This window comes from Brachyhypopomus gauderio, chromosome 6 (assembly GCF_052324685.1).
Source record: "Brachyhypopomus gauderio isolate BG-103 chromosome 6, BGAUD_0.2, whole genome shotgun sequence".
Lineage (NCBI taxonomy): Eukaryota > Metazoa > Chordata > Actinopteri > Gymnotiformes > Hypopomidae > Brachyhypopomus > Brachyhypopomus gauderio.
In genome coordinates, this window is record NC_135216.1 from 10161992 (window position 1) to 10222939 (window position 60948).

The 60948-nt window shown below is 45.7% G+C and overlaps 1 protein-coding gene and 1 long non-coding RNA gene across 4 annotated transcripts; one reads left to right on the forward strand and one right to left on the reverse strand.

Annotated features, from left to right (window-relative positions):
- Positions 1 to 33417: 33417 nt before the first annotated feature.
- triqk (triple QxxK/R motif containing) lies at positions 33418 to 46688 on the reverse strand. Of its 3 annotated transcripts, none has more exons than XM_077008563.1 (4): positions 46575 to 46688; positions 43403 to 43469; positions 39125 to 39210; positions 33418 to 34336 (listed from the first exon to the last, which is right to left on the reverse strand). In XM_077008563.1, the coding sequence occupies exons 2-4, from the start codon at positions 43461 to 43463 to the stop codon at positions 34229 to 34231; spliced, it is 255 nt and encodes an 84-aa protein (XP_076864678.1). In that variant the 5' UTR covers positions 43464 to 43469; positions 46575 to 46688; the 3' UTR covers positions 33418 to 34228. The 3 variants fall into 3 exon arrangements, with proteins under 3 accessions (XP_076864678.1, XP_076864679.1, XP_076864680.1); XM_077008564.1 differs by lacking the exon at positions 46575 to 46688 and adding an exon at positions 46297 to 46380; XM_077008565.1 differs by lacking the exon at positions 46575 to 46688 and adding an exon at positions 45666 to 45733.
- A 3555-nt stretch (positions 46689 to 50243) lies between these two features.
- Positions 50244 to 52990, forward strand: LOC143516753 (uncharacterized). The gene is made up of 3 exons (XR_013131780.1): positions 50244 to 50544; positions 51108 to 51230; positions 52299 to 52990. It is a non-coding gene; the product is annotated as an uncharacterized LOC143516753 (long non-coding RNA).
- The last annotated feature ends 7958 nt before the right edge of the window (positions 52991 to 60948 follow it).

A 60948-nucleotide genomic window follows, 5' to 3' on the forward strand; every position in this document is an offset into this window, starting at 1 on the left:
AGCTCCACAGCGCTTTGGACTCGCCGCTCGAGTCCGATGGAGCTGTCAGAGCTGCACGGGCCATTTCACGGGCCACTCCGATCGCACCATTACGATTATTGAGCACGTTAGACCAACCAGGCTTACGCTGTAACACTGACCACAGGAGTGGCAGGATCAATAAACCCCATGTGGCAATGGTTGAATGACTGGACTAGGACTAAAAGAAAAGACTTAACATGATTACAGAAGCAGCGGGGTGTGGTGTGGCAGGCAGCTAATTGATTTTATCGATCAGAGGGTTTTCACAGGGCAAGGAATCGCCATGGGTCACAGAGAACATACAATGGTATAAAATATGCATCACACCAGTGAAAAGGGTCTGTTGAGCTGTGAAACATCACGTTCATCCAGCATTAACTTCTGAATCATAAAGAAGATGTTTTAAATGGTAACCCAGGAAACAGGAACAAGGAGACAGAATCAGAAAAGCTTTGTCTCAAGGTAAATGCTTCCCAGGGCATAGCATTCTGAAACAATTTTTTCTTACTCATCATCAATTCATGTTGATGTCCTTGTGAGTGTAGATGGTAATAGCCTTTAATACCATAATGCATACCACTTACTGTAAGTGGAATGGGTTATATGTAGTTGGGCCATTCTGAAAGACACTTTATTTGAGATATGTTCTTTTCCTTTCAGTTGTGAAACAGAATAATTCAACAGCTCTTACATGAATACTGCATAATTGACAAGTGCCAGCGCCTAAAAAGAGAGCTATGTGTTAAACATTTGCATGAGTATTACATAGTAGGCAGAGCTTACAGGTCAAACTGAATAGCATATTTGATTATGCATTAAATTATTAAACGCATTAACATAAAAAAAAAAGGCCTTTGCCTCTCACCTTTCAATCGGGTCAGCTTTTCACTTTGTGGGAGGTAAAGGTCAAAGGTTGCGCGCCGAGCCAAAAGCAAAAGAAGAAGAGATGCGGGAGGAGGGCACCGGAGGAGGAAGTGAACGTCTGTTCGTGATTATGGTGCGAATGCAAACGTGCTGGTGAGCGGGAGGCGCGGAGCTCGGCTCCTGGAGATATCCCAGATGGCCCGCGCCCGCCCTTCCCAATCTCCGGCCCGTTGGCAGCGCCAGCTCACAGGGCACAGACTGCAGCCTTGGCATGCCACCGACGCGCGGGACAAAGGAGAAACTTTCTAGAGGTCACATCAATGTGCCTGGGTTAGAGCCACTTTTCCACCCTCCCGGGGCGAGCGGCCTCGCCCGCCTCTAACAGGACGCCTTTGGAACACAAATAGCCTGCGATAACAAATATACAGCCTGCCAAAACGCACTTGGTCAAATTCATCTTTTGACCACAGTGTCCGTTCTTCCAAGAATATGGACTTTCCAGTCAGTTCGAGTCAAGTTGATAGGGTTTTTATTTCTGTATGTGAGCTACTTCGATTCAGAATAGTTCATATATAAAGTGGCATATCATTTCAGAACATCAATTCGTTATGTAGAAACAGGGGAGACCCTAAAGCAAGTTGACGTCCCACGTTTCTCTGTGTTTCCTCTCTCTGTCACCTCCGGATTCCATATTTAACCCTACGACCCTTAGCTTCTTCTGCCAAGAGATCTCACTCTGAGACCTGGACTTCTCTAGGAGAGACTTCTCAAAGACTCATTGTATAAAAGTCAACAAATTATTTGAGAATAAAGGTGAAAATGTTAGACACATCCAAAATTAAGAATTTCAATGAAGAGTTCAGTAGGTGAAGGACATAGTAAATTGGATGGAGCTGACTTCTCCTACCGTAGTGGAGGAGAAGGAGAGGAGAGTTTCAGCCTTTCTATCTGCACGCATGTGTTTACTGCTGCACGCTGGCCCTGTGTCAACCTTCAAGCCTGCGCTGTAGTTTGTTCTGTCATTTAGCCAGAGGTGAAGAGGACGTGACGGAGGGTGGACGGCGGTCACCGACGATCAAAGCGTTCCACGCAGCGGCTGGACTCGACACGCTCTCGCCTGTTTCCAGGCGACTGGTTGTCCTCGCCGTAGCGAGGGACGCTCTCGAGTTCTCTCGCGTGCTCTCTGCTCTGCTGCCTCCCTGCAGGGGCTCCATCTGGACCCAGAGAGTGGAGGACGAGGACATGAGGGGAGGAGAGAAGGGGGACACTTCTTCGTCTAAGCTTCCTCGTCTGGCTTGGCTCTCCGGCCTGCGTGCACCTGTTGGACTGGCACCATCTGCTCACCAAAGTGCATGAAAAGTCCCTGACTGGGCACTCTCTCCTATTAAGGGAAGACTTCTGAATTTATCCTCCGGCCACTACACACAGCCCAAGAGAGGGAGAGAGAGAGAGAGAGAGAGAGAGAGAGAGAGAGAGAGAGAGACTCCTGACATGATAGTGAATCTAGAGGTGGTCTACACAGGCAGTGTAGTGTTTAACTATCTAATCAAGGACGTTCTTCTTCTATAACTGGAATGCGTCAGAGCTTCATAGGTTACAATTTTTATACATTTTTGATGGACCAACCGTCATCATCAGCCTTTAGAACATATACCTCAACTCCTGTCAGTCAGAGGTTTATGAAAAAAATAGAGCAAAAATGTTTCCCCTTATAGGTCTAAAAATACACCCATCTCAACGTATGGTGTAAATGATGCATAAGCTACACGTTACAACAAACAAAGGCTGAAATCAAAGACGCATCTGAGTACTTAGAGTAAAATAATACTGTGCTGCCACCTAAGGTATCCAAACCCCACTGAGTGGAATGCAGCACAGTCTTTGGGGGGCATCTTTAATTACATCTCCTCTCCTTTTAATGCTTTTATTTCATTACACTGATGTAATTTATATGCAGAGCTCTGACATAATCCAGATCTAAAACTTTCTTATCAGGGAGTCCCGCCGCATGACTGCATCCAAAATCAATTATCTCCCATCTTCCCCTGCTGAGAAACCTAGCACTGTCTGTTCATAATATCAAACTTTAACCTTAAACTGTCTTTTTGAAGGTCAATTTCATCCACCAATGTTGAATTTTGTGGGGAGCATTTCAAATGAATATGAATGAGGTAAATATCAAGTTTACTTGGTTACTCTCAATGCAGTGTAGCTTTATTATAGACACTGGCGCGGTGATTACTGCGCAGTCTATGAAGTCATGTGGTAGTCAATATAAGAAAATTCTCAGCATGTCACCAGCAGCAGTGGAGTGTTTTAAAGTCCTACATATACCATCCTTTTGTTCCCGCATAATGACTCCATTATGGATTGACTACGGCGCACGCTGGGGCAGAATCTGTAATCCAGCGGCATATGGCCGGACTACACTACATTACCCACACTGGAGTGCATGCCTCCCCTGTGCCTTAATGGCAGAGCGCCTCAGTAAATAAACCATTACGCATCAGGAATGACTTATTGACTCACACACTGCCGATCATGTTACGTCTGCCCTGCCAGTGAAGCAAGCGCAACCCCCGTGCTGTGTTATTAACAGGGAACAGAAACATATGTACACACCAAAACACAGCCGAACACACAGGGCAAGCTCAGAGCCCTCGTACACTATGCCCATTTGACTCACACGGGCGCGCGAACACACACACACACAGACAATAGACCATAGAAATATACAACCCCCCCCCCCCCCAAACACACAGGTACACACAAACTCAGAATACACACATGCTCATGTAAACACCTTAACTTGCACATTGCACACTCAACTGGAAATACTATCCACGTGTTGTATAAATATAAATATTGCATCAAACTGTCGTGTGCACGTTTTCTTGCTGTTGTCCTCTCACTCACGTCCTGATTTATGGGAGTCGTTTGCAGAGAAACTGCTGGTTGTGCTGTGTGGAAAGGCCAAGGAACCCAACCTGTTCCTCCCGCATCTTCCTCCTCCTCATCTTCATCATTTCTCCTCATCCTCCCTCCCACCTGGAGCTGTGGGCCCCTCTCCACACTCCAGTACCTAATTATATCCAAGACTTGTAAATGTATTCATATTCATGGAGGCACAGATGCTAAATTAACTGTGGCAGGGATACATCTCACTGTGCCGACTTTGCAATCTGCTTCCTCTAGTTACATTCGGGGTAGGGGGTGGGGGGGGGGGGGGATCTTAGGAAATGGGGCAGGAGGGGAAGAGGACGACCAAGGGGGGTAAACAAAGGGAGAAAGAGAGGAAGGGGTGGGGAGGGGGACAGGGGCTTAGACGGCAGCAGCAGGACCAGTGGCAGCAGCCGTGGAGCTTACTGAACCTGAGTAGCACCTTGTGCCACAGGGGAGAGCCGTGTTGCTGGGGGGGGGGGGGGGGGGGGGCACTGCGGAGTCGCTGATGAATGACAAATCAAAAAGTCACAGTGAAACTTCCTCATGCTTTCTGAGCCCACGGCACCAGTCTCTCTCTCTCTCTCCCTCTCTCTCTCTCTCTCTCTCTCTCTAAAGCCAGGCAGATGGAGGGAGGTGCAGTGGCGCGGAGCGAACAGATGGCCGCTCCAAACTTGATATATGAAATTAATAACGTTTCTCAAATAGAATTCAGAAACAGGAATACATTACCTGAATTTTAATAACTGATTATTTTTTCCCTCCTTTGCATTTGCAAGTCAATGAGAGACACTGAGAAACAAATATGCAATATATCAAATTTCGAGGACATTTTTATTCAAGTGTAAAATACACAGTATAGTCCACCTTAGATCAGCAGTGAAAATTCTAAAATATTTTGCTGCTTCTTCATAAATGACATAAAACCAAGATATATTTACCATAAATGCTTTAACCTAATCAACAATACATGTGAATATTCTATGTACACTGTGCATTTAAATATTCTTACTGTCCTACTGGCATGCTTCACAGAGGTGTATTGATCTTCATCCAATGTGACCGTGATGGAAGAAAAAAAAAATCAAATTTTCAAAGGGCATGAGCAACAAAAAAAAGAGCATTGTAGTGATTATCAGCTGATGAACAGAGCAGTGCTCAGAGCTCGGCACCAAATGTTTACTCCACACATTCGTACCAGTGTATGTTGCTAAGCCTTCTTGATATTCATCCAAGAATCCAGGGACGGTCTCAGTTACACAAAGTAACGGTCTCGCACGGTCTCGCCTCAGGCGTCCCGCTCCTCCTACGTCTCCCACCGCTGTGGAGCCGCGGTGAGGCGGAGACACGACCAGGCTGCCCTGTGCTGTCGGTGATGGGAAGCAGGACTGCTGGGGCCCCACAGCTGAGGGACGGAAGCCCAAGGACTGGCACGTCTGCTCGGCTACGTGCGTGGCTGTGGGCGGCAGGCCAGGACAAGGCAGGGGCCATGGGCAGGAAACATGCCACGCAGAAACATTTCTTTTGGAGGAATATTCAGAGTTTCAAAGTAACAGCAATCTGGACTTGTTTGCTGCCATTGTTGTCATATGGAGGTTTGGGAGAAATATCCAGCCTGCAGACATGTGAGGTTCCTGTGCTCAGAGCCCATGAACAGAAGTGGTGTCTAGCGCCTACGTGCTGAGAATCAACAACCAAACAGACCCACTGTCTGGTGTAAATCATTCAACAGAAAAAGCAGCTAAATCTAAAACTTCAGCAACGACCCGAAAACATAAGTAACAAACCCAAATGACCACAGGCCTTTCTGGGTGAAAATAAAGAATAAAGTCATTCAGAAGGTTCTAGCATGACAAGGCTGGCGTAGTCAAAGTGCATATTTCCCTCAGAGAAGAGAATATCTATTGACGGCCATTGTTCCAAACTGCAGGTGATCCACAACGCTCTGCTCCCCCCATCCTCCAAAACTCTGCCATCTAAGTGGCGGTATCAGTCACAGGCAATGCGGCAGCACCAAGGTATGTCTCAATCCACAGGGTATAGGTTCTCCCAAAAACAGAAGGGAGATTTGGCTCCGCGCTCCACACACAGAGAGTGTTACTTACTGGTTATTGTGGTGGTCATACTGTGTCCCGTATGGCAGTGTATTAACGAACAGCATGCAAACACCTTCTGTTGAAACATCTGCGACAGGCACATTTTTAGGCTGCCTTCCAAAAACTGAAAAAAAGAAAAAAGAATGTTCTCTCTGTGGCTCGGCGTCCATGTGTGCCAGCACCCGCTTCGCCCGCTCACAGACACACACGCATAGACACTTCGCCCGCTCACAGACACACACGCATAGACGCTTCGCCCGCTCACAGACACACGCATAGATGCTTCGCCCGCTCACAGACACACACGCACAGACGCTTCGCCCGCTCACAGACACACACACATAGACGCTTCGCCCGCTCACAGACACACACGCATAGACGCTTCGCCCGCTCACAGACACACACGCACAGACGCTTCGCCCGCTCACAGACACGCACGCATAGACGCTTCGCCCGCTCACAGACACACACGCACAGACGCTTCGCCCGCTCACAGACACACACGCATAGACGCTTCGCCCGCTCACAGACACACACGCATAGACGCTTCGCCCACTCACAGACACACGCATAGACGCTTCGCCCGCTCACAGACACACACGCATAGACGCTTCGCCCGCTCACAGACACACGCATAGACGCTTCGCCCGCTCACAGACACACACGCATAGACGCTTCGCCCGCTCACAGACACACACGCATAGACGCTTCGCCCGCTCACAGACACACACACAGACACTTCGCCCACTCACAGACACACACGCATAGACGCTTTGCCCGCTCACAGACACACACATGGACGCTTCACCCGCTCACAGACACACATGCATAGACGCTTTGCCCGCTCACAGACACACACGCATAGACGCTTTGCCCGCTCATAGACACACAAGCTTAGACGCTTCGTCCACTCACAGACACACACGCTTAGATGCTTCGCCCGCTCACAGACACACACGCATAGACGCTTCGCCCGCTCACAGACACACGCTTAGACGCTTCGCCTGCTCACAGACACACGCATAGACGCTTCGCCCGCTCACAGACACACACGCATAGACGCTTCGCCCGCTCACAGACACACGCATAGACGCTTCACCCGCTCACAGACACACACGCATAGACGCTTTGCCCGCTCACAGACACACACGCATAGACGCTTCACCCGCTCACAGACACACGCATAGACGCTTCGCCCGCTCACAGACACACACGCATAGACGCTTCGCCCGCTCACAGACACACACACAGACACTTCGCCCACTCACAGACACACACGCATAGACGCTTCGCCCGCTCACAGACACACACACAGACACTTCGCCCACTCACAGACACACACGCATAGACGCTTTGCCCGCTCACAGACACACGCATAGACGCTTCACCCGCTCACACACACATGCATAGACGCTTTGCCCGCTCACAGACACACACGCATAGACGCTTTGCCCGCTCACAGACACACAAGCTTAGACGCTTCGTCCACTCACAGACACACACGCTTAGATGCTTCGCCCGCTCACATACACACACGCATAGACGCTTCGCCCGCTCACAGACACACGCATAGACGCTTCGCCCGCTCACAGACACACACGCATAGACGCTTCGCCCGCTCACAGACACACGCTTAGACGCTTCGCCTGCTCACAGACACACGCATAGACGCTTCGCCCGCTCACAGACACACGCATAGACGCTTCGCCCGCTCACAGACACACACGCATAGACGCTTCGCCCGCTCACAGACACACGCATAGACGCTTCACCCGCTCACAGACACACACGCATAGACGCTTTGCCCGCTCACAGACACACACGCATAGACGCTTCGCCCGCTCACAGACACACGCATAGACGCTTCACTCGCTCACAGACACACACGCATAGACGCTTTGCCCGCTCACAGACACACACGCATAGACGCTTCGCCCGCTCACAGACACACGCTTAGACGCTTCGCCTGCTCACAGACACACGCATAGACGCTTCGCCCGCTCACAGACACACGCATAGACGCTTCGCCCGCTCACAGACACACACGCATAGACGCTTCGCCCGCTCACAGACACACGCATAGACGCTTCACCCGCTCACAGACACACACGCATAGACGCTTTGCCCGCTCACAGACACACACGCATAGACGCTTCGCCCGCTCACAGACACACGCATAGACGCTTCACTCGCTCACAGACACACACGCATAGACGCTTTGCCCGCTCACAGACACACACGCTTAGACGCTTTGCCCGCTCACAGACACACACACATAGACAATTCGTCTGCTCACAGACACACACACATAGACACTTCGCCCGCTCACAGACACGCACGCACAGACGCTTCGCCCACTCACAGACACACACGCAGAGACGCTTCGCCCGCTCACAGACACATGCATAGATGCTTTGCCCGCTCACAGACACACACGCATAGACGCTTCGCCCGCTCACAGACACACACGCATTGACGCTTTGCCCGCTCACAGACACACACGCATAGAAGCTTCTCCCACTAACAGACACACACGCATTGATGCCTCACCCGCTGACACACAAATAGATGCTTTGCCCAATCACAAACACACTTACATGAATAGATGCTTCTTCTGCTCACAGACACAGACACACATATGCTTCACCCACTCACAAACACACATGCACACACTCTTCACCCGCTCAGACACCCTTCACTCACTAACAGACACACACACACACACACACACACACACACACACACACACACACACACACACACCTCGCTCAATCACACCATGCATCCTTCCTGTCTTCTTTTACTTTAACCTTTGTTTCTTTTTGTGCATAACTTTTGTGCACAATACAGCTCTTTACACAAGGCATTCAAGGACAAACCATTAAGAGAGATGTTGCTAGATTCTCTGGAAGTCTATTTACATAGGAACAGTTGTAAATACTGTATATTTAGACTTCAAATGGAACTTATTCATTAATACATCAGAGTATACTAACAATCCTTTAAACAAAAACACAAAGCCAAGTGTCAGAGAGGCCCTCATTCAGGTTTCTGAACTTTAGACTGGCCTTAGCTTTAGTTTTAGACTCACAAGAAAAATAAATTAGTTTGGTTCTATGTGAACTGGAAACCTTCATATTCCATGTGTCACTGTGCTGGATCTTTGTGGGCTTTCAGAAGATACATCCGACATTGTTGAGTGTCCTGCTTGCAAACACTGCAAAGCATTTTTGTAAACTAGCAGGGGTTTGTGCGAGATCACACCAACAGCACCACGGAGAAGCACATGATTGCCTTTTAGCCCACAGAGGTTCCTTGCAAGCCCACAGTGGACATCCAGATCATATACAGTAGAGGTTGCTTGAGCTCACTAGACCAGAGGCAAACAAACAAAGAGGAAATTAGGTTGAGAGCAAAATGAATGTGAGTGGCATTGAAGCAAGACGCGTGGCCCCCATAGCAGAGCTGCCTGTTGACTCGGGCATCACCAGCTCTGAGTGTGTTTACTACCACTCTCCAGTGCCCCCGGGTCCTCAGAAACACACACACACACACACACACACACACACACACACGCAGAGAAAGTGGTGATGTGGATAAAAGCTTTTTACTATCATATTATTGCAGAGAAAACTCTCTTGAATTTAAATGTAAATCTAAATTTAGTCTTACATAGGCAGCTGCATGTTCTTCTGGTTAATCAATTCACCTTTCAAATGGTAAGGGCTCTAGAGTCATAATATAGAATTATAAATGAATAAAAAATTACAGAGAAACTTGAGAAGGAGCAACGAAGTGCTACACAATGTCCGTTCTTCTATACGCAGAAGTCATTTTAATGTAGTGATGATTCTGTCATACTGTGCCATAACCCAGAACCCAGAACCAGGCCTATGAACCATTGCATCTTCCAGAACCCCTAGATTTTGTCATCACCCACCGCCAAGTATACCGATTGTTTTATAGCTAAGTGTTTGCTCTAGTCACTGACCTATCACATGAAGACGTTTTTCCTCCAAAAGTCACATGGCCTGTTCACATGACCTGCTATGTATACAACTACTTGGCACCGTGGAGCAGGGCTGGCCAAGGCGGCGCCTGTTATAAAAATACACAGCAAAGCTCGACTGGAGCCCTGCTCCTTCTCAAACCATAACGTCATGCATTCCTTCTGTTTTGACTCATTTTTCCAGCTTTTTGCGTTTGCCCCCGAACAAGTCTTATAAAAGACATCCAGTGTCGGCCAATTATTTTTTACTTTGAAGGTCATAAATCAAAGCTGACTAATAAAACGAAGACAGCCAAGTATAATTTCATGTGTGACTCCAACTGGATTAAAATGAAACCAGATGGGCTGGGATATGGCCGCTGAACATATCTGCACAGTAAATGTCTGTGTTTTCCTTTTTGCACAAATTACTGCAGTGCTTCATTGCATACCCTAAATCATAGGACAAGCCGGAGTGACGAGTGGCTCTCTCCCTCTGTACACAAGGGCTCTGGCAAATCTCTGGACAGCTCTATGACTGATTCCCTAGTGTTTTGCATTTATGCAATTATGAGTTTTATTTAAAACCCATGCAGACTTTTGTATCTCTTTCTTTTTTCTTACAGACAGACTAAAGTGGCCATATGGAAGAGGACGTGAATGAGTTAGTTAGTTTCCACAGGCACAAGCACAACACATTCACTGGACGTTAAAGCTGAATGAGGAGGTAATACGTTGAAGGTAATACGTTCCTCGGAGCACAGAGCATATCGGCTGCTAGCTTTGCATACCTAACTAGCTTTTCCGTCACCGTTCGCTCTTATCGGACACGTTGTCTGTGAAGCTCAATGTGAGTGAAACACAGCGAGTGATGGCAAGAGATGGCGAGAAAGAATAAAGAAGGAGGAGAGAAAGAAGAGCACGCCGGTGTTTAGTGTCTGGCTCCATCTCTTTTCCACCGTCATCTACATCCAGGGCTGCCAGGAGTCGGATGCTCCCCAAAACCTGATTTTCTCATTGCAGCGTAAGATGGCCTCTCACTGAAACAAAGACAGGGGGCTTGTGGCTTTCCAGAGCCAGGAGAATTTATGGCGGATGACCATAATATTTTCGTTCCCCACTACCCCAATCCACAGCCTCAAGAAAAAGGCTAAAATAACAGTGCGATCTGGATTTATTAAAAACCAGGAAAGACATGGTTCTTTTGCACATGGCAGTCTGTGAACGCAAGAGAGAGAGAGAGAGAGTGAGAGAGAGAGTTACGGGAGACTTTGCCAAGCCAAACACAAATTCTCCATCTCACAGACTTGGACTTCATCAGCTGATGATTTTGAAAAAATAGCAGTGGTGAAAGACTCTGCTCCCTGCAAGAAATAATCTGGTAAAAAGGAGAGACGTCCGACCTCTCAGACTGCATATTCTCTTCAAGCAAATATAGACATTTAAGCATTTGTAACAGGGCAGTTCTCCACGACTTATGAAAGAAACTAAATCAGATGTAATCAAGGATTCATCTTACAGATGGAAAATACATTTTTTTGCAACATCATAGTCAAATCATCACACTTCCCAACTATAATTCTGTATACACTTACCGTTACGCTGCAACAAACATAATTTAGATGCCCTCACATATTGCCCGATCTACTGCCTTCACCGACTGTGAGTCATCTGGGGAAAAAAAAGAAAAAACACCTTCCTGTCATTTTAGTGTTTCAGTATCTGAGAAGTCAAGACAGCTAAACATTCAACTTTGCCCTAAGCATCCCCAGACCAGAGAGAGCCTTGCGCAGCTGTCCAGAAGAAGGCAGTAGGTGATGTGATCCAGGGCCAGAGAGCCTGCAACCATGGTCAGAGTTGGACCATGCCGTGCCTCTCGTAAAGTGTGGGTGCGATCTAATGCGTAGCACAGAAATATCTACTGCTGTGTGTGGAACAGTAAGCTCTGGGCTGCTTTCACAACATCTCCGTCTATGTTGATTTAAATAAGTTTGCTACTTAAAGAAACTGATTGTTGAGTTTCTTTCATTGGTTGAAGCAATGGTTGGTCCCTTAGGGAACAGCATAGCTGAATCACCATTCAGCGTAGGCTCTTATATCACAGGCGGTTCTTTAGTCAGTGTTTCAAATTATTATCACTCTCCCACACAGCTCTGTGATCTGCTGCTGCTGCCTGCTCAGTCCAGAAGCCCAGCTAAGAAGATCAGGAAGTCTGCGTTGACCAGGACACCAGGACAGTCACATGACTGCATCTCTGGGGCTCTCGCTCCTCTCAGGATGCAGCAGGATCCGAGGGCTTTGTAACGGTGACCCCACGCAAGCCCAAAGCCTGTAGATGGAATGCTCACCCACACAAAGCACGTCACATGTTATTTGGGTTAAAATCGCCAAAGAACAGCAGGCATCACATTGCAGACAAGTCATTTATCTTCAGCGTTTTCGTGCACGGAGGTTGTGGAAGGAGACCAGGGGGAGGACAGACACAAAGAGTCTGTTGGGCTGGGAAAAAAAAAAAAAAAAACGAAGACGGGGTAGGTGAACCTGCATCTTATCACAGAGCCTGCTTAACAGAAAACAGATCACCGAGCAGTGGGAAATTGGGATGGGGAGCTCCAGACTCCCTGTCACAGAGCCGTGACACAGTCCAGTCCAGAGCAGGCGCTGGAACTGTGTCCACTGATAGGGCAGGAATGCCGGTTGGGGCGGTGCACCAACATGAAGAGGCAGTGGAGAGCTGAGGGCTATCTCACACGCAGGCCCTTTGCCCTCACACACACACACTCGTAAAACCGTGCGGAGCAGTGTGATCTCATAGTACATTTGTGTTATCATTATCAACAGGAGAAGTTTCAAACATATATGTCATTCTAAACGTCAAGCGACAACAATATGCAGAATGTGTCTCACATCACCGTAGGTTTTCACGAGCGTCCGCACGTCCGTCACCACCATCTTCCCCCGTGTGACTGTCAGACTGACCTTTGGTCTGCTTGGACATGCAAAGATAGCTCACGTCGGATTGGCCCCCAGACCTACCTGTGTTATCCAGATCTCTTTGGGCTATGAGAAGACGAACTTAGTATAGATCTGACAGTCAGATGACAGTGAGCCTGCAGGCCTTGCTGTCCAGACCAAGTCCCACACCCGTTGACCCACCCCCTCCTCACAGCCAGGGCTCTGCTCCGAGCTTCGAAGGATTTAATTTGCACTTTGCCCAGGGCAAGTGCCCAGAGACAGCTCTATGAGTCACAGTGTTACTGTTGGAAGTGCCGCCATCCTGTTCTGTGTGCTGTGCACTTGTAAGCACCTCCTGGCTCTGGGCTTCTGCCCCAGAACTCTGTGGTACCTCACGACTGTCAAGGGTTAGTTCATTACTAGAGCTGTGTTCATGGATCTGGAATGTTATTTCACAGAGCCCTGTATTTAAGACTAAATATCAAAGTACACTGGACAAGAATTTTTTCTTGAATGTATTTTCCTCTGATGTATACTTGAGAAAATATCAAAATATGGAATCACCAAAAAAGCGATACCCTTTATTACAGGGTATGAATAACATAAATAATGAGACGCTAACATAAGTAATGAGATCTTCCTGAAAACAGTGTTTTTATGGTTCCTCTTTTAGGAAAAAAAAAGTCCTGTTGATATTTATTTTTTGGTTGTAAGCTCCCCATCCACAGATTTAATCCGCTCCGTAAACATGGTCTCGGTGGATGTTTGGCAGATGCTCCAGTGTGTCCTGAATGGTTTTTGATGAGAGTAAGACGGAAGTACCTGGTTCAACTCTCCTACGGTGGAAAGATTAAGAAAGTGGATGTGTCTGTGGTGGTCCCACTCGAGAAATAGCTTCATGTTGTAATTTCTCAGACGGTAGGGATTCTTGGTTGCAGTATTTTATTATATTGTCATGTAAGGGCAGGTTATTTATAAGTAATATTGGCTGTAAAAACTCTACTTTACTTATAGGTGTATTGGCATGAGGATGAATGTGAAGGCTAATGTCTGGGAGAAGTTACACAATGTGCTTCATCATGATGTATCTTATGTTAAAACTAAAGGAATCCTGACATATGTTCAGTGTTCAGTATTTTTATTTTTATTTTGCAAACCCATTAGTGCCAACCCACATGTTAAACCAGACACATGAGACAAAGAATGCAAAAAGCAACAGTGTGTAAATAATGTGCTTGATGAAAGAGAAGCTCATGTATGCTGTCTGTGTGAACATGTGGGGGGGGGGGGGGGGGGGGGGGTGTGAGGGTGTCCAAGCAGTTTCTGACACCCCTCCCAATCAGCTAATCGCCAACAGCTAAAAAAGGTCATGAGACCCCCATGACACAGTCTAGCCCTAGTCATGACATTGCCTGCCTTTTCTCTCTCTCCTCTTCACCCACTCCACAGCTGTGTGGAAACAGTTGTACGCCAATGGTACCCAGCTCCAGGCTTGGAGATCCCTAGTCTGCTGGGCTTAAATCCAACCCTACCCTAATGCAACCCAGAACGGTGAAGGTAATCTCAACGAGAGGTATGCATCGTAACGCTGCAGACTGTAAATGTATCAGGGTAGTTCGGTATGTGTTAAGCCCTTGTTTGCATGAACATTTTGAACAGCCACAAGTCTTCTACCAGGACGGATCGACTGCTCCTGCTCTTCGTCATCTACATACTGACCCCAGGGTGAACTCCACCCACTCACTCACACACCCACAATTCAAGGAATTTAGTGAGACACCACCACTGAGACACTGAGCCAGGAGACACTGATTCTTGGGTGGCCAGTGCCCTCTCCCCACTCCAGTGACTGCCGGGCTCGGGCCCGTGCTAAGTCACTCCTGGACACATGGCATTTCAAACCTGCCAATGGCACGTCACCTACACGCACCACAGGTTGCTAACAGTCCCTGTGTGCCATCATCATCTTCCTCCTCCTCATCCCTACCACCATAAACACCAACGGCTGTGTAGATGAAGCCCTGACACATGAAAGGGTGAAAAAAAGGCCAGGAAAATCCAAATGATTTTTTTGGCAATTAAAGTGTCAAGCAAATCAACCTTCAAATAGCTGGCGGGTGCTTAGTGGAGCTGTATAAACAGAGAAAATGAGAATGAAAAACAATTAACCGTGGGTGCATTTGGCTAGAATACTCCAAAACAAAGAGCACTTCGCCCCCCTGACTAGTGAGTTCACTCTCACCCCCCACCCCCTGTGCACACATGCAGACACACACACACACACACACACACACACACACACACACACACACACACACACACACACACACACACACACACACACAAGCGCAGACATACATGCTCCTTCTCTTCCTCTTTCTCTCTCCGTTTTAGGCTCAGACGCTGGTATTTCGCACTGGTTGCTGATGGATTCCTTCACTGTCTGTCAGGTGCTCAGGGCCTGCTGTGCAGGACCGCTGATATGCAGGGGGCACTTTTGAAAGGCTGGGAGGCTGCCCTATGGCTAACCCACGGGCCCTCTCACTCCCACTCGGGCTGGGCGAACCCACGGCTGAGCCCTGGCCCACCGCATCGAGTTCACTTCACTTCCAATTACAGCCACATTCAATCAACCTGCCACACAGAGACAGAGCAGCACAAGATAACGGTGAGTGAGAACGCTCGGCCGCACGCAACCCCACACTCTCCCAGCCGTGCACAGCCTCGACTGGCGAACGCCGAACACACAAGGGTTGTGTCGCAAACGTTGGTTTGCTTAAATCTAATAGAAGGTGGCAGTGGGAGATGTAGCTTTGTTTAGACTACATATTACTTTGGCAAAAAACAAAAAAAACAAAAATGAAATTCCATTAAATGTTTTAGGTTTTGGGTGTTTGTGTGTGAGACAGAAATCTTGCATTCCTCAGCATTCCTCAGCATCGGGATCTGTGAGACGAGACTGAGCAGCAGGGAAGAGCAGCGGGACTCGGGTCGTCCCCGCAGAGAGCACACGCAGCCCGCAGAGAGCACTCGCCCCGGTGTACCACCCACCCGGCCCGCTTCAGCCTGGACTCAGAGATCCCGCCCTGCGCTTCGCAGCTTAGCCAATCACAGAGCCCCCCTTTACCCATTCTCATCTCCAGTCAAAGACCCATTGTCCAATACAAGAGATTAATTCTTCATTAAGAGTATGAGGTTCGGAAAAAGGGGGGAAAATATTTCACCACATGTTTGAATTGAAGAACACATTAATGGAAATTATTGAAAAGTATAGAATGGAGACTGATTGACTTTCTGTCCTAGTGATGGAGTGAGAGTATGTGCGTTACCACACATATGGCTGGATCCAAAGTTCTTATTGAATACATTTTAAAAGTTTGGCAATATTTTTTTTTAATATGCAGCGCTGACTGACTGATTTGTTCACCCCTGAAGATCCTTCTGGGGCTCTCCAAGGCCCAGGGGCTTCCAGAGGGCACAGAACTGCATTCAGTCTTCCTGTTGCATTTAATTTAATTAAACCTGGACTGCTTTCCAATTTTCCTATACTCAAAACGATAGCATTGTGAATCTTATCATTTTATTATAGTCTCTAAAAAGACAAGAACAAAGCCTAACAGAGTTTGTTCCCTGGAAGTTGTACTGAGAAATTAGGAGCTCTGCAGATTACCGTTACCTCTAACTGAGACGTTTTTTCCCAGTGCAGTAACAACACCCATCTCTGTTAATATAAAGGCCTCAACACCCTTTTTCCTGCGCCCGATAAGAAGAGCTGTGATTGGTGAACTGCCCAGAACTGCGCTGAGGGAAGACTGCCCACGTCCAGAGAGCTACACTCATATACGTCATGCACTTCCAGGAAGAATAATCATTACACATAACATCCAAACCAGGACAGAGCAGGCCCAGGCAGGCTGTAAGATTACACGCATGTCTGTGTTTATCAGATGCTTCCGGAAGATTGAAGTAATAGCACGAGGATGTTGATGTGTTGTCTTTCATTATAACTCATGGAAGCGTGAAGCACACATTAACAAAACACGATGTTACAACTCTGAAAAATGTTGGAAATCATTTTGGAGATGTATAAAAATTAAGTGTTTACATTTTGACTGCAACGCCACAACTGTTTGAAAGGATAAAGTTGGACACCCATTACAGACCTTCATTTAAAGAGTCGGACTTCGTTCAGGTAGAAAAAAAAATCCATCAAATCCCTTTAAATCCCTCAAATGTTGAACTGTTTCTTTAGTGCTGGATATATTTTAATTGTTACACACGGGGCAGTTAAGCTATATAGAGCATGAATATAGACCATCTGGAAACTTACTTTGAGTCAAAGTATTCTGTCCTCTGACATACAGCAAAGCTTGAGAGCATATTGGAAAACAATTATGGACAGAAGTCAGACGGCCATGCTGGTAAGCCTTCACCAGGACCTGTCTGCTCCTGCAGTCTCCGCAGCCTGTCAGGGGACCCAGACTCCCTGACTCAAAAAAAAACCCCACGAAACCTGCGAACCGCTGGGCCTTGTACACAAAAACCGTCTGCAGCCGTTTGAGGACACTGCGCTGGGCAGCACGACGGATTCTACAACAGTATTTAAGAGCTAATGAGATCTTTTAAGAGCAGTGAAAGTATCGCTCATAAGGCCGGGGAGAAGCTCGCAGAGGGCTCGCGAGCAGGCTGAACAGATGACAGTTATTCCTCCTAGCAATCGTGCTCATTCCACAAAATCGAGCCAGATGTCTCCGGGCTGATAAGCAGGTGGGCGCGTGCTGCTGTGCCACCCCGCACTGGCCCTGCTTCAAACCTGCTGGGTATAACCTTTAATTTGCATGCTTTTTCCTGGCACGCGGGCAAGGGGTGCCATCTGCCTGGGCTGCAAGAGGAGCCCGCCGCATGTGACTGTGTGTGTGTGTGGAACGCAGCGTCTGTGTGTGTGTGTGTGTGTGTGTGTGTGTGTGTGTGGAACACAGCGTGTGTGTGTGTGTGTGCGGAACACAGGGGGTGGCAGGAGGAGCACTGGAGAGGCCCAGACCGCAGCCCAGACTGCACCGGTGGCCCATCAGCTCAGCCCACCCCCCACCACCCGGGCCCATATGGCTCTCCACACAGATAAACTCATGCTCGCTTACACACACACACACACACACACACACACACACACACACACACACACACACACACACACACACACACACACACACACAGAGTTCCATCCCTCTCCATCTCTTACTCTCTGTCTCAATGTCAGTCTGTCTTTCTTAGACTCACAGGAACAAGCACATTGATACTTTCATCATCATTGTCAGACACAAATAAGAAATATATACATACTATGAGTTCTCAAATATTTTCACTAATGTCCTAAAAGATAAACAATGCAGAAGATTTCAGTTAAATGCACAGTTAAAGATTTTTCAGAATAATAGAATAAAACAGGAAAAACAGAAGTGACATTACCTCACATTATTCTATATTTTTCTTGTAAAATCAGTTAAAGAAAGTGACTCATGGGACAAACACTGGAAGGGCCTAATCTAACATTACTGTTGGCATGGTCCAATATTAAAAGAAAGCTGTACTGTTTTTGTGTGCTAGCGTGTGCTAGCGTGTGCTAGCGTTCCAGCGCCATCACAAGCCGGTCAAGGCAACCTGTTAGCACGCCACACATCTCCAGACAGGAGGCTATTCTGCTGGAATCACTCTGCAACGTCATTCCCAGCCAAAGCCGTTCCGCCCTCGCTATGGCTCGCAGCCTGTCCATCGCTCTCAGCAGCAGCAGGGGTCCTACACCATTTGTTTAGGCCAGACAGTATTAATCAAGCCCATAACAAACCACAGCTGATGACTGATACCTCATAACCATAACAAGGACTTCCATGTTTACTGTAGGGGAAATAACCAAAAAGAATAATGGTGAAATGTGCTGAACAGCTGATAACATCTCCAGGGCTGCACAACGTATTGAAAAGATGCGATCGGCACACCAGTTCAAAAAAACTGGAAGAATTGTGGGTTCTCGCTTCGTGAACTTGTGATTTGAGTGAGAGATCCTCCCCCCCTCCCCCCGTGCCCTCTGCCGAGTGGACCGTGGGCAGGGCTCATCTCCAGGGAGGGGCGCTGGGACGAGGCGTGTGTTGAAATGCAGATTTAATGATGGTACACGGCTGTCTGCGGGCTGAGTTTGCACGCAGCCAAACGGACCTCCCAGCCGCGGTCGGGCAGCGTGCCACTTCTCCAGGTGGGGAGGCAGCAAAACACCGAGGTGCTTCCATAACAAACCCTCCCTGATTCCTGCCTCCGAATCCGCATCTCGCTGCTTCAGAACCAATTATTTTCCACAAGCCATCAAATTCATGTAAACAAGGTAAATACAGATCATAATTCTGTGTTCAGGGGCTATAAATAGGCAGAAGGATGAGGAGTTTGCAGGTCTCTCTGACCTCTGCATATCTAGGTGCTTTAAAACCTTACATTTAATGGAAAAAAATAATCTAAAGACAGTGGTTTCTAAAGACAACGATGTAAAGTCAAAATCTTTCCTCCACCTTCCATTTTTCTCCTTAGTAAGAGAGAAATGAGAGAGAAAGAGAGAGAGAATGGAAAGGGAAGGAGGAAAAGAGGGAAGAAGGGAAGGGGAGAGAGAGCAGACAGGAACCTGCTGTGTGCCGCATTACAGGGCCTCATCATCGGGCTAATTATGATGAGTATTCTCCCTGCAGGCGCGTGGCTGTGGAAATGTTTGGGCTTTGTTCTCCCAGGTCCTGATGGAGCTGATGGGGCATGGGGCGATGCAGATGAGCAGCCCTCCAAATGTGTGCCACCACCAGGAGACACACACACACACACACACACACACACACACACACACACATACACACACACACCCTGAGATAGACGGCGCATTGGGCATGCACACCCGCATTCAAACACAAACATCTGAACGCTTGCAATCAGCCAGGCACACGCACACACACACACAATAAACTGAACACAGATATGAACATAAACATGCAAATTAATATTGAACAAATACTCAGACAGACAAAAACATATGACTCAATTCAGCCGACACAGAATATGAGCACATTCTGTAAATCGCCTCCAGTGTAAATCTGCGTTCAGCGTCTCTTGGGCTCCCTGTAGTAATACACTGCCAAAGCTGCTTATGCCGTGAAGGAAGCGGAGGGTCCACAACTGTCTCACCGGTCCACTGTGTGGGCTCTACCGTAGTCACGGGCCTTTCTTATATGTTTTATATTGCAGAAGTTGCTAACAAATTCAATAATATGGCATTAGGCATCCACTTTTGCAAATGCACAGGACAATCGCGCGGCACTGACGTCACCCTAATAATTGGGCCCAGTGATTATTCTTCGTCACCTGCGGTGCAGAACTGCCCTTTGTCCCCGATCTCAGTCTTTGTTTCCAAGGCTCAGGTTTTCAATTGAGAATCACCTCTGAGACTGTAATTCAGCCATAGACATGGCATCATGCAGTCCAATGAATTTCTAATGGTAGGGTGCTATGACCATACAACAGGTAGGTTTTTTTCTTTTCCAAAGGGAAAGTAACTAGGTAACCAAGCTCAGTTCTAACGCTCTCAGGAAGGATGTGGGTGCAAATTGGTCGACCTGCCATGGAAGTTGTTAAGCTTCACTAACCATAAAGAGACAAGCAGTGTCTAGCCAAGCTTCTGTGAAAGGATAAATAAGCTACAATGCCATACATCACAATCCCCCCCCCCCCCCCCCCCCCCACTCGAAAAAAATTATAAGTAGATTGCTGAGAGCATTTTCTCTATTTGAGTGAGAGGTCTGAGAGGTATTGTTCTGAAAAAGAACCAGAATGCACTCTGATCTCATGGTGCATCCACACACACACACACACACACACACACACACACACGCACACGCACACACAAGCACACACACCTGCATGTTCCTTCCACTTCAGAATTAGAACCTCCCGAAGAACTCTATGAAGAATAGACTAATCATCCTTTCCCTTTCTCAGTTAACAACCTGAGTGAATTCTAGGACAAATATCAAGTGATATCAATGACCAATTGTGAGCCTATCAAAGGCCCATATGCCTCCAATCAACTGCAGGTGTTAAAGAGGCCTGGGTTTAAGAGCTTAGTTACTTGGCCAAACGCTGACAATACAGTGCCACGCAAGCTTTGTCCTCAGGCCATATTGAGTCTGAGTCAACGGTTCTCCCATAATGGCAAAACCAAAAGCACATTGAAGTGCAACACCATGAAGTTAAGTGTCTTTTTCAGACTCAAAGGGAGCAGAGCCCTGGCTGGCTCGTGATGGACTGGGATCGCCATTCAGCCAGACTGGCTCCAGTTTGCTCATGGTGGGAGAGAGGCTGGGGGGGGCTGAGAGAGGATTAGGCTGTTCTTGAATGGGACAGGCGGCTCTTTAAGGGGGCTTATGACACTGTGTGTGTGTATGTGTGTGTGTGTGTGTGTGGGGGGGAGGCGTGGAGGGCCCTCGTCCACTCTCCGTCTCCCTGTGGCAGCTGCTCGGGTGCTGGGGTCAGGACGGGGAGTGTGTGGGCCCTGCCCCTCCCAGCAGCCTGGATCTCTTCGCCAGTTCCCAGCACTCTGCCGACCCCATTGGAGTGATTGTTTACAGGTCTTTTCATAGCCCAGTGAATAAGTGTCCGGTTTCTCCCCGTGTCCCCCCCCCCCCCCCCCCCCCCTCCTCCTGCTCCTCAGGACCAGCCGTGCGTAGGCAAGTGGCCCTGTGAAGCCACAATTACATTTGGCAAAGTGTGCATGCGATCAGCCCTTCCCACAAAACACAAGCATAAACACGGCAGCCTCAGTGTCCAACTTCTCGCAATTTCCCCCATCTTCCTGCAGACATATGTTCATGCAGGGCTCAGACTTGCTTGGCATTACAACACTCAGGGATGGTGCGTGACCAGTAGCAGTGCACTAACTGTAAACTGTGCCATACACAACTTCTATACCATATTCAGCAACACTGGGGACTTAGGCAGTGACAAGGAAGTCAACGAGGCATTAGAACACTCAGAGAGTACTGAAAAAAAAATGCTTGAAAGCATCTATTGGACTGAAGAAATGGATTGAAACTGAAGATGAGGAGTGTTATTGTTCTCTGCAAGAGAGAAGAACAGAATCTTACTTGCACGAATGTGAAATTGACCCAAAAAAATGTGTCCAGTTAAATAAATCATTAATCCTTTTTTTCAAATCTATAACATAATTGTGGAGTAAAATTTCGTACAAGAAAAATAGACACTTTGACATGTCAAAAAGGACACTATGCTACGTTCATATGAAGAGCAGTACTCGACAGAGCGATTTATTCCATTTGTTCAGCAAGATTCAACTGATTTGTCAACTGTGATCCTTCGGAGGAAGTCTTGGATGCAGTGTGGGGGCTTTGCACCCCCCCCCCCCCCCCACACACTGTCTAAGGCTTCTAACTGTCTTTGTGTCTGCAAACCTCTTACAAATGCCTATAATCCAGTTGCTCTGAGATGCAATTTGGCCTTTCACAGTAACAACATTAACAGAGATGAATAGGACATCAATGGCGCACTCAAATTTGTGCCGCTCGTTCAATCAAAATTGCTTTGCAGCTTCAATTGGGTAAACATGGATTTCATTTCCGTCCTCCTCTCTCTCCCGTTCATCTCTGTTTTAACAAAGGAGCCTGGAGACTGGTAAGCGGAAATAGATGCAACATGACAGAAACAAATCCCGCAAACGTTTCATACGAAGCCGAACGCGTTTGTGGGGGAAATTGCAGCAGTAGGAGCTCAATGAGGTTGGAGGCTGGTTCAGTGGGGCATTCATCGTCACTACAGGAGATCCGTCACACGAAGCTGTGATGATGAGACCACAGCGTTTGTCTCTCGGCGACAGGCAGATATATTTAACGGCACGCGAGCAAATACTCGTACGCAAAAATCAACACTTCGCTATTTGTGTTTCAAGAGAGGATCCGTGTCTGGAGTTGGAGCAATAAGTCAAAAAGAGTGTAATAACTGGAGGAAATGTCCCAGTAACACTGGAAATGACAATTTGTTGCTCAGAAAGGTATAAATGGAGTGGATATGTGTTCCTACTCCAGGAAACAACTGGCGTGGTGACTGTATTATCCGTGAACTAGATCGTTGCAGTCAAAGGCACATTTCAAGCTCTGTGCATCTTGGATCCCAAATTAACAAAGGTTTTTTCTGTGGAAGACCACAACAGAATTAGCCGTTTAAAGGAGACTAGTAAGTGATAAAAAAAAAGCCATGAACTCTCAAATTATCAATGCATAGTAATCAGGGCACGTCACCATATGTCTGAGGTTTTTGGGAGGGCAGAGTGTTCAACTGAGCCACGCTGAGACACACACTCGTTCTGGCAAGTCGACCTCGTCTGCCGAAACGCAGGAGCAGACAAGATCCGCATGTCGCATTCCAGAGCGCAGGAGCAGAGAGGGGAGTGCAGGCAGAACTCAGCCTGCTCCCACCCACACCCCACCAAACCATTCACATGGAGGACTGTTACAGCAACGGAGCTCGGGTTTCCGGACTCACGTAGTGCACTTTATGATACAAGCACATGTCAAGCACATTGAGAGTGAAAGTGTTATGGCACTAATAATAAATAACACTAGTTTGCATCCATAAATCTGGCATGACAGGTGCATTCAATTATAAACAACAGACAAACAAGCAGATGAAGAATAATAGTTGAACAGTCCCTGGCATCGCTTTGAGGACTGAAAGCACTGTGTGACAATATGTGACTAAGAAGTCACGAGCAGTAATCTAACAAACTGTTCTCGTGGTGGTGTTGAGATGATTGGCAGGGTGGGAGGGGGGGGGGGGGGGGGGGCTGGACCTCGGAGCCCCGCTGAGGGTGAGTCCTGGGGCAGGAATGCAGAGGATGCTCCAGTACCAGTGTGCGACGAGGCCTGAGGTCTGTCTCCCACACATGCAGCCTGTCTCGGGAGGGGTGTGGGGGGGCAGTCCACTCCCAGGAGGCAAGAAGAGGCAACTTTTTTTTTTTTTGCCCTCTGTGGTCTAACCACAGCCTTCTGTCCTTGTGGAGTGCAGGTGAGGCGGGGGGGGAGGTATAGCACTCTCACGCCTCTCACACGTCCACAGAGACTGAGCAGACAAGCACTCCCACTGCACAGATCAGCTCCCGCTCGAGTGATTTCAATGGCCATAATTCATTTCGCTCAAACAGACAGAGAAAAGCAGGGAATAGAAATTCTGAAATTATGAAATAAAACCATCTTTTGAAAGATTTCTGTAGGCTAACGTGTTCATGTTTTGCTATGTTAGTATTCTGCAATTCGATTGTCAAATTCTTTAAGGATTTATGCTGCACCAAACATGTCCTTGTTGAGATACAAACATGTAATCGCAGCCCAGCACATGATCAATGTAGATAGCAGCAGCACATGATGAATTATGTGTAGCTGGAGACCATGAGCACGCAGAGAGGCTGATGACAATGGCTCTAATGGCACAGCCATTATAGGTGCTCATTTAATGTAATAATAATACGTTTCATTTGTATAGTCCCTTTCTCATCCTCAAGGTCGCGCTCCACAAAGTGTACGGACCCAAAACTCAGACGAGAGCAATGCAGACATAAGACAAGACAAAACACACAAAGACAAATCGACAGACAAAAGCCAGGCAACAATACTGCACGTTATTGCATCAAGGAGTGGAAATGCTGAGAGAAAGAATACAGCTTAAGTGCTGACCTAAAGCAGGGAGTGAGGAACAAAGACAGATTGTAGTACGGTATTCCATAATTTGGGGACCAACATGCCCCCTACAGAGACCAATTTAGACATCAGTATGGACAGAAGGCCAACATTACAAGACCTAAGTGAGGAGAATATGGGTGTAGGAGTTCAGGTAAGCACGGGGATGCGAGAATATGCGGAGATTTGAGAGTGATGTGGGCACATCTTATAACATGACATGACAGAATTATGGGAGCGGTGTTTTGAACGTGGATGTTTTTATTGGGAATGCCTATAAGGAGAGAGTTACAGTCATCAAGCCAGAAGGAATCAAATGCATCTTGAGTTCTGCATATTGATTATGTATGGCCTTGAAGCATAGACCATATTCGAACAATGCTAGAGGTGGAAAAAAGACTTTTTGATCTGATTTAAGTCTCGATACAAGTGGCTGAATGAACCAATAAGTGGTAGCTTGAGCCAGCACTTGACCAATGCAGTGTTGGGCCAGCATTGGGCAATCGTTGGTGCAGTGTTGGGTCAGTGTTGGGACAAGCATTGAGTCAGGGTTGGTCCAGTTTTGAGTCTGCTTTGGTTCAGTGTTGGTGCAGTGTTGGGTTAGTGTTGGGCCAGAATTGGGCCACTGTTGGTGCATTTATCTTGTGTTGGGTCAACATTAGAGCAGTCTTGCATCAGTGTTTAGTCAGTACTGGACCAATGTGGGACCCATCATTGTGCCAGCACTGGATCCGCATTAGGTTGTGTTGGATCAGTCCTGGGTCAGCGTTGGGCCAGTATAGGACCAGTACTGAGTCAACACTGACCAGCATTGAGCCAGTTATTGGATCAGTGTTGAGTCAGCATTGGATAAGTGTTGGGTCAGCGTTGGGCCAGCAGCAGGTTAGCACCAGGCGAGCGGCCCAGGCAGCCGGTGAGCTCATGAGCGGAGGCCACAGGTGTGCTGTTCACATTCCCATCATTAAGCAGGAGCTGGGCACTGATGGCTACTCGCCTTAGCCTCTCTGAGCTCACCGCAGCTGTCAAAATACATTACGGGTGCGAGTCCCCCACCCCACCCCAGCCTGCACCATAAAGCATGGAGTAATTACTCAGCTGGACAATGAGCACTGGTGCAGTCTGGAGCAGTGGGTAGAGATCCACATGCTACCTGTTCACCCATGAGATACGTCAAAGGCAGAAAGAGAGAGGGGGGATGTGTCTCTGCTGAGGTAAACTACTACAGTTGGTAATTTTCTCAAGGTCTGTGTCCATCAGTGAAATGAATTAATTATTGTGTGTGTGTGTGTGTGAGTGTGTGTGTGTGTGAGAGAGAGAGAGAGAGAGAGAGAGAGAGAGACTCAAAGCTAAATTAACGAATAAAGAATTAATGTGTTGTGTGTTAAGCACAATATAAAACAAAGGTTTGAAACAGGCAAAATGGCTTCAGCTGAAGTGGTTTAATAATAAAGCACTGTGTGCGTGCATGTGTGTGCACTTTGCTGTGTGCATTGTAAACGCTTGTTTAGAAGCCAAATGCAAATACAAGTGGCTGTGGGATGAGACACCTGTGCAAACTGCCATGTCACCAATGCAGAACATGTTGATTAGAGCTAAATGTACACACACGTGATCTTACACACACACACACACACACACACACACACACACACACACACACACACATAGAGCAGACCAATCTACACACTTTCTGCTCTTTAAGCTCTTCCACACTCAAATCCTGGGTTCATGAATATGGTTGGTCAAGGATCCTTAACATCCTTAACTTTAAACTGAATGCCACTTGCCGTTTGACTCTTGCTCACCATAAGCAGATTATACGTGTTTAAAAAAAAAGTCAAAAGCTCAATTTTCATTCAGCTTGACAATAAGCAAATGTTGCACGACTCGGGGTCACAGCGGAACGACCAAAGAGTCAGATGCCACCATGCAAAGTGTCTTGCTGCATTCAGAACCGCGCCCTCCTTACATGGGCCTGATGAAAGGACCTTCTCATGCAGGCCCTACACACAACCGGCCTCTCGACATTTCCGCCATGACCCACGCTTCTAGAATGACCACTCGGGAGAAAAGGTCGGTAGAAACGAGAGGATGAAAAGCAGCCCTTCATCCTTTGAATGTCCTTGAGAGAACATCTGCCCCTTTGACCTGCGGCGACCTCGAGGGCTGGCTGGACTCCGGTCCGGTATGGCGGGTGGAGCAGGACAGTGGTGTCTGTGTGTGATCGCGAAGGTTACTCTCTCTCTCTCTCACCCCGAGGGGACGGCTGGGGAGTGCACAGAGGCAAGGCGAGGCCAACAGACGTGTTTGGCTCCATCAATTACCCCCTCGGCTCTCGTCACGGGGCCCTGGCCCTGGCCCTGCTTTCATGGTGGGGGTCTTTCTCATGCCCCCCCACACCCTGCCCGTCCTTTTCTCTTGGGTTCCCCAGAGACCACACAGAGACCCCCACTGTTAGCGGCGAAATCCTCTCCCACACCCAGGTGCGGTGCAGACCTGTAACTTCAGAACAAGGGTGGAGATGATGGTGGTGGTGCTCGGCAAGAGAAGGGCATGTCACTGCCCGGTTCGCTCCCTTACTTGTTCTGATATTATATGCTGCGGTATCTGTGCGTCCGTTCAGGCTGGTTTCTCAGACAGAGGGGGAGGGATGAGGGGATGGAGAGACGTCTGGCCGTGAGCCTAGATAACCTCCTCTCCCCATCCATCTCTGTCCTTCACCACTGTTGCCAAAATGAAGATGCTGATATTCCAACCCCACTCTTCCAAATCACTGTCACTATTATAGCGTGTCCTCAGACGCGAGGCTCTCTCTCTCTGAGGGCTCTGCCAGATCTCCAGCAATCCAGAGCTGCTCTTGACAGTTTATCCTCCGCAGCCAGACCCTTCTCCCGCAGCCAGACCCATCTACCTGCCTGCCGGCCCCCTGGAGCTTCCCCCCTTCGCCCCTGTGTGGGGGCCATTACGCAGACCTGTGTCTTCTCCTCCCAAAAGGTAATTCCTGTCCTGACAGCACATGGCTGGGGGGCAGAGTTCTGGGAAGCATCATCGGGTACTTGTACAGTGCATTCCATACTCTCCTTATCTCCCCTCATTCTACTGGCACTCAGTGGTGAAACGCTGGTCCGCGTGTCTCTCCTTACTGAGGAGAGAGCTGGTTCATGTCTATCAGAGAGAAGAGTGGGTGGTGAATGTGTGTGTGTGTGTGTGTGTGTGTGTGTGTGTGTGTGTGTGTGTGTGTGTGTGTGTACATGCACATGTATTTGTGCAGTTCCTGGTCTGGACAGGAACTGGCAATGTGCCATTATCTGACAGCCAGCAGGCCCAGGTGCACAGCGCCCAGGTGTGTGTCTATGAATAACACAATGTGCAAGCGCAAACAGAGAGCAAGAGAGAAAGAAAGGGAGGAAAAACAGACAGAGGGAGAGAGACAGAGAGCAAGAGAGTGTGGGGAGAGAGGGAGAGAGAGAGATAGAAAGAGAACAAATGCAAATGGAGAGGGTTTGGTGTCAAGGCTCACCTGTTGAACACCTGCATTATTCAGTCCAGCAGAAAGCATAATGCACAACCACTAATCAAGATTTTAAGGGTCCTGGACTCTTCGCTGTTTATCCGACTCTGATCACGTCCCAGTCAAGGACGCTTACGCCGAAGATGAAGGTCCGCCCCTAAAACCAGCACTTCATATTAATCGTGTATCACTGTCTACTTTCATTTATGCATTCCATCTCCATTTCACCTTCCACCATTAAAAACACATCAGGGATTAGGGAGGCTATCAAAGTCCGTTATAGAGAGAGAAGTCCTTTAAGTCAGGCATTACCACACACCTCACAAAGCACAGAGGTGTTTTAATCCACACTCATAAGCCAATCCTGCAAACGCATTCACACATATTAAAACACAGGGCACTCAGCCCACATTTTTATTCAACCTACTGAGTCAGATTTTAATATTTCATATGAAACCTCGACGACTTGTTCCCTCTGAATGGCCTAATACACATATGGAATGACTGGGAATCCAATATCTGTTCAATTTGCACTCTTTCAGTGTTTTTGTAGTATTGCGTACTGGTAGTGACATGTGTGTAATTCAGCACTGCTACAATCCCTTTAATCACACTTGAGCTGAGCTGTCTTCATATAGGGGTATTACAGTGCAAGGTGTTTGGATATCATCGCACACAAACCATGGATTTACATAGAACTGGAAAATATATCATATTTATTATGTGTAGGAGAGATAGATCTTAGAGCTTACACATGCACCATTCTGCTGAAAATCTTAAAAACAGCTTTCATGATCATTGCTAATTGTGTATATGATGCATGTATTCTGATGTGCATCAGTCACAGAAGAACACTACAGATATGTCAAAGTCAACGTTATTTATATAGCGCTTTTTACAACACATGACACAAACGCAGCTCTGCAATCGTATGGGTCCAGATCCCTAATGAGCAAGCCAGAGGTGACAGTGGCAAGTAAAAAATCCCTATGATGGTGGGGATTAGGAAGAAACCTCGGGAGGACCAAGACTCAAAAGGGAACCCATCCTCCATTGGGCTGCCCGCTAGCAGAAGTCCGTATTTATAGTTCAAATATAGTTCTATAGTTATAGTTATAGTTCTAATTCCAGGCCAAGTAGTCACAGTTCAATGTAGATGGTGAGCCACATCCTCTTGTGGCAATGGCACTTCCAACCCCGCACCAGTACATCCACTGGCAAACCAGACCATCTCCTAGGTTCTTGTATGGAATCGTCTTTGGTAGAATCATGCAATCAAGATATAAAAGGTTGAGTTTGTGAACATCAATTTAAACACCCATCGATTTAAACAGACATATATAGCTCATGTGCCATTGATTAGCATGTGGCTCCGACAGGGTTACCTACAGCAGCATAACTAAAGGGAGGGGCCTGGAGGTGACCACAGTCATCAGGGCTCAGTGAGCCATTGCTTCACACCCAAGTCATTATCACAACTAGAGTGATCACATGACATGGCTGGATGACAGCATCAACATCTCAGATTACCAGAAGACTCAATGACTGGGGCCCCCTGAGCTGCACACCTTCACATGTAGAATATTAACTGAAGGCTTGATTAAATAGGGGAGTCTTAAGTCTAGATTTAACGATTGGAACTGTGTTAGAATGTCGAATTTGAGCTGGGAGGCTATTCTATAACTGAGGGGCTTTAAAGGAGAAAGGGGATATAAGAGGAAAAGGAATTCTGAAAGAATGGGCCAAGTAAGACAAATCAGAATAAGGTTTGAAGAGAGAATGTGAAACAGGGATACGTACAAACTGGCTGGTAGGTGCAGTATGAATCACCAGTTATGAAGCTATGTTCTAAATGACTGGGTTGTATATCACTGTTACGCCTGTAGGAGCTAAAAGAAAGGGAGTGGGTGAAAGAAGGAAAGAAAGAATTAAAGAAAGAAAGAAAGAAAAAGAAATGGATGAATTAAAGATTACATTTGAGAATTACCCTTGCCTGGACTCACCAGTGTCAGTCAGGCCTACAGGTGCCTGTAAACTCACACAGAGACTGTGCTTCACTGGAGCATATAGCCAACCCTCCCAACCCCTGAATACTGACCACACACACACACACACACACACACACACCTGCACCCACAAATGCACACAAAGCACTAAGATGGCTGAACAGTAACAGGTTTTCTTACGATAAACCATATTAACGATCATCTAGTCTGCTGAGACATGAACACAAAGAAACATATCAACCAAGGCTGGCTTTTGGAGTCCACAGAAGAGCAGAGAATGAGAACAAAAACTCCAAATGGCACAATCTACTTGTTAGTGTACTAGTGGAGCAAGTTCCACTGAGTGCTCAAAGCTAGAGTGAAAAGTCAGTAGTTTTGTTGTAATCTCCGAAAGAGAACCACACAGAGTATAGACATACAGGCACATGCATAAATGATACATGAAATAACATCTCCAACCTGTTCTTCACAGCAGACACACAGGGCTCTCTCTCTCTCTCTCTCTCTTTGTGGAGCTTATTGCACCTCTGAGGCTACACATCACTTCCTTTGTACCTGTCAAGGTGCACCAGGTGCCACATTATTTGTAATCCAAACACAATGTCGTTTCTGTAAGAATCATAGTCTCCTGTTAGGAACAAAATAGGATTCATGCGTGGAAAAGGGCACGTTTTCCCCATCCTTTGTTTCCAACGTGGTGTGTGGTCTATTTCTCCAACTGTCCGCTGTCTCACCCGCAATATGTCACATGACTGACAAATTTACTCACAACTGGTACATTTGACCCTCAGCTTGTGGTCCAAAAACAAGATCCACTCTAACCACCACCCTTATTCTGCCATTATTCCTCACAAGATGTACTTGGGACCTGCAGTACAAGATGTAATAAAACCTGGAAAAAAAGGTCATAAATACCCAAAACGGACAAACTGGACATACCGAGCAAAGTGTGACGCATCAGGGTGAGGTTGAGGACACGTTACGTGCACATGTTACACGTTTATGTGCACATGCACTGAACCTTTAGTTGCAAAGGTGATGACTAACCGATATCTCCCAATAAAGTTTGACACTGTAGATTTCTGACGATTATTGCAAAACTCGAAACCATCGGTTAAATACCGACGGACAAAAGAACCGACCGTGTAGCCCCAACGCTGGAAGTCTTCGTTTAGCGACAGTGCAGAAGCGTGATTATGATTCATCACTACCCAAACACTGGAGGACTGAGGGGGGGGGTAAGGTGGCGTGTGTGTGTGTGTGTGTGTGTGTGGGAAGGCCCCTCAGTGACACACCGAGGAAGGTGGAGCCTGATGCAAGTAATTACTCTGCCTGACTTACTTACACATGAGTAATGAGACCATGGTGGGCCGGCACAAGCGGTCCATTTGTCACCCGGAGCCACAGCACATCCCAACTCCACGCCGCCGAGGTCAAGCTAAACACCACCTCTCCAGCGCCTGATTAATTCCCGGGCAAAGACGTGGGAAGAAAATTCGATGGATCATTTCCAATTAGCTGAAGTCCCCGATACGGAACGGCCGCCAGGGTCACGGAACCTTTTGTACGTTGCATTAATTACCGCGCATAGCCGGGCACCGTGCTAGAATCTCATAACGGGCGAGGTCGGTGAAATCGATTTCGGTACTGCACTAAAGCCGCTGTAGATGGATAGGAGGGTCGGCTGATGCAGTCACGCGGAGCTATGCCTAGGAAAGATGGCGAGGTGAATCTGATGGCATGAAGACAGACGACGCAGTCGGCACTGTGCAGCTTTCGATAAAGAATTAATAGCAGCGATTAATCATGAACATCATACATATTGAGCGAGTAACGCTCCTTCTTGGCCTTTGGTTTGAATGTTTACTACTACTGCCGTCGGTGCAGGTCCGCCCTCATGCAGCCTACGCCAACAGGTCTTAGGTTAATGTTCGAGAAGTCAGGTTGATGCGGCACGCGAGGGTAGCACGTGTCCAGCTTGGCAGAGCCCTTTGCCGCCGAAATTCTGAACAAGTCAATACCACATTGATATTCAAGGGCCACCTCAGCGCCATTGTGAACGCGGCTCCAAACCAATCTCGGACAATGCCAGCACATTCACAAACGCGCACCCTGGCCGTAGCCACCGTAGAGGTGATTAGCAACGCCGTGCCGCTTTGCTCCGATAGGTTCAGGCTCCTACTGTTTGCTCACTATTGGCCACCTGTTGTTCCTAATGACTGTGGTAAGGGTGTGAATTTGAATTGCTCCCAGCTGTAGCACGGGGTTTGTGAACTAACACGGCCCGGCAGGCTGGAAGCGACACTGGTGGCGTTAGGCACGGGCAGGCTTGCCTCGTGTAGCTCAGATGCCAGGGGCCTGATGACCAAGGCCCATCCAGGACAGACGGTCCTTCAACCAGCCAACACTAGCACAGGTGGCCTTCTGGGAGGTCGCCCACTTCTAGAGCAGCCATGATGGCAGCTGAGACTCTCTCTCTCACTCTCTCTCTCTCTCTCTCTCTCTCTCTCCCACACTCACACAGTTATTCAGAAACAATGTAAGATTAAATATAAATGTGTTGTGAACAAGTTCATATAAAGACAAGACTAAGCTAGAACATGCTAGAACAGGACTAAGCTAGAGGCAAATATATATTAGGTTACATGTGACAGAAGTCGTCATTATCAATATCAGCATATTGTAACAAAGTTTATTTTTCTAGCAAGAGGGGGAAAAAGAAAGAAAAGTAAGAAAAAATGAAAAGAGGATTACAGTCAACAAGCATTATACAATGTTTCATTTTGATTGAACAGAGTCCCGCCGCAAAAGAACTTTCCTTCAAATCAAAAACGAGGTACAAAACATGTTTTGTTCGATTGAGCATCAATCCTTCAATTAATGATAACAGTGATCCTTCCCATGAAAACATGCACTGAGCCGCGTGACTCTAATCCTAACCAGAAGACACACACTTCATGCAGGGAATAATAAACCCTCTCCCACTCTCTGGAATGAAATAAGTCAGCTCTGAATGTTTGCACAAGTTCCAGTACGCAACGCAAAAAGAACCGTAAATTAATCTTGAATGTCATCAACCTTTATACAGCAAACCCCCCACCCACATGGCCCCTCCCCTCCACCATCCTCTCAAATGTGTGCGTGCGTGTGTCAGAAAACCATATAAGGGAAACCCAACAGCACTACAGTTCAGTGAGTAATAGGCAGCCAAGACTTTCATTTTCTTCAAACACCTTAGATTACACACACATACACACACACACATGAATGTCTTTTAACTTCACGACAAAGTTAGATGTCTTTTATTGCTACTTATTCATAGAAGCTGACAGATTTTAAGATGCTAATAAGATGAGCTAGGGTGACGACTCTGACAGAGATGGAGCCCTTCAGTATTCCACACACACACTCAATCAGCGGCTGCCTTGACTTCTTTAATCTCCTGAGCTGTGAGCTATAGGACCGCAGCCCCGGCTTTGTGGAGCAGAGAGCAGCAGCCGTGACTGTGTGCCTGACACAAGTGAGGGGAAACAAAACACAAACTCTAAAGCCACTTAGTTCTATTAGAATAGAAGTGCAGAAGACAGAGGAAGCCCTGGAATCATCATCGTGTGCCTTGAGCGAGCAGCTCCTTCTATACTGATCACAAAGAGGAAAGTATTTAACACGGCAAGACTCAGCCTTAGACCAAAAGGCAGAGTTGCATATGCCAACCTGGGTTATGAAACAGGTAGGAAAAGGTTACATAACAGTCGCAAAGGAGAGCATTAAAATGAAAAACAAGGGTTCACTTTTCGCATCATCTCTTTGAAAAAGGCCCTTTCTGGATACAGCAGGAGAAGAGGCCCTTGGCTCGTCAGCGTTCAGTTCTCAGATGTACTCTGCAGCCGTCTCCGTTGCCGTCGAGATCTCCGGCGGTCGTGAAGGGCATGGAGGGGTCAGGGTGTAGGAGAGAGCGATCCCCTGCTCCCCTGTGGGTGGAGGCACTGTCCCCAGCACGGCCCCGCTGCTCTCCGTCCCAAGCCCCACCCCGTGCGGGGGAGAAAGGGACGGGGGGGGGGGGGGGGGGGGGGCACGCCTCAGTCCACCTCCGTGTCCAGGTCCAGCTCCGTGCTGAGGTTGAGGTAGAAGAGGGCATACACAGCCAGGAGGAACGCCAGCACTGCTACGACAACAAGGACGGCGTCCTGCCACAGCAGAGGACAGAGAAGACTCATCAGTACATCTGGAGAGCACTCCAAACAGAGCACACATGGTGAACATCTGCAGTGCAGCGATAACCAACCTTTCCGCGACCGTGCCAGTGCCATTGATGAATACGAATGTAGCCATTCAGATGCGGCTAAGCTCTCTGCCTTTCTGCCAAGTATAAAGTCCTAGACTACAGGCACAAAACACTTAAGTGCACCTAATGTTTTTTAAGACATGCTTGAAAATGTTCGGTTGTGTCATGTGGTAAAATGTAAATGTTTTTTTTAATGTTTTGTGCTTTTTGTGCAGAGAATTTCCCAATCCTGAAGACACCCTGCATGTAACTGCAGAGTACAGTTAAGTTCACTAGCTATACTGATGTGAAGTACTCTCCAAGGAATTCTCAGAGCTTTTATAAAACAAGCTCATATGTTGGGCAAGAGAAAACTAAGACTAAAAGAGCCTAAAGTGAAATGTGGTAGTCCGTGATCATGTCACTGAAACAGCAGGTGTAAATGTGCTGACATGTAGTAAAGGCTTCTCCTCATTATCTTACATGCAAGCATGTATGAAAGCTAACACACAAGATTTACACAGATTTCACACATGGCCAGAGAATCTCATTAGCCCCAATAAATGTCTTTATTCTTTAAAACTTTTTTGGAGCATAATGTCAAGGTTATGCCGATGATAGCAGCAGGAGCAAAGTTCAAACCTGAACGGTTTTAAAACTTTAGTCATTACATTGCAGGGTGAATTATAATCTCATCAACCACGGTTTCATTAAGTGCAAATGTGTGGCAAAAATTATTTAGCAAAGCAACTGATCATCTTGATAACTTAGTAACATTTCTAAAGAAATCTGAAGTAATTCAGGAGACTTTTATCGTAGGACCAAGTGTAATGAAGACAGTTCACAAAAACATGGTGCACAATGACAGAAATGGAACTCGTACACTGCAGAGTTTGATGGGGTTTTTAAATGAATAACTGTTGACTCAAATTCTCTGATTAGTACTGCTGGGTATTTAGTGCTGCCTTGCCTGGTCCACTGTTGGATCTCAAATCAAACGAAACATCTGACTTTGAAACAATAGTCTTAATCAAAGAGCGGCTCTGCTGTTAGGTGGATGTTTAAATAATTCAGTGTAATTATCCCACACATCCCAGGCATCTTTGCCACAGAGATCTGACGGATACGGCAAGAGAGACAGAGACACTGAAGATCACATTTCAGGTGAGATACATTCCCTCCCCCTCCACCAAGGGCACACGTAGAAATCCATCTATCCTACACACACACACACACACACACACACACACACACCCGATTTTGCCAACTGTTTGGTCTTTGCCTCCAAACCTCCGATGCAAAGTCCAATACAAAGAGCAACGCAAAGTCCACGCATTACAGGTCTGTGTACTTGACCAAGACTACATCAAATAAGCTGTGATTCTTCAGCTACAGTAGAGGGCTTGTAGCGTATGACTCACCTAAATACAATTCAAAGGCAAACGATGTTTCCAAGATTAAACGCTTCTGTTGAAACAGATGGAAACAATATCTGGCATGTTTGCAATTCTTGAGGCGACTACAATTGTAATGTTAAACCACTCATGGCTAACACACACGCGCTAATAATAATTCTGTCTCTTAATAGGGGCTCAGGGGTATTTAAAGCTGGGAGGGGTATTAAAAAGTCCTGACTATGACGGCCGTGACTATTTGGACTTAGCAGACACTGCCACTGTGGTCGGGCCCATCCTTATTAGCAGCGCTGACTGCCCACCGCATTTATCTCAGTCCAGCCAGGCTGTGTCGGCTCTAATTGGAAAAGTTTTACATTTCATGCACTTTAGCTTCAGTTCTTCAACCCCACGTTGCTTTACCTCTCAATTAACCAGCTTGTGCAGAGGCATAATTGCAGCTGCATCAAAGGGGTGTTTGGTTCATCTCATATCTGCCTCTCGTGAAATGCTTTAGCAATGCTGCCCTCACCTGAAGAACAAAGTAACCAAAGACACTAAAGTTTAGCCTATAGCTCGGAAATCTAATTATATTTACATTTGTAAATACAGAAGCACTGCTATAGTGGATGATGGCAGCATAGATGCACATGTATGAAGAATATCAATTAAGGTTCTCTCTATTCCCTGTGAATGTCAAATGAACATGACAGAGAACTCTGGGATACCACCGACCACAGCATGCGACATACCAGCAACAGCTGTGGTCTGATCAGAGCGTCTTCCCCAGTCATATGGCAACAGGCCAACAATTCATACATACACACACACATGCACACGCGCGCGCACACACACACACACACACACACACACACACACACACACACACACACACACACACATCATCATCCGTTTTGTCATCTTTAGATCTCCTGGGCTTTCCTGTCTCTGGGTCTCATTGTATTTCCTCGTGCGTGCTCATACGGCATTAACATGCACCCTCTCCGTCTATAAATCCATTATCATCCGAACTTCAGTTTCACGGTCATATGCTGGTATAAAGGACAGGCTGCCAACACCACTCGCCAACAGAAACAATGATTCTAAGATTTACTCTCTGCTAAATGTCTGTGTGGTTCCCTCAGCACACACTCGCTAGCGGGCCAAGGTGTGCTGCATGCTAGCCCCACTGGCAGTGACTGGCTGGTGGGCTACAGGTTGTTTTGTGAGTGCAGCACAATAGCAAACCTCCACACGCATAGCCGGCCAGCGCTCATAATGCGTCAGGCGTTGAGAGGAGGAGAAGAGGGCCGGCCCTGGCCCCCCGTGCTACCCAAGAAGGGGTCCCAACTGCCCTTCACACACCCCATACAATACAATACAATACAATACAACACACAGAGTGCCACACAAGCGGGACCCCGCACGAGGTGTCGGGGATAGATTATACCCCATTTTGACTAATATAATACAATCATATGGGTTGAATGGGATGTAGAAATGAAACGAAGGCAAACTCTTCAATCAAAAGGGACATTATACATTTTTTTTTGCTGCAATCTTGTGTTGGAATGCAAACCAAAGAGGGAAACGGGCGGAACCGCTGGGCCTGTGGCTGTTTAGCATTCAGCGCCAGGGCCATGTCAGCACCCTGTTCTCCAGGCCAGTCGGTCTAGGACCAGGAGGCAGCCAGTACCTCTCCTATGTGCCAGGCTGTGCCATCCACTGAGCCTGGCACAAGGGCGGAGAGCGGTGCCCACAGCAGGTGGCTCGTCGCCCGACGCCTCCCCATTCCGGCAGGCAAAATCCCAGCTCACCAACTGGTCAGTGCATGGAGAACAGAAGCTAGTGGGGGCTGCCAACCGTCGGGAGGCCCCGGCGCCCTGTAGGGCCCCACCATCCTGCCTGTCCAACCCCGGTAAACCCCCCCCCCACCCCACCCCCCCAACGCCACCCTGACCCACCTCCTCGCTCCGCCCCACCCCAGTTCACTCCACCCTGCCCACATTGCACTGCAAGCGCAGCTGGAACAGAAACGGACCACAGCACTGCACGACAGACGGGATAGAGAGACAGAAACGGACCACAGCACTGCACGACAGACGGGATAGAGAGACAGAAACGGAAAAAGAGACGTGAATAGGATGTGAAATAGCAAAAAGAAAGGTTGAGTTAGAAGAAGAGTAGAGAGGGAGGAGAAGAGAGAGGGAGACACGCACCGCTCCGCGGAGGAGTGATCACAGACCGCGAGAAAACCTGCCAAGCACATGTACTGAGGGAACGGCCAATGGAAATACAAGTGGAGTGGTCAGAGGAACCTGGCCTGGAGATGGAAGCCGGGGGAGACGTAGCACAGAGCAGCCCAGGGCCTCCAGCACCAGCCAGCCAGAGAAGAAAAGTGTGGTCCACAGGACTCCATAACTCAGCAGTCAGTCCAACACAAACAAACTGCACTCTGTGTTCCTCCAAAACTTTCCTAGGCATTGAGGAAAAGCTGACATTCATAGGCAGGACACAAATAAACGACAGACGTCCTGCAACAGCACAATCGTTTCACCTTCATGGTTTAATTGAGTACCTGCAGAAAGGATCTTCAATGGACCATAAACCGAACGTAATGTTCAGCTGCTTTTACACGTTGTTGCCAAAGGTAAACGTAACACAAATTTTAGAAAAACTATTAATCTTTCAAGGCTTAACCCCCATTAATGACTTTATGAGAGCTCATCAATGAAGGCACACTGCAGCAATTACAATCACAAATGTTTGACCTTCACGAGTGACCCGCTCTTAGTAAACTAAATCACTTCACTCCTGTGGCAGCTTTTACAAACCACATCACTCTAAAGTGCATGTTCACGAATGTAACAGCCCGGTTCTGTTGAATCCTGCTTCATGTAAGATTGCTGTTGTTGTTTAGCGTCCGGTTGCCGTCATCCACACCCGATTACGACGGCACGCGTGATAATTTTGGAGGGGAACTGCTGGAACCTGGGAACGAGACATAGCCCTCGATTTCCTTCAAACGTGCGTTTTAAAAGTGACGTAAGGAGAAGGGGAGACGTGAGAGACCCGTGTGCTTTCAAACTCCGCATCTTTGGTTTGTGACAGGCGAAGGCTGAGACAGAAAAGCCCCTCACTCCTTTGAGAGTCAAGCACTAGCTTACCTTCACACCCGTATGCTGGAGCTGCTTGGATTGCTCTCAGGTTTTTTGAATAATGTGTTGGTGTGGGTGTGGGTGTTGGAGCTGGGAGATGAGAGGAGGAGGCATCAGCTGGGACACTGGGGGAGTTAACGAGCAGAACCGGCAGCTCACCCTGATTCCCGGAGCGCTTCTCTTCGCCTCCGCCTTCAGGCGAGTGGCTCGCAGAGCCGGCTTGGTTTTCTTATAATCCTGCTTTCCTGAGACAGACGACAGACGAAACACACACACACACACACACACACACACCACTTCTGTTACCTCCAAGGCTCCGTAAGAGCAGTCTTGTTTACTCTTTTTGCTCATGGTTATTTAAAACTCCAAAATTAGCAGTAATTATTCATTCAGTCAGAAGATGCTACACTTCACACAAGGCTTTCAAAACTCTTTAATAACGTTGAAATAAAACAACATACATTTGCTATTGTCTTCATTAACGTTTGATTAGGAATCATTAGGCTAATGGATTTTGTTAAAGCATGCTTCTTTGGCCCAAATACATTTGTGTGGATTTACTTTAATAAAATATTTGTAAACAGAACACCATTTTGCAGGAAAGCTGTTCTAATATGTTGTAGTATTTCCTAGAAGCCCATATTATTAATAAGCATTTTAATTCATAAATATATGCACTCAGACACATGCTCATAATTTCTGATGCATGTTCGTAGTTGTGATTTCTCACCTAAGCAGCAGTTATATGCAACACTGTGGGCTGCGAGGTGCAGGGGCCACCTGGCTGAGTGTGAGTGTGGGTTAGAGTGCTCGCCCGTGTTGTGTGTGTGTGTGCGTCTGTGGCGGTCGTGTGCGTAATGAGAAGCAAACAGACGAAGGGAAAATGAAAGAAGTGGGAAGGCAACAGCTTGGTGAGACGCGCGATGAGGAAGGGCGGGGTGCCCTCAGACGCCACAGCCGCCTCGGGGGCAGGCTCAAGGTGCCCCAGAGGGCCGCAGACATGCTGGGGCCAGTTCAGGTGCAACTCCTGCCTCATTAGGGCTCATTTACATGGAGGAGGGGGGGTGGAAAGGAGGGGGGGAGGGGGGTTTGGTGGGAGCGGCCTGATTCGTCTAAAGCAGCTTGCTGCTGGACTGACTGCTCTCAGACACCCATACTGCAATGTGGCCCCTCTCCAGGGTCACACGGGTCTCTCCTACCATAAGGTGCACTCTCAGGGTCAGCCAAGGGGTGAGGGGACGGGGTAGACACACTGCTGCCCTATTCCTGCCCAGCGGTATGGAAACGAATGCTTCCAGAACAGGCAGGGTCACGTGGATCTGTAGCAACCTCACCTGTGATGGGGGAATCTAGGAACTAGAAGATCTAGGAGATGCCCCTGGGAACCCTCACTACGAGCTCATGGAGAAGAAGCCAGGATCAAAGGGTCTGGTTGGTGCTAAGGTCTGGCAGGAGCTCCCTCATGAAAGGATTTGACTTTTTAATTATTACAGTAAAACCCTCCAGGCCAAAATGAGAAAAACAAAGAGACAACAATCAACATGTTCTGTTAACAAACATTCAGAATGACTTAAATTTAGCGATGTAGTTTTGACATTTTTAATACGGTACACTAGCACATCGGTAGAGCTCTAGAATAACCTGCTACCATACCGCAAATCCATAAAAACATGATTATTCCAGCTTTAAAGCCCTTAGCCTATCCCTTGTGAGCCACGCACCACCCGTCACGCTGAGCCCTCGTTCTGAAAGCCCACAGCCGTTCACTCTCACACCTGCAGCGACTGTACACAGCGTAGAAGGCAAATCTCGTTTTGTTCACAGCCGATGGGGAGAGATTATTTGTACGTCTTATTTTTGCAGAAACTTTCTGTCGTGGTGCACAGCCACAACACAAACAGACTCAACCATCTGTTCCATATGAATAGTTAATTGTAACCAAATCAAAGTAATTGCTCTGAGAATGTGGATAAATTGTTTATACAGTGAGACTTTGCGTCTTTGCTAGTGCACCGACTTAGGCGTTTTCTTCGAGGCCTTCTTTTGTGTACTTAGTCGCGACAACCGTGGCCTGCCACCCCCTGTGGTCAACGTGTTCCCGTCCTTCATCTAAACCAGTCTTTACCTCTGACCACACCTGCCATCTTTATCCAGGCTATAGCTGAACAGCACGCCACTACGTCTTTGGACGAGAATGGCTAGGCAACTTTGGTTACATTGCTGTCAGCCAGGAAGAGAGCCCAGGATGTTCCGATGGGGTAATGTGTGTCACTCAAAAGGTGATTTTAGTCCAGCTAACCCATCACACCGTCAGAGAGACGCCCAGTCCAGCTCATCTCCATCCCTGTCAAGATGCCCTGGAAATTGCCGTAACAGAAGGGAAGCACCACTTCCAGTGTTGGATGAAGTGCTGTGCAATTTTTACTGCTTTTGTCCCACTTTAAAAAGCCAAGTTCCCATGTATTCTGGGAAAAAAAGAAAAAAAAACAGGATGGGTGCACACTTTGTGTGCAGCGGTGACCAAATATACACTTAGTGTGAGTGGAAGGGGGGGGGGGGGGGGGGGGAATAGGCAATCAAGACCTTGGAAATAAGACAGGTGCACAAAGCAGAAAGACGCTGGGCCATGCAGCCAGCTCTCACACAGAGAACAGCAGCATGGAGCAGGACGGCCTTCATGACTGGGCCGTGGGCAACGTTGGTCAAAATTAAAGTTAAAAGCAGTGTGATGCGTGATTGGAGAGGACAGACCTGAATCCTGGCTCAGGGCCAAAGAGTGCTGGCAACTGTGGCAGTGTGGTGACAGCCCATTGAGAAGAGAGAGAGAGAGAGAAAGAGACAGACAGATAGAGACAAAGACTTAGCCCTAGACAGAGAGGAAAAGGAGGGGGGAGAGAAAAGAAAGAGACTGAGAGGAAAAAAAATAGGAGGAAAGAGAGATGGGAAAATGGATAGAGGAAGAGGGAGAAAGAGAGAGGCAGAATACTGACATCATCCATCATCAGAAGGCAGCACTGCAGGCTGACTCTCACCACACGAGAACCATTTGGCCCCTGTCTCTCACATCACATCACCAGACCTTCAGCACAGCAGAGGGGAAAAACACACACACAAACATACAAGCCGAACTGCCCCGTGAAGAGTTGAGCGTAAACACTGGGAGGAGAGAGCAGGAAACGCTGGCCTGTGGGACAGAGAGACCAGCCAGCGGCGTGCGGGGTCATTGCTTCTCCAGCCCGATGACCACACACACGTGCAATAGTGGTCCCACTGCTGGGTGACTGCACTCCACACTCCATTATAAGGAGTAATGATAGTATTTAAGGACAGTGTGTCAACATCAAAATGCTCGACATCACAAAAGCTCACCCACTGGAAAAAAAAAAAGCAAAACCTGACAGGATATAAATTACCTTCCAATTACGATTTCAAATTACGATGTGTATTCTTCCTTTTGTGCTGCTCTCTCCTATTTTAGGGGACTTTTCTTTTTTGTTAAACAGCGATTCACTGAAATTAGCTGACAGAGGCGCTTTTCAAGGCAACTGAATCGAGGAGGGGGTAGTAGTTATGTCTTTGAATTGATGAGATGAAAAAGATGGGAAACAAAATAGAATATGGCTGAGATTCAGAGAATTCAGCAGGGGTTCAGCTTGTTATGTTTCCTCCACAGTCTTGCAACAGAGCCACAGCGAGAAGAGGTAACAGTGCACTCCCAGCTAAATAAAGCCGCTCAGGAGTGCGAAGTGAGCTCACGTAAAACTAAGCACGTGAGACAGGTGCCTTCAGCCCAAGACAACAGCTTGAGTTGCATTGTACACAATATCAGGAATACAGTGACCCAATGACCTCAGTTAAGCAACAGCATGCAGAAAAGAAAAAAAAAAAACGACAAAAAAAAAAAACATACAGTCCCCTTTGCACTTAATTAGAGCTCAACCACATGGTGAATCAGCCACCTCCACATGACATGTTAAATAGTTGTTTGATTTATATGTGTTGCAGTGGGTCAGCATTCATGCAATATTTCTTGTGAAGCGAGGGTGAAAAGGTCAAAACGTGTGCAACGCAATATGAAAACTGCTGGTAATGCCTGGCGCCATTTGCAGAGCGGGTCGGGGTAACACAACCCTGTGCAAACCACTTGCCACGACTAGTGTCTCACATATTAACGTGAAGGGTCATGTGTGGTTTTGGCCAGTACTTTCACTCAGAAAGACCGAGTCTTACGTACGACTCCGTCTTCCCGCCATGTTTTATTCAAGTCTACAGAAAGAAAAAAAATGAAACAAACAAAACAACAGGAAAGAAAACTAAAGAAGGCTTCTTTTCCATTTTCTCTTTAATAAAAAAATAGGGAGTATTTCACGAATTCACAAAGATTCACATTTTAGTTTGTTGAACCAAAGCGGGACGCGTGGGAGAGGGGAGCCTCACCGATCTGTTTGCGGTACTGATCGACCGGCAGCCTGGCGGTATTTGCTTCCTTCTTCCCCATCGTTTCCTGTGGAAGAAAAAAACCCCAGAAGATATGAGGACAGAGCAACAGAGTGATGGGGCCCTGACCTTCTGTTCAAATGGCAAACTACACTGCAGTATTCAGGGGATAGTGGGTTTGTAAGGTGCCATTTCAAACTCCCATGAATCTAAAGTTTTACCCATAATAATCGAGTCATGTGAATCAAAGAAATTCAGTCATGCAATGTAATCATGTCTTCAAGACAACATAAATATACAATTCATACAATACACTGTACAATAAATGTATATGAAATAGTTCCTTGAAAAAACATTTTCTAAATGGTGGCATCAATGTTTACAAAAACAAGTATTAAAGAAGGAACAGGAAGATGAATTTAAAAAGTAAAAAAATTACATCAAACATATTCTTATAATATCCAATGAGCTACTAATTACAGTGTCCAACCAATCTTCCTATGTTATCTATTGCTAATTACCACAAGCAATAAGAGAGTAGCTTAAATGTAAGGAAAAGTATTCCATCCTTACAGAAACCCAGAGCACAACCCTGAAATGCCCAACACACTGATCAGGATGCTCACAGCGTGCGCGCACACACCCACACCCACACCCACACACACACACACACACTTGTTAGAGAGCTCATTTGTATATGGCAGCCTTGTACAATATCAATATTGCAAAGGTCAATGTTGTCATAATGATTAACAAATAATACAGTGGGCAACCCTTTGTACTATGCAGTTTTAATTTGCCCCTATGACACCGGTGTTGGTTGTTTACAGGATTTCTATAATTGTTTTTTTAATGAAACATGCAGTTGGTCTGGTCAGTGTGTCTAGCAGTACTGACAATAATCATGATATGCTAAGAAAGGCATGTTGTGACAATCACAATAAGGGTAACCTACTGTCATAATAACAAATCCATTTAAAGTTTACTTTTCACATTGAGACAGAGTTGCCCCTGAAAGACCTGCAGCCATTTTGACAATCACATTTCCAGTAAAGGAATGTTCATACTTTACACCAGCATTTGATCCACATCTCTCCATTTCCATAGCAACATAGCAACTGACAAAGAAGCATAATCAGCCATCCATACTTACTTGACTTAGCCTATTTGTTTGGAGGGACTCGCACTCTCTCTCCCTCTCTCTCTCTCTATATATTTATTTTTTGACATTCTCAAGAGCCTCAGCACCCAATTCTCTTGTGAGTCTGAAAGAGAAGCTTCTATTAAGATTCAACCCCTACACCTCACTATAGTATTTTCAATCAATACTCTTCCCTTTGTTACAGATTGGGAAAAAGCAAGCATGAGCCAAAGGGCAGGTTTGTGTTTCTGATGATGCGTAGACCTCTCTGACCCACTCTCTCCCTGCGAAATCAAGCGGCAGACCTCTGGCCTGCTCCGCTTTGAATCATAAGCTGGAGATCTCCCGAGGAGGCACGGGGAGGCTCACTGGTAAGAGCTCCATCATAGCGATTAGCATTACGATGAGCAGCAGAGCCGCTCGAGGTGCACGGATGCGGAGCATCGCGCGGCCGGATTTAGCCCGTTCACAAAGGCCAAGCCGTCGAAGCTAATAGCTCCCCTGCGACTGCCTATGTGAAATACACCCTGGCTCAGTATGTCTTTAATCTCCACGCCGAGGTGATGTAATTACAACGTGTCGGCGTGTGACAAAAACAGCAAAGGCATGAGTGACTTTCCCCAAAGACAACAGAGGAAGAGGGCTATTCTAATGCTTACACACCATGCTCACAGCGGAGCCCTGGGACACGGCTCCCCTATGACCAAACACTTACACTCCAAAGCACTGTGACCAATGTAGGAAGTAGACAAGGGGTGCTAAACAGCCCGGCACCTCAGGCACTGTTCTGCTAAAGACTCAACTAGGGGCAGGGAAGTAAAGAGGGTGACCGTCCACTTCACTGAATGCAGCTCTCATAATGATCATACACGACTCTTCTCTGCTGAAGAACACTTTGTCCATGAGAGTTTACTCATACAAACGAGCCAGGTTGAAAATTCCAATGTCTTCTGCTAATAACTACTTTGAAATACTGCCATAGAGCTCGCACATTCAAAAACTGTCTCTGACCCCAGTAATACATGAAGTGATAAGGGTGTGCAAGCAAAGGAGATGTGGACGATGCATAAATAAGGCCAGAGTTAGCCACAGGCTGTGTACGCTGATGCTTTGAAGACTTACGCTTTGAAAGCTGAATCTTTTTAATGCTGCCCCACTACAAAGGTTTCAAAGTGAACGAGATTCAAGATTAAAATGTGCACCTCGGGCACCTTATAAAAAAAAAAGAACTTTTACATTCTCTTGCAACCAGATATTCAGTGCAATGAAAGCTATAATGGGTTAGGTTACATGAACATGGCACTTTGTCCTGGAATTTTGTTTACATGACCTTTCCTGGTGATTCTGAGGATTCACTGATCGATAAAGCCTGGCCATTAGACAAACGGCAGACTGTTTCAAGGATAGGGCTTACATGGTTTAAAAGAAAGTAAAATAGAGTAGAAAGTGCAATTCTGAGGTCAGTTACATTTCAATAACTGATAAGCTGTCTGACTAATTTAATATGTAGATACATTTTAAAACTGCCAAAAGTCTGCAACTCAGCATGCAACTTTGTGTTTAAAAGCGAAATGTGTCATTCTGGGCCTATATTTTGAATGGTTTAGTTGGCCAGAAACGTACAAACGTGACACAGCAGCCGTATGCGATGCCCTTCACTAAAAGAAAGCATGCCACGTTAGTACCGGAGAGGATTTACTTCCGAAACAGCCTTGAACACCCTAAACGCGTGGACAACGTAAGTGCCACGTACCTATCTGTTTCAACACGTCAGCTCGTTTAGGATATCCCGACAGTTTCATAACTGGCACCAAATCTATCCATTCACGACACAGCGCTAATAAAACTGACCAATCAACGTATCGAAACGACGGACATTATATTAACGTTGCTAAGCATTCCAGTACTAGTTGTCATACATTTGTTAACGGACAAAAAAAAACACGCGAATTCGTTGTTATTAATCGAATATCTTATGTTCACATTCATACACACATCATTAGAGTTTGCAAAATAGAAATATTCCATTACCTTACTAGACAGGATAAAAAAGAAGAATATATTCTCTAGCTATCTTATTTCCTGGTTCAATCCTCAAAACCTTTAGTTTGAGTGTCACTCTAGCCAATCAGCGGCGTCTGCCCGCCCACTGAGTTCTTCAAGCTACAGTGTTGAAAACAAAGCTAAGCCCTGTGGTAGTAATGTACTGACGCTTGGTAGGCCAATTAAAAGTGTTAAGAGATATTTTTAATATAATAAATGTGAATAAAAATGTAATAAATTATTCGCCTGGCATGCATGTCGTCCGGATGATACTGGGTAATTATGAGGCCTGGGGGGAAATGACGTTAGCAAACCTTGAGGAACCCTAAATGGTTTCAATCACAATCTAAGTGCGTAAGACACTGAGATAGATCTGCGCTTGTCTCCTTCCCTTTCCTGTTTCATTATTTTCCAGCAATTTACATTTTCTTTTGTGTTGAAATTTGTCTGCATAAATGCATGGAGTCTTATTGCTGCCTGGGGCAACGTGGATCACAGAGGGCTCGCCGCAGTTTGCAACTTATTGAAGTTAAAAATGATTTTCTGCTCTATAGTGGGCAGCTGATTTCTGAGCAGCTCAGCAGCATCTAATAGATGTAAACTGCTTATAATGGGTCTGTATAAAGTGTTTTTTTTCTCTGTGGCGCACACTGATATTGAACACTTTAGCACCAATTTTGATGTGAGGACATTGCTAAAGACATTTGTAGATGATTCTCTGCTGTCCTTTGCTGTCCTCCAAAATATTGTCCAGATGTGATTTTAGTGTGACTAGTGCAGCAGCAAGTAACTTTCACTTAAAAATAATCAGTGATTGTGCCTTTACTGTACAACAGGCTTCTAATTGGAGTTAAAATACTTAAAATTTTATATTAGTTTAATCAGGTCTGTTGGGAATTTGACAATATATTCATTATAACCTGTAAGGTGTCCATTTAAACAAAGCTGCTACTCCAACAATACCTAAATACTGCATGCATTTAGACCATTTGACAGTTTAATTATGCTATATGTTATTTACAGTACATTGACAAATTGATATTTCATCTGGATTAATTGTTCCTCACAATGAGTGATATCTAAACTGTCAGTAGCAGGCCCTGAAAAAACGCTTAATTATTTTCTTGATAAGTGAAAGAGTAGCTACGTGACTGCACACTCCATGTCTGCAGCGCAGAGAAGCTTTCGTACGGTGTTCTACTGATGCTCTGTCCTCCACACTAATGTAGAGTGCTCTCATTTCCACCCCAAAGTTACTGGTTCAGGGAGTGATGTTCTAACACATCCTGCTGTTTAATATTCTTATCTCCTCCCCGTGGCATGCCTTACGTCCACGCTGAATTCCCCAGCTCTATCGCAGTGCTACAGAGGTCCCTTGCTGACAAAACCGTGTAAGCACAGATAGCTGCAAAATGAATTTGTACTCATGAGATGCACTGGCTTATAAACTGCCTCTCCGCTGATAACTGCTTATCTGACCATAAAATTTGTCCATTTCACTTTGCTCATTATCAGTGTGCTGGGATGAAATGCACGGCTCTGAGTGCATCCGTGGCAGAAAGCACCCAGATGCATGGCTGACTTCATAATGCTTTTTGTGTATCCGAACCCCAATTGTAATATAACATTATCAAAGATAATTAATCAGACGTAATTTTCAAACTTTATTTAGAAACTGTAAAATATGATAAAAATAAGAATGCATGTTTTTACAATAGTAAAATTGCACAATAGAATAATAATACCTGGTGTGTGAGGTTTTTTTCTTCTTCTTTGTGAATCGTATCTGGAGATTTCAGGCTTCCTGACTGACCTAACTCTGACACTAGCAAACTGTGAAATTTCAATCCAGAACCCCAGGTCAATGAAATGTGAAACTCTTGCTTGGGCTTTTCTCAAAAAAAGTACCATTATTCATGGTTCAGGAAACCTTCCATGACCTGAGAAAGTTATTAAATTAAACCATGTAAAAAGGAGCATGTGTTTCTGTGTTCACTGTGCTTTGTCACAGCGATGATGCACCTCAGAAAAGTCCCACAGCTTTAAAGTTACAATTTTCTTAATATGTAGATCCTATATGAAATACATGTTTAAATAATACTGTCATAAATGTAGTTATATGGAGTCATTATATATTACCCCAAAGATTCTCATCAGTAGTACCTATATATGGTATCAAGGTGGCTATGACTACTCGTGGTGCAGTGTCTCTAAACAGCCCTGGTGCATTACAGCAGGATCAAATGCTTCTCTGTAATGGAGTGACACTTTATCCGTCTGTGGAAGGTAAGTGAGTGTGCTTACCACCCCACTCCACTTCACCCCCACCCCCACGTGGCTGTCCTTCAGCTGTGGAGGCCAGCTCCTCTGAGATCCAGTGTGTGTTTATCCAGGTGTAGCTGCTGGTGTGCTCCACATGCCGACCACGTCAGCCACACCGTTTATGCTGGCAGAAGCAGCCGTCGAGCAGCTGTACCTTTCGGAAGTCAGCATGGCCGCTCCATAGCGCACACCTGAAAACGTGCGGGTATTTGAACGGGTATCGGCTGTGCGCTTTCACCGAGACACAGCTGCACAGCCCCATACGCGAGCACCTCCACATGGAAGTGAATTCTGAACAATCCAAATCCGCGGAGACGCACTTCCCCGTGACTGGGAGCCTGCAGACACACCATGATGTCTGTGAAAGCCTTTGACACAGTAATTTCTGTCACGTCTTGACCCTTATGGCAATTATCTTTGAACTCCATAAACAGTAGTAGCACAAATTAACACCGATGCACTCGCAGTAATCACAGCCAGATGCTGTGGTGTGATTTTTCCACTACTATTCCCAGACACCCTATGCTATTCTCCACTGCTTTGATAAAGCTCACGTCACATAAAACGCATCAAATTCAACATTATGTGGCCATTGCGGTGGTAAGTGCAAAGTAGCCTTCCAAAACAGCCACTACTTTGTTTAATTGTCCTGACAGACAACAAGCATGAAAGGCATTTCTCCTGATCTGCTTTCACGTTGTTTATATTGATTTGCCACGGCGTGCGTTTACAGCGCATCTCTGCCAACTGTTCTGTTGCCAAGGCGCGCGGGAGAGAAGTGGGGATGCTGTGGGCCCATCAAGCAGCTGTGTCGCATATGCTGCCGATCGATATAAACAAACATGGCCGCCTCCGTGCACAAGACACGATTGACAGGTATGATTCATCTGGTGCCACCGGAGGGCACGGGTATAATAAGCACAGATAGCTCATTTCCCATCGCAGGGGACAAAAAGCATAAGGGTTAGTGGGGGGCACGCGGGCAAGATCATCGGCCTCCCACCGGAGCGTGCATGATTCCCCACCAGGGCATGCGCAGTGGGCGAAGATTAAAGCTGTGTGATGCCGTCACTTCTTTAATTCCGAAAGTTACGCGCTATCTGACTAGGCCGAGATGCGGCGGGCACACCGAGTGCAGAATATTCAACAGAGGCAGCGGGGAGGATCGCTTTGCGCTTGCTTAAATAGCAGTTCATTTCTTAAATCCGAGGACAGGGGCATCTCGCCACCGCAGACACGTACGCTCTGACAGCGCCAGCAGCCCACAATGGGGAGAGGCATTCCAGCCGTGATAAGAAGTAATGGGTCGAAACAATATTCCCCGGGGGCCTCAAATTGAAATCCGAAACTGTGATATTGTTTCATCGCGGCGCAATTTGAAACGTCAAAACGACTTTGGTGGGGGTCGGGGCTCGCAGGACGTGCAGACGGCTGAGAACAGTGCAAGGGGTTGTGCCGCACACTTCATTTGCACACTTCAAGCCGCTTCCCCGAGATGTCTGGGTGACAGCTCTGTCTCAGGACACACATCAAATACTTCAGCAGCCCATGCAAGGGCAGAGAGAGAGATCTGCTCCCTACAGATTCTTCACTACCGGAATATGTATGCGTGCAAGCTGCTCTGTCGTCCAATATGGTTAGTTATAAGGGAGGTGAATGAGTTGCAGGCTTTTTAAAAATGAATATAATGGAATTATGGAAAACCCTCAATGATGCATTATTGTACAATTAATAGTACAATCTGCATTTTCATCTGTAATTTCACTATATACAATGATCACTGGTTAAATTATCTGAATGTGCCACGCAAGTCAGGGTAAGTATTAAGATGCAGCTGATTAGATAGTTCAAACGAAATCCTTTTTGCAGAGGCTTCACTGTTCTTTTCAAACTGACTAAGACACTGCGTCTATACGGGGGAGCTCGGTTTCTGTTCCTGCAGGCTGCTAGATGAGGCTGACGTTCAGGATCACGCAACACACATTCAAACTTGCACCAAAGCACAGAACAGCACATTTGATACAAACATAAATGAAGAGAACCACCATACATTTGATCTTTGTCTAAAACCCGGAGTGGTTATTTCATCATAACTCATATAGCCGTGGAAGCATTCTGTTGCAATGTGTATACATTGTTACAATGTCTATCATCACCTGTGGTCCTGAGGAGATTCTTACTTATACACACCTGTGTCAGCGGCGGAGCCAAAGCAGAACGGTGGAATGAGGAAAGCAGGAAGCTGAAGGATTCAACCTCTCCCTGGCAGCCTGCCAGGAGTCAGAATCCCAAACAGCCCAGACAACTGGATGGCTATTGAAGGTATCTCTCTCTCTCTCTCTCTCTCTCTCTCTCTCTCTCTCTCTGTGTGTGTGTGTGTGTGTGTGTGTGTGTGTGTGTGGGTGTCAAAGACTCATACACTCAGTTCACAAGAACAGTGCCAAACTCTTACTATTATATATGTTTGGAGAGCATCTGTGTGTTGTTCTATATATATTCAAACAACTTGGGCAATAAACAGGGATTATCTGTTGTATAATTATGTATCGTGCACAATTATAGTTAAACTATAGGTTTTATTACAATGTTTGTGAATATAAACACATTACAAAAAATGATTTCACTGTATATGATCATTAACAATGTGAATGTCATAATCAAATCATTTACTAACATTCAAATAGGCCAGCAGCCCCCTCCTGTCTGTCCCTCGTCTTCATAGTCCTCAGACTCCTAGAACACAGAACCATAATTTATTTGTTTACTTCATTCTCCCATCATTGTCTAATGAAACCAGTCCAATTACAGTTTAATGGGACTTAATGCATACATTCTGTCTTGAAATCAGCATTTGTAATGGGTGCAATATACATATTAGACAGTTTAATTAGATGGCAGTTTAATTGTTTACATGCAGACCTCCATTAGGAGGCCCTGGCTCCAGTGCTGGGCTGGGGAGGGAGAGGTACTTGCTCTTTCTTAGATGAAAAGATTGGTCTAAGTCCAATTAAATGGTCTAGAAATGCAACCTGTAGGGAAATGTTTAATGGAACAGCAGGAACAGTGCTTTGCTTTATGTTGCTATGGTCAATTTATGGCCTCTCTCTCTCTCTCTCTCTCTCTCTCTCTCTCTCTCTCTCTCTCTCTCTCTCTCTCTCTTCCCCTCATTGAAAAGAATCCACTGCGCTGTTTGTTTTTTTACATTGAAAAGGATTACATTTTCTGGAGGTTAAACGTATACATTTCTAACATCTTCATTATGATTCGTATGTGATTTATTTGGTTTTGTTATTAGGTAGAATTAGAATCAGAGTGTCTGTTTATCTATTCTGGAAAAAACATCTATTTTTAGAGACAGGGAAAAAAAACCCTTTATGTCATTAATTCCAGAAATGTAAGCAGGGGAGAACAGAGACTGGCCACAACACTGCACAAAGGAGTCCTCAAACAGAGGGAGAAAGCCTAGCAACTTTGGCCACACTTCAGTGGCCTGGACACAGAGAGATGACTTGCAGAATGAGGTCACAGTGTGAAGACTCAGTTTCTCCATCAGCCCATCCTCTTAGATCACTGCAAGCTGACAACATTACCTCACAACCATCACAGCACTAAACATGGCCCGTCTCCACTCACACAAAGAGGCGGCAGCTGTAAGTCCCATCTCCCAATAAACAATATGGACACTGAGCATGATGAGGACAAACACACATGGTAAGGACACATTCACAATTGTACTACTAAACACAGTGAGGACACACAGCTTGACTAATAAACACAGTGAAGATACACTCACCTAAATATGGTGAGTACACACAGCTACACTACCAAACATGATCACACACTTCAAAGATGCACTGCTAAGAACAGAAAGGACCCACAGCAATACAGTGAGAGCACACACAGATACAGTACTACATACAGAGAGGGTACAGTCACAGCTATACTAATAAACACAGGAAGGACAGAACTCTGCACTGATTTAGCAGCCACAGTGTTCACACACTTACGCCTTCCCACACGAAAGCACACACACAAATATGCTTTTATGTTGTTATTTTATTATTATTATTTTCAGGTGTATTTGGAAGAGGATATGAAATCTTTCTAGTGGTTGCTAAGGGTCTCAACCTATGAGTGATTTCATTTATTATTCTAGTGTCAGAGATGTCATGATTCAAGCTCGAAGACTAATTAAGCTGACATTTCCAAACACACACACACACACACACACACACACACACACACACACACACACACACACACACACACACACACACACACACACACACACACTATCATTAATTACTGGAGAGATGGAGATGGGCCAGAGGCACCGATATTACCACTGCCATCACTTATTCTCATGGCCAGTGATGTCAGGCAGAATTGTCTTTCCATGTGTCCCTTGGTCAAGTGTCTTTTTCCAGACAGATCTGTGGGGATCCAGCCTTATCCAACTGCTGTATGTTCTAAAACTAAGAACTAATCTAGGTGGATTTCAGATGGACAAAATGGTTTCAGTCTGCCATTTAAAGTCATTCTAAAAACATGGAATTAACGGACTTTGTTTGGAAATGTTTGAGTCATCGTATTTGTTTTTGTCATATTTTTATAGCCATATAGCTCATGACCCAATACATTTATTTCTGGAATGTTCCTGGCATAAAGAAAACCATTGGTCTGGTATTGCAATCAGGAATCAAAAATGAAATCTGCCTCTATAAACCTAGACCATAAAAGTCTACCACAGGTAAGCATGTCTTTTATGTTTTAGATGTCTTCTAATCTTAATCTGATAGATAACTATTGTAATTAATAATACTATTAGGACTTGCAAACAGAGTAATTAAGTTCTACGTTAAATTATATATGAAGATGTGTAGTGTTATGCAAATACTAAAGTTCATAGTTTTATGTCTTCCTTTCCATATTGGCTTCAACTTCAAGAGACTGTTTTTGGTTTCTCTCATGATGATACAAGATCTGCCAGGCCCAGGCACAACATGTCCTTTGTTTGTTATGGAAAAAGAAGGCCAGAATACTCAGGCTCTTTGATTAAATCCACTTGTCCTCAAAACCTGGAAGATATCACACATAAAATGTCCTCGACACGAGAGACAGCAAATTGGCCCTGAGCTGGAAGGATTGGTTCAATCATGCCCCGACCGTATAATTAGTAATTAGATTGGGATTAAAGTCAGCTCGTAGAGGAAGAGTGTGGCCAATTCAAATCAGCATATGAAATGTGATTAAATTAATGGGGAAAAAATTGAAATATTAATGTTCAGATTTGCAGCCAGGTCCCAGGTCATGGCCATCAGTCAGGAGCTGTTTGAACTCTTCTCAATTAATGTGAGCTTCTCTGGTACTGACTCTTCTTCACACATGTTCTCTCTCTCTCTCTCTCTCTCTCTCTCTCTCTCTTTCTCTCTCTCTCTCTCTCTCTCTCTCTCTCTCTCTCTCTCTCTCTCTCTCTCTCTCTCATTGGCAAAACCTCTGTGTAATTGTGCCAGGACCTGGGCACAATGACATTCCATGCCTCCATGGCTTGTGTGTACTGCTACTTAACAAATCCAACACCCCGTATCTGATTATATTATTGACCCAGTACTGCTCTCATGAATCTTTGGACCAGTGCTGGGTTCTGTCCTGTCTAAAGAAAGTACAGAAAATGAGAGAGACAACCTCTGAAGTCTGTCATATATTTAGATTTCGATTTTGAAATCTGGATTTCACCTTGGTCCTTACCAGAGAGCCATTTCAATGAGCGGACAAGGTCAGAACATGCTGCTCTCGCAAATGGCCAGAGGCTATTTAGCAGAGAATGATACTGAGCTCCTTTGATTCAACCAGTAGGGGACCTTGCGAATGTGCAATCAGCCTCTCTTTGACTACTTCACTCTCATATCAAGTTACTGTCAAACACTGGCTCAAGTGAAAGTTTCATTTTCCATGAAGTGTGCAATTGGTGTTCCAAGAGGATTAATTCTTAACTTTATGACTATCATTAACATATGCAGCCTGAATTGAATTAATATGTGGGTTTGATATGTGAAATTCTTCAAAGGTCAACTGACAACCATAAATTTCAAAATTGCTGAGAGATATTAGGATATTAAAATAACATTTTTTATTTCATTAAGGCATTGAAATAAAACTTTTTTTAACCATAAAAATACAGAGCTAGAAGAACAACACTTAAGGTACGAATCATTATGCAGTTTTCTTTGTTCAAACAATTTCTAATTTTTTTCCTAGTAATTTTTTTAGTCATTATATGACTAAAGTTTAATTTTTTTAGATAATGTAGTGTCTCAAAAGAGAACCAAGACCTTTCATGAAAAAATATACTGAGATAACACCAGTACATACAGCATCATAGCATCACTGCAGATGAAGCTCAGTGTCTGTGAGCTGAATATTCAGCACTGATCTTACATAAATCCATGTAACTGTACCCAATTGCAAAAACTGCAGTTATTGGTGAGGGCCACAGCATTTCAGCTGATAAAAAAGTCAGACCCTGCCCATTTAGTGTGGAGTGTGGTGTCTGTGCTCTGGCTTAGGATGGAGGACGATTACATATCCTGCATCCGGATGAGAGGCAACCCTCCGTTTCCCTCTTACTGTTCCTCATTGGACGTCACAGCTACAACTCACTCTCCAATCTTCCCAGTCCAAAGCAACAACTTAACGGATTATGTCTCAGAAGGTTCCTCCCATTGTTTGTAACGACTCCATTCGCTATATGTTTATGCCATCAAATATTACTAAAGAACATATAATAACATGTACAGGGCTAACCATCAGAATCATAAAAGCAGAGTATGGCCGTAGTATAGTAAAGCTATAAAGTAGCCAGAACTTGAGCGCAGGTTGGCCCTGTGGTGAGGAACACGCAGACGGCTCAGGCACGGCTGATGTTTAAATAATGAGGCAGTGAGAGTGGAGAGTGGCGCTGAAGCAGAAACCCAGCACTGGAGGGCCCGGCTCACCCGGCCCATTAAAATGCATGATTCCACCAAGCTAGGCGCAGACAAAGGCGAGGTAAATAAATATAGAAACCAGCTATATGAAATATTAAAGTCAAAACAAACAATGAATGGAATGGAGGGATTTGGCAGTGACCACATCTGCCCGGGGGGTAAATTTTCAAAGGCGAGGAGGAGCGGCGTGGAGTGCCGTCTCAGAGCCATTACTTAGTACTGAAAATGAGAGCAATTTCAGGCACTGGAGTGGGCCTACTGCACAGCGTGTGGGAATAAACATTTCTCTCAGATCACAGGTTTTCCTCCTGTGTGGAGAGCCATGTGTTTTATTCTTTACTTCTTGCCTGCTATGCTGTGGATAAACAGCATGTGTATTAAATTTTATCTCTGCTCTCAAGCATAATTTATGAGTGGAAGGCTTGCAGTGTGATGCTAGATGCAGGTTGATGAAAAGAAAACATTTCTCAAAATTGGTTTGGGATGGACATGCAAGCCATTGGCTCCTTCCTTGGTGCATATACAAGAAATAAAATGTATGATTGAAAACTGCTGCTATGGAAATATGTATACTTTACATAGTGTTGGTTTTGTTTCGATCCATTTCAGAGCTTATTCTTCACAAATGCATTTAAATCAATTAAAAACTAAACAAATAACACAAAACAACAAAACTAGATACAAAACAATTGATCAGATGTCTTCACCATAGAGCACACCACAGAGATTGCCCCCTATACATCTCTACAATGATACTTGCCACCAAAGAGACAGTGTGGGTGAGTGTACTTAGACAACATGTCTGCAGTCATCATAAGATCAAGTGTTGCTCTCCCTCTCCCTCTGACATCCACACAGTGACACCAAAGGCTCATGCCAGTGCTGATGCAATCAAAGTGCTGAGAACTGCATAAAAAATAATGTGGTAAAAAAAAAAACAAGAAACAAGCTCTCAAGCTAAATGAGCTCAAGAATATCTTTCCTTGGGGTAGCTCAGATACCTGAAATTGTAAACAAAGGTACAAATATTATTACATGAAATTGCCTTAAAGAAGGATTAAAAATGAATCAGCCTCATTAATTCAACAACAAATACATATTTTGTTAAAAACAATCTATTTTATTATTGTGTCTATAAATAGGCCTATTTAACTGAAATGCAATTTTTAGTTAAATGGACATACGCTGTTATAATTGCTGAACTGCTGAGAAAGCTTTCGAAAACATTACACGGGCCTCAGGGTGTAGAATTACACTGACCTCATATGTCCCTTGACAGCAAGCAGTGCAACAGTCTTGGTCTCAGCACTGCTCCAATAATGGTCATCACCACTGGTCACGAAAGAGGATCATTTAGTTTGTCAGAATGTCTAGTCAATTTGCCTGGACCTCTTCTCACTGGCAAACTAAAGGCATGAAGATAGTAGCACCAAAACTCCAGACAATCTTATAAGACTTTTCAGTTTATCAAGACAACAGGACCTAAACCGGATAGTAAACTCTGTCCAACATTCTTTCACTTCTATTGAAGGGTTTTATGTCACCATGACGCAGAAGCAAAAGCGCGTGAGATAAAGTCGAAGGGGACAGCAGTAAACTGACAGACTGCGTTTCATCCATGGAGAGTCCACACTGGAATTAGAACTGCTCTGTGCTGGCAAACGTCTGACCTGCACAGTGTCACTTCATAAGGGTCAGGTGATGCTGTCTGTCTGCTGTCTTTGAGGAACTACATGAAGATACTACATGAAGATAGACTTCTGTCATAAAAGACTACACGTATATACAATGTAGGAGAAGTGCCTCACAAAAAGCAGTAAATGTAGAAAAGCCAATCTCCATTTCTCCATGGGTGGTTGGAATAGTGATGTAGTTAACAATGCTGGCTCTCCAGGGGTAACGAGTTCAGCCCTCTAGGCAAGAAGACCATGATATTCCAATAAGAGATCATGGGCAAGACTCCTAGCATTACACATAACATGATTGGAATTGTAAGTTGCGCTGAATCGAAGTGTCTGCCAAATACACAAATGTAACTTAAGTGTGTGTCACATAGAGAAACACCACAGAGGCTTATCATTCAAACAAATCATCTCACTGATCTCAGATATGGCAACTATTTTTGACCTGAGATCAGTTGCTACTGATAGTTAACCACAGTCTGATAGTTAACCAATAAGTTTCAAGTTTCAAGTTTCAAGTTTATTTAATTTATATAGCACTTTAAAACACAAGTGTTTCCCAAAGTGCTTCACATAAAAACATCAATAAAAAAGAAACTAATAAAACAGAATAAAATAAATAGAAAGTATATATATATATATATATATACACATATATATACAATAATAATAAAAATGCCATATCACATCCACACAACATAAAAATTTAGATAGCTCAGCTACAATCATAAGCCACAGAGTAAAAATATGTGACTGATGATGCTCCTCTAATATCAACCGGCAGACTGTTCCACAATTTTGATGCTACAATAGAAAAGGCTCGATCCCCTTTCCGCTTAAGTCTAGACCGAGGAACAGACAGCAGCAACTGCGATGATGATCTTAGAGCTCTAGGGGTCTCGTAATAACAGAGCATATCTTTAATGTAAGAGGGAGCCAGGTTGTTTAAGGCTTTAAAAACCAACAATAAAACCTTGTACTGTATCAGTCTGTATACAGTCTGTAGTGAACGAGTTGCCATGCTAGGAGAGAAAGTTATCATCCCTCACCATGTATAAAGGCCAACACACGAGGGACTGTCCTTTCCACAACAACAGGCTTGGCTAGTGCCCATTATAAATATGTTATTAAACTCAGGGCTTGACCTGGGTCTAGTGATTCTCTGAGAGCCCCTTCTCCCCCCACAGCTGTACTAGTGTAATGAGAATATCAATAGGCACTGTAGCAGATCTAATCAGCCATGCAATCTCTTCCAGCACCAGAACTGTTTCTACTGGTTAGCTAAGCTGAAAATGCCAGCGTTCCTAGGAGAGGTGCCATGTTATTTAACTCCAATTTATTTCTGATTTATCAGTTGTTGCCATCGCTGATATCTGATCCCTGATATTGTTTTATTGATTGATTTTCTAGGAAACAAATTGTACGTCTTTGTGTGCAGAAGTGTCTCAGCAGAAGTGTACTTGGGAAGTGCAATATCTATTTAATTTATAATGTGTATTTTTGTTTTTCATTTCTGTAATATGTAACAGAAAATAATATTTGGAAGTATGTTAGAATGCAGTTTAAGTTGGGAAGTCATAGGTTATTGGATTTCTGATGACTGACACTGACTGCTGTCATGTATTGTAATATTACTATTGTAAAGGTTGTGTTGCAGAAGCTATATGTTCAGAGCATTCCTCCAATCACTTCAGTAATACTGCAGTGCCTTCGCTGTATTTTCCCTTAAAGGATCTTCATGAATATGCTGTATGAATGCTACTGGCAAACTCCACATACTGTGCCCTACGACAAAGAAAAGGTCTTACTTACTCGCAACTGCAGAATGAAAAATAAGCTCACACAGTGGAGGCCAAAGGGAATCTTGGACAAAAGTCAGATAGCCTTGGCATGTGAACACAAGTACTGTGTGTGTGTGTGTGTGTGTGTGTGTGTGTGTGTGTGTGTGTGTGTGTGTGTGTGTGTGTGTCTGTGTGTGTGTGTATGCTAGAGAGAGACAGACAGACCGAGAGTGAGAGACAGAGAGAGCGAGGCAGAGATGCACTTAAGAACCTCACTTTCAGTGCAACAAAGCCTCTGACCTGTACGGCTGCTGCTGCTGACGGCCTGTTTGGCCCTCCTCTGTCCTTGCTCGAAGAATCGACCTGTTCAGTTCAAAAGTAGCTGGAAGCCCATGAGTGTATGGAGATAAGAGGCTCCCTCGGTCTGCTTTTTTCTTCCTCTCCTCCTTCACCTCCTTGGCTGTGGAGGAACATGGGAGCTGCCCCTCAACATTTAATCACATGTTCCTTTCATGTGCCCGATCTGCAAGTCTTGTGAGTGGTTCGAGATTTGGTCAGTCAAACAACCTGCTGCCTCTATAATTCATTCATCCTCCTGTCTTAATAGATAGTGAAGCCATTATCTCTTTAAATTCACTGATGTGTACACTGCATAAAATCATTTATCGGCTGTCATGTTATATAAGTAAATAATGAATACAACTATGTACTCTATACATAATAAAATGAAGTAAGCACAGGGAAAGAATCATAGCACAGGTTTTGCAACATCATCTGCACTCAGCCAAATGTTCCGAAATCCCTCTCTCCCGCTGAGAGCGTGAGCTGGCTGACTCTGTCGACAGTGACACAGTGCCAAGTTTCCTGCAGGGTCACGTGTGTTCACGTGGAGATGTTTATTCATTTCCGTCACAGAGAGAAAGTCAGACACCTGCCCCCCCCCCCCCCCCCCTCTCCCCATCCTCCTCTAGGAGACATCTGCTCTCTCCGAAACTCTGGAGCATCTGCTAAGATCCAGAGATTTCCACAGGCTGGGTTCTTTCTTTGCATTCTGGACAGTAGCTGTTATTTTGTCCACAGCTGCATGGCTCATCTGTCTCCCTTCATCAGTACCACACACAGAGATGGCACAGTCCCCATGTTTGAGCAAACATGTGTCTGCTGTACCACACAAATCAAAGTGCGATCAGTCCATATGAGATCAGACTCTATTTGAGATGTTCCATTTGCTGTGCATCTAGAGTAGTTAACTTTATGCAAATAATTTTACCTAACCCATAAACACTTCAGGGACCCACTGGAAAGTCTATACATTAATTCCTAACTGATACAAATTAATACCTTTTGTTACTCAGATATCTCAGATATTGTCCCTGGCATCTGCTGGAGCGATTCTCCCAATGGTTACAGACCCTAGTGCTGTGTATAATCCATAGTGTCCAATGTAGGAGATATAAGCCACTGGCATCAAGGAAACTCCTCACAATGCACATCCCGATTCCAGTACCCCGAGACTGTATACTCAGTGGAAGGAGGACTAGTGAGCATCAGGATGATGGCCCCACATGATGAAGTGCGTAGTGAGTATCTC

What these genes read in the sequence shown, in the direction of transcription:
- triqk (XM_077008563.1), bottom strand. Translation starts at nt 43,463, where the DNA reads ATGGGGAAGAAGGAAGCAAATACCGCCAGGCTGCCGGTCGATCAGTAC. An exon ending in TCAGTACCGCAAACAGATCG is followed by an intron (nt 39,211 to 43,402) that starts GTGAGGCTCCCC and finishes CGTCTGTCTCAG; the next exon opens with GAAAGCAGGATTATAAGAAA. An exon ending in GAAGCGCTCCGGGAATCAGG is followed by an intron (nt 34,337 to 39,124) that starts GTGAGCTGCCGG and finishes CTGCTGTGGCAG; the next exon opens with GACGCCGTCCTTGTTGTCGT.